Raw genomic sequence first — 71681 nt, 5'->3', positions numbered from 1 at the left:
ATGTTTTCACAAGGCTCCACACACATTCATAGCCCTACCAACTTGTTGCCAACTTGGGAGACGCCGAGTCCCTGGCCTCTGGCCTTCGGCCTTTCACTCTGCAACCAGCATCTCCCAGGATGTTGTATGAGGACCTCCTGCCTCACATCACAGATGGAGCTTGTTAACAGCGAAGAGTCCAAAGCCCCATGTTGGGCCAGTGATTCTCCAGGTGTGGCCCCAGGACAGCTGCTACAAATCACCTGGAAACTTATAAGAAACGCATATCCTCCCCACCCCAGAACCACTGAAGCAGGAACTCCGGGCTGGGGCCAGCAACCTGTGCCTTCACAAGCCCGCCATGTGATCCTGCTACCTCCGGAAGTTTGAGACTCTCTGGCTTCCGCTCTCCCCTCTTCTGTGGCCACAGGATTTCTCTCCACAAATGTCGCCAGATCGTTCTCTCCAGAGCTCTGGTGGGTCTAATTCATCATTTCCAAGGGGCTGAAGTGTTTTGTCAGTGATGTGATTGTTGGCTTGTGTGGTGCACCACTGACACGGTTGTGATAGGTGTCTTCCCGTATGACGGTGCTCAAAGTTATCGTGGTTTTCATTTTCATCTTGATGAAAATGTGCAATGTTTTCGTTACAGTTGCTTAGCAAATAGAACCCTGACTTGTGACAACCGGCTTCACAGATGGTCAGATTTCATGATCTATCTTGTTTCCAACAGCTATAGTATTTTTCTCCTCGGAGGCAGGGGGAAGGTTGCACAGAGACACTGAGGTGGCCCTGTTCTAGTGTGAAGGGGGAGGAGGTACAGGCCCTGCTCCGACCCACCCCCTGTGATGTGGAGAGCCCTTGCCTGGGGAAGGTCCAGGCCTGGGATGGGAGCAGCATGATGCCTGGATGAACAAGAGGTACAGACCCATTCTTTAGGAAGCTCACAATCTCAAATAGACAAATAATCTTTTTGACAGAAAGTGTGAAAATTTCATTCCTTTCCCTCCAACTGACATCCAAGAGAGGAATTTCCTAGAACTCAGCATTGCCATCCAAATCCCCACACACACATGTAGAGAGAGAGAAAAGATAGAATTATTTTCCGTGTAAAAGGGTCCGTTGGCCTATGTAAACAAGGCTCTACTAATGATGCTCGAAGACTCCAGAAAATAAAGATTTTTTTTTCTAATTACAAGTAAACTTGCATATTCCTCCAAAACTCTTAACCCAATTCTCATGATTCTATAAATAGAAGTAGAGTGGATTGAATAGTGCCCCGCCTCAAAATATATGCCCAAGTCCTAACCTCCAATAGTTGTGAACATGATTTTATTTGGAATTCAGGTCTTTGCGGGTATAATTAAGTTAAAGACCTGTGGATGAGGTTATCCTAGATTTAGAGGAGGTCCCTAAATCCAATATCTGGTGTCCGGGAAAGAGAAAGGAGATGAGATCAGGCGCACACAGAGGGAAAGATCTTGTGAAGATGAAGGCAGAGAGTGGAGAGATGAATCTAGAAGTCAAAGAATATGGGGCACCTGGGTGGCTCAGTCAGTTAAGCATCCAACTTCGGCTCAGGACATGATCTCACAGTTCATGGGTTCAAGCCCTGTGTCAGGCTTTCTGCTGTCAGCATGGAGCCTGCTTAGATTCTCTGTCCCCTCTCTCTCTGCCCTTCCCCCACTTTTTCTATCTCTCTCCCTCTCTCTCTCTCTCTCCCCACAAAAATAAACATTAATAAAAAAAATAGAAGTCAAGGAACACCAAGGATTGACAGCCACAAAAACCCAGGAGGAAGAGTATGAAACAGACTCTCCCACAGAGATTCCAGAAGAAACTAGTCTTGTCAACACCTTGATTTCAGACTTCTGGCCTGTAAAAACTGTGAGAGAAGAAATGTCTGTTGTTTTAAACCACCCAGTTGGTGGTCATTTGTTACAGCAACCCGAAGAAACTAACACAAGAACATTATGTGCTACTTTACTGCGATGAATTTGAAAAGTCTAGAAAGAAAATTGATGACTTTCTGACAAAGTTTGTATTGCCAAATATGATCCAGAAAGAGGAAGAAAACTCGAACAGTTCGATAACAATAGAAAAACATGGACAAGTTGTTAGGGATATATCACTTTATAAAGCACCAGGCCAAGATTGTTTTACAGCTAAGTTCTATTTAACTTCCCAAAATAAATAATTCCCTTGTCACTCAAACTACACAAAGCTACAGAGAAAAGTCCCTAAATCATTTCATAAAACTAGAAATACCTTAATATCGAAGTCTGATAAGTGGAAGAAAATGAAAATTTTCCCATATGAAAATAGAAGCAAACATTAAAAATACACTAATAAATCTGCTGCGCATGAAAAGAATGCTATGCTCTTCGCTATCATCTGGAGGATTTATCCCAATGGAAGGGATAGTAAAAGCAGCACTTCCTGAAATCTGAGTTTGGGCAGAAGCCCGCAGGCCCAGAACAAGAGCAAGGTTGTCAAACACCTCCCTTTTCTGGAGGAAGACACCTGACCCCTACCACCCAACTAGAACCCTCCAGACCATGAGGTTTCCTTGAGAGGTTGAGGAGGAGGAGTGAGGAGGTGTTTGGAAAATGTTGTCAATGAGCACACCCCCCACTTGGCCTTCTACTTCAAGTCAAAGGAGGAGCTCCTGACACCTGAGGGGTGTACAAACCAATAAAGACTCAAGATGAGTGACTGTGGTTGGAGTGGCCCTTGTCGGTAGCAGATATGGGTGAGGACTCTTCTTAAGAAAGGCTTGCAGGGGCGCCTGGGTGTCTCAGTCGGTTAAGTGTCTGACTCTTGATCTTGGCTCATGTCATGGTCTCACAGTTTGTGGGATGGAGCCCCATGTCGAGCTCTGTACTGACAGTATGTGGAGCCTGCTTGGGATTCTGTCTCTCCCTCTCTCTCTCTCTCTCTCTCTGTCCCTCCCCCACTCTCGTGCCCTCTCTCTCCCAAAATAAATAGATACATTTAATAAAGAATTATCTATAGATATATAGAGATAGATATGGTTTTGTTTCTCTGAAGAACCCTGACCAGTACTTTGGAAAGAAGTGGTGCCCCACCCCCACCACAGATTTTCCAGTCTGAGGGAGAGCTAAGGGAGTGGGAAATTTAAATTAGATAAGAGGCTAGAGCTTAAATATTGGATTGAATAGCGTCTTTTTATGACTAAAACAAAACTCTTCTTAGACTAAAAAGGGTGGGAAAAGCTACACAAGCTGCCCAAGAGGCCATGAAGAGTGAGGGAGGGCGTACCCGGCCCACGGGCTTGAAGGGCAGTGGGAAGAGGTTGCTTTCTGCTTGCACCTTAATGACTAGACATCCGTGCGATCAGCTGGTTCCATCGGGTGTGCACGTATAGCTCAGGAGTAAGGCAGTTTAAAACCCCACAGTAAAATCTGTAGATTCAGAGAAGCCATTTGATAAAAACCAGTACACATTCCCAATAGAAAACACTTGATAAAATAGGAATAGAAAGAAACTCCCTAAAAATTTAAAGACTATATGCCTGAAGTCCAACAACTAATATCTATTTTTATTTTTCTTTTTTTTTTAATTTTTTTAACATTTATTTATTTTTGAGACAGAGAGAGACAGAGCATGAATGGGGGAGGGTCAGAGAGAGGGAGACACAGAATCTGAAACAGGCTCCAGGCTCTGAGCTGTCAGCACAGAGCCCGACGCGGGGCTCGAACTCACGGACCGCGAGATCATGACCTGAGCCGAAGTCAGCCGCTTAACCAACTGAACCACCCAGGCGCCCCTTTATTTTTATTTTTAAGTAATCTCCTCACCCAGCGTAGGACTTGAACTTATAACCCCAAGACCAAGAGTCATACGCTCTACTGACTGAGCCAGCCAGATGCCCCTATTTTTATTTTAAAAATTCAGAAAAGCACAAAGAAAAGTCATTCATATTGCCATCACCTAGAACTAATAAGCTGGCAAATTTGCATACCGTTTTTTTTTAAGAATGATTATTCTGCTGCATAAAACATGTTTGTTATAAACAATTGAAACAATACAGAAAAGTGCAACAATGAAATTTTTTTAACCACCAACCAGAAACAATTATCATTAATATTAGGTAAACATTATTCCTGGTATCTTTCAGAACGTGTTTGCACATAGAAGGTTACAGATAATTTACAAACACACATGGGGTCTACAGTTTAATTTCACTGCCATTTGTATCTGTGTTCATGGGAATATTGGTCTGTAGTTCTCTTTTCCTACAATGTCTTCATCTGGGTTTTTTTTTGGTAATATTTATTTATTTATTTTGAGAAAGAGAGCAAGAGTGGGGGAGAGGCAGAAAGAGAGGGAGAGAGAGAATCCCAAGCAGGCTCCTCACTGTCAGTGCAGAGTCCAATGCGGGGCTCGAACTCATGAATTGCTATTTAATTTACCAATATTTTGGGGTTTTTTTAATTGTTATTAAGCTCTAATTTAATTCCATTCTTTTCAGAGAATATATTCTGTATAATTTCAGTCCTTTCAATTTTATGTTTACTATATGGTAAAGCACATACAATCAAAGTATGTAGTTGGCCATTTTATGGCACAGTGTCCTTCAAATATCAATTAAATCAAAGTGTGATAGTTTTGTTCTGATTTTATGTCTAGTTTTATCAGTTGCTGAGGGAAGGTTTTTTAATCCTCCAATTATGATAGAAGAACTGTCTATTCTGCCTTTGCTTAATATTTTTTAATGATACAAAAGGAGAAAAAGGGACAAACACCAGACGGAACAAATTGAAAACAAAGAAAAAGACAGCAGACTTAAACCAATTACCTTAAACACAAAAGAACAAATGCTACAATTAAAGACAAAGATTGTGAGGTGCCTGGCTAGCTCAGCTAGTAAAGCATTAGACTCTTCACCTCAGGGTCTTGAATTTAAGCTCCATGTTGGGTGTGGAGCCTACTTAAAATACAATAAAAAGTAAAAATAAAAAGATTTGCTGACTAGCTTTTTAAATGACCCAACTTTACACATATATGGCACACTTTAAATATAAGAACACAGGGGCGCCTGGGTGGCTTGGTTGGTTAAGCCTCCGACTTCGGCTCAGGTCATGATCTCACGGTCCGTGAGTTCGAGCCCCGCGTCGGGCTCTGTGCTGACAGCTCAGAGCCTGGAGCCTGTTTCAGATTCTGTGTCTCCCTCTCTCTCTGCCCCTCCCCTGTTCATGCTCTGACTCTCTCTGTCTCAAAAATAAATAAACGTTAAAAAATTAAATAAATAAATATAAGAACACAGAGGTAAATATAAGAACACAGAGGGGTGCCGGGTGGCTCCTGTCAGTTGAGCCTCTGACTTTGGCTCGGGTCATGATATCACAGTTTCTGGGTTCAGGCCCCCACATTGGGCTCTGTGCTGACAGCTCAGAGTCTGGAGCCTGCTTCAGATTCTGTGTCTCCCTCTCTCTGTGCCCCTCCCCCAACTCTCTCCCTCTGTCGCTCTCTCTCTCTCCCTTTCTTTCTCTCTCAAAAATAAACATTAAAAATATTTAAATATAAGAACACAGATAAGTTGAAAGTAAAAGGATTGAGAGATATATTGTATCAGTAGTAAGTGCAAGAAAGCCAAAGTGATCATATTCATTTGAGGCAAATTAAGATAAGGAGAACCATCAAATATAAACGGAGACATTTTATAACAATAAAACAGTGAGTTCATTAGAAAAACATAATTATAAATGTGTATGTGCCTGATATTAGAGCTTCAAAATACATAAAACAATATTTGACAGAAGTAAAAGAAGAAATAGACTAACCAACAATGATAGCTGGAGATTTTTTTTTTTTAACGTTTTATTTATTTTTGAGACAGAGAGACAGAACATGAACGGGGGAGGGGCAGAGAGAGAGGGAGACACAGAATCGGAAGCAGGCACCAGGCTCTGAGCCATCAGCCTAGAGCCCGACGCGGGGCTCGAACTCACGGACCGCGAGATCGCGAGATCGTGACCTGAGCTGAAGTTGGATGCTCAACCGACTGAGCCACTCAGGCGCCCCTATAGCTGGAGATTTTAACCCTCCTCTCATTAACTTATGGAATAGCTGGACAAGAAATTAGTAAATATATGGAAGTTCTGCACAATACCATCAATCTTCTTGATCTAAATGACACTTCTAAAATATGATACCCAACAATTGCAGGATATACCTTTCAAGCACACATAGAACCAAAATGGACTATATGCAGGGCCATAAAACAAGACGCAAAACATTTATGAGGGTTGAAATCATACAAAGTGTATTTTCTAACCACAATCAGATTGAATAAGAAAATAATAAACTGGAAAAACTCCAGCTATTTAAAAAGTAAACAGAATTTCCAAATAATCAATGGGCCAGAGAAGAAGTTGCAACAGAAAATAGAATAGTTTTTAACTAAACAGATCAGGAAATTATAACCTATTGAACAAAACCCTGACATAAGAATAAGTACATGTCTGAATAGTCACTATTTGTTAGTGAAATTATATCAAGAAATTTCCCACAGAGCAATGATTTCACTGGTAAATTTTGCCAAACATCAAAGGAAGATATAATACCAACCATATACAAACTCTTTCAGAGCACAAAGGAAAAAGAAAACTTCCTAACTTACTTAAGAGGCCCGCATAATCCTGATATCAAATATTGACAAGGAGAGAAAATTATAAGGACAGAACATTTCAGAACCATATTTTTCATGAACATAGTTGCAAAAATTCTAAACAAAATATTAGCAAATCAAATACATAAATGAATTAAAAGGAGGAAACACCTAATGACCAAATGGGTTTTATTCTAGGCATGTGAGGTCAATTATACATCCATAAATCAATCACCATAATTCACTGCATCAACAGAATAAAGGGGGAAAACTATACGATCATCTCCACAGATTCAGAAAAAGCATTTAATCAAATTCAGGAAACTTATATAAAAGGGGGAAGTTCCTTAATCTGATAAAGGATTTATTTTAAAAAATTACAGCTAAATCATATATAATGATAAAAGATTGAACACTCTTCCTCTAAGATCAGGAACAAGGCAAGGATTTTGCTCTCACTCCTGTTCAACATTGTACTGGCAGTCTTGGCCATTCCAAAATGGCAACGACAAGAAACAAAATATATAAAGATTGAAAACAAAGAAGCAAAAAAATGTGCTTCTGGGAAGATAACATGATTATATTTTTGGAACTTTCAGAAGAATCTATAAGCAAACTAATAAGTTAATTTAGTGAATACAAAATCAATATAGAAAAACCAATTGTAGGCTGGTCCGAGTGCAGTGGTGTTCACAATTAATTGATCACAGTGAGTTACAGATTTCTTTGCTCCCTCTCCATTCCCACTGCTTCACTTGGCTAGCCTTAAAAAAAAAGAAAAAGAAAAAGAAAAACCAATTATATTTCTATATGCTAGCTGTAAAATACTAAAAAAATTTTTAATTAACACCATTTACCATAGCATCAAAAATATTGAAAACCAGGGTTCCCAGGTGGCTCAGTTGGTTGAGCATCAGACTCTTGATTTTGGCTCAGGTCATGATCCCAGAGTCTTGGGATCGAGCCCCCCATGGGGTTCTGCACTGGGCATGGAGCCTGGTTAAGATGCTCTCCCTCTCTTTCTCTGCTCCCTCCCCTGCTCACACGCTCTCTCTCTCTCTCTCTCTCTGTCTCAAAATAAAATAATAATAATCAATGGGGGGGGCACCTCGGTGGCTGTCGGTTAGGCACCTGACTTCAGCTCAGGTCATGATCTCACAGTTCATGGGTTCAAGCCCCGCATCGGCCTCTGTGATGACAGCTCAGAGCCTGGAGACTGAGCTTCGGATTCTGTGTGTGTCTCTCTCTGCCCCTCCCCCACTCATGCTCTGTCTTTGTCTTTCAAAAATAAATAAACCTTAAAAATTTTTTTAAATAATAATCAATGGGAAAATTAATGATTGTTCCCTGACCTTTAAAAGTATTTGACAGCTGGGGCACCTGGGTGGCTGAGTCAGGTAGGCATCTGACTTCCGACCATGTCATGATCTCACAGTTCGTGATTTCGAGCCCCACATCAGGCTTTGTGCTGACAGCTTGGAGCCTGGAGCCTGCTTCAGATTCTGTGCCTCCCCCTCTCTCTCTGCCCCTCCCCAGCTCATGCTCATACTCTGTCTCTGTCAAAAATAAATAAACTTAAAAAAATTTTTTTAATAAAAAATAAAAGTATTTGACAGGGGCACCTGGGTGGCTCAGTCAGTTAAGTGTCCAACTTCAGCTTAGGTCGTGATCTCCCAGCTCGTGAGTTCAAGCCCCACATCTCCAGGCTCTGTGCAAACAGCTCAGAGCCTGGAGCTCCCTTTTGGATTCTGTGTCTCCCTCTCTCTCTGCCCCTCCCCCACTCATGCTCTGTCTCTCTCTCTCAAAAATAAACATTAAAACAAATTTTTTAATAATAAAATAAAATAATAAAATAAAAAAGTATTTGACAAACATTAAAAATTCCCTGTCAATTATAGATATATCAGGTAATTAGAAAAATAGTAAAATTCACATTTATACAACGTAATTCTAAATGTGAGAAATACTGGCAATATCTACTAAAACTAAAAATTCACATATCCTATGGCAAAGCAAGTAATTCCACATAAGACCAAGAGAGCGTATGTCCACCTACTAATATGTGCAAGAATTTTCATATCAGTTTTATTCATAATAATCAAAAACTAGAAAACGTTTTAAATTTCCATCTTTAGGAGACTGGATCAACAAATTGTGGCACATCCATGCAATGGAATATTACATAGCAATTAAAACAATCTTATATGTGCAATAATATAGGTAAATACTGAAAACACTAAACTGAGCAACAAACCCAGACACGGAAGTGTACATACTGAATTACTGTTGGATATAATTTATATGAAGTTCAGGAATAGGCACATTAAATCAATGGCAACGGAACTCAGATGAGTGGTTACCTCTGGACATGGATGTTAACTAGGAGGAAGAATGAGAAAAATTTCTGAAGTGATAAACATGTTTCATATCTGGATCTGGGGACTATATAGATGTATATATAATTGGTAGAAATTGGTCAAGTTGTACCTTTAAGATTTGTGTGTTTTAATATTTGTAAATTATATTTACAAAAATAAATATATAAATAGAAAGAAAAAGCTTAAAAAGCTTTTAATACAGTGCTTCACATACAGTATGGCCTGAATAAATATTAGCACTATGCTATTGAAAAAGCTTGTAGGATGCAGCCATTAGCTGTACTTAGAAATTTATAGCACTAGATGCATATGTTATAAAGGAAGTTGAAAAGTAATTATCTTAATTTCTATCTCAAGAAGTTAGCTAGAAGAAAAAAAATTGCAGCAAAGTAAACCCAAAGAAAGTAGAAGAAAGGAAATAAATATGGAAGCACAATTATGGAAATAAGTAGACATACAATAGAGAAAATAACTGAAGCCAAAAGCTCCTTATTTAAAAAGAATAATAAGATCGATAAACCCGTACCAAGACTAAAGGGGACAAAAGGAGAAAACAAAGTATCCATAACAAGAATTTAAGAACATCACTATAGATCCCACAGATCTTTTTTAATTTTTTTTATTTTTTTTTAACATTTATTTATTTTTGAGACAGAGAGAGAGCATGAACAGGGGAGGGTCAGAGAAAGAGGGAGACACAGAATCTGAAACAGGATCCAGGCTCTGAGCTGCCAGCACAGAGCCCGACGCGGGGCTCGAACCCACGGACCGTGAGATCATGACCTGAGCCGAAGTCGGACGCTTAATCGACTGAGCCACACAGGTGCCCCACACAGACCTTTTTTAAAAATAAGAATATTATAAAAACACCTCCAATTTTAGATCAGCTTGAAAAATTCCTTGAAAACAACCTCACAATTAGTTTTAAAAACACAACTGATTAAGAAAAGAAAGAAAATCTTATAGTCCTAGAATTATTAAAACAATGTGATGGGAAATATAGAATGGTTGGAGCCGAGGGGCTGGGGGTGGAACTGCTGTCATCATGGAGATGTGTGTGCAATTGGACAGCCTGCTAGTTGTCCAAAGGGCAGTAAGGACAGAGAGGATTGTCCGTTTCCCACTTGGCCCTTGGCCCCGAAGAGTCAGGTGTGCACCGTAGTCAGCACTGGCATTCATTGCTCAGCGGTGATTGCCTCAGCTGTGACAGATCTCCAGGTGGGCTGAGCTGCAGTGTCAGTGTGGACTGGCTTTTCTGTCACTCCTGCATCTGCCAACCCCAGGAGGACCTGTGGGACACATTCCTGCAAGCCAGGTGTCTTCCAGACAGTATCAATGAGGAGAGATCTGCAGCTGGGTAACATGATTGGCACTGACAAAAGATCTCGGATCAAAGAAAAGCAAATGAATGTGAAACAGTTTCTGACACTACTGTGTGAGAAGACTCTAGATAGAGATGCTCTACTGATAACTAGGACTGATGTTTGAGGTCAAAAGACAGAGTTTGCCTTCTTCTAGTCATGGGAAGAAGAAACTCAAAAGTTATATTATGTCCCTAAAGAGGAGAGTGGAAGATGTTAGGGAAAAAAAAAATATGTATTAGCTAGCCAACTAAGCTAGAAAACCAAAACTAGGACATAAGCTTCCCAAAGCAGTTTTGTCTGTTTAATTCACTGCGACATCTCCAGTGTTCTAAGCAGTGCCTGACATGTAAAAGGCCCTTAATGAATACTTGTTGAATAAATGAATGAAATAGCCAAAGACAAATGTACAAAACCTGGGACAGCAATTAAACACCAGATTGAATGACGTAGACCTCTTTTTGCACACTAGAAGAATCAATTTTTTCAGAGGATACAAGATAAAGGAAAGGATATTATGCACAAGTCAAGATCAAATAACATCAACACTTTCAGATCATGTTTCCACACTAAAAAAATCTAATCATTATAAGTGTATATGGCCAGAACAGGTATAAAGAACGAATATTCCCTTACTCTTCCCAATTAAGGAATGGTAGTTGCAGTTTTCCTTCATACTACTATGGCCTGAAAGAAAATTCTCAACACATTTAAGGCTGATCTAATTATAGATTCTAAAATAAAACACCTCGTCTACTGTCCCTGAAAATATATATGTATACATGCTTTTGGAAAGATAAACTTTTCTTGTAATCAGAGATTTACTTGCTCCATAAGTGATGACATTCATCAGGGATTTCTTTCAGGCGGGTGGTGCTACTGGGCCCTCGAAGGGGAGACACACATGAACGGGTTGGGGGATCTTAGAGACTCTCTTCCCAGAGTCGAGGAGAGGCCTTCCACACAACAGGCTGAAGGCTGGTGAACTCAAGGGTAGGATCAAGAATGTCTCACTGCAGTAGCCACTGTGACTTCCTTCTACTAAAAGAGCTCTCCTTACCTTTCCCGGCATTTTTCTGGACTGTTGTGTTGGGTGAGATTTCATTTCGTAACTTGAATGACAGATTTCATTTTTACTTTTACAGAAAAAACCAGACCTTTATTCTCTGCTGGTCTTGTTTAAAACTAATTTACCATCTGCAGAGTGATGTAGTGAGCTACCTAGAAGACTATTTTGGTTTCTTGTGGAGGGTTTTTTTTCTCTTGTTTTATTTTTTATATTTTTATTTTTGTTATTGAAGTACAGTTGATACATTAGTGTACAAGATAGTGATTTGAAAACTATGAAATACTCACCATAAAAAGTATGGTTACCAGGGGTCATTACACAAAGTTATTACAATATTATTGACTATATTCCCCGTACTGTCCTTTTCACCCCTGTGATTTATTTTATAACTGGAAGTTTGTACCTTTTAATCATCTTCCTCTATTTCACCTGCTCCCCACCCCAGCAAACTGTTTTTGTATTTATAAGTCTGGTTTTTGTTGTTCTTTTATTGTTTTTTATTTTTTTAGTATTTTTTAATGTTTATTTTTGAGACAGAGACAGAGCATGAGTGGGGGAGGGGCAGAGAGAGAGAGAGAGAGAGAGAGAGAGAGAATCCGAAGCAGGCTCCAGGCTCTGAACCATCAGAACAGAGCCTGACACAGGGCTCAAACCCACAAGCTGTGAGATCATGACCTGAGCCAAAGCTGGAAGCTTAACCGACTGAGCCACCCAGGCGCCCCTGTATAGATTCTGCATAAGTGAAATTATATGGTATTTGTCTTTCTATGATTTATTTTACTTAGCATAACACCTTCTAAGCCCATCCGTGTTGTTGCAAATGGCAAGATTTTGTTCTTTTTTTTTGTGGCTGTGAATATTCCATTGTGTATATATATATATATATATATAACATCTTTATCCATTCATCTTCCCATGGACACTTTGGTTGCTTCCATATCTTGACTATTGTAAATAATGCTGCAGTAAACATAGGGGTACATAGATCTTTTCGAATTACTGTTTTCATTTTCTTCTGGCGAGTTCTAACATTTTTTTCTATTTTTCCTGCTTTTTTCCTGTTTGATTCCAACAATTCTAGTGGCTGTTTCTTCCTGCATACATACTTTTACCACTGTAATGAGCACATGACTGTTATTTTTATCTATTTTAATAACCAACTATAAAATAATTTGAATATTTAGTATGTAGCTCATCGGGATTTGGGGAATTATGTTGGAGAAATTTTGAGTTTCTATTATCTCATTTTAGAAAGAAAAGAAAAAGAAGAAAAAGAACCAAAACTTGCTCTGTTTTTTGTCTTTGTATGAACACACAGACAGGTGAGAAAGGACATAAACCAAGTGGATACGTCAATCACACATGGGGTACATGATTTTAAACTTCATTACACATCTTTGTATTATTCGCTAAAGCAAGCATGAATTATTTCTGTAATTTTACACACTTGAATAGAGTAAGTTTAACGAACAAATATAGAAGCATTATGACATTTCCTCAAAACATGAAGTGTAGACTTACCACACGATTCAGCAATTCCTCTTCCGGGTGCATACCCCAAAGAACTGAAAGCAAGGACTCAAACAGGCATTTGCACACCTGTGTTCACAGCCGCATTAGTCACCACCAAAGGGAGAAACGATCCAAATGCCCATCGATGGAAGAACGGAGAAACAAAATGTGATTCATAGGTACAATGGAATATTATCCAACCTTAAAAAGGAAATTCTGACACATGCAACAACATGGATGAAACCTGAGGACACTGGGCTAAGCGAAGTAGTCAGTCATAAAAGGGCAAACATTCCACTTACATGAGGTACCTAGAGTAGTCAAATTCATAGAGGCAGAAGATAAAACAGTGGTCGCCAGCGGCTGGGGCAGGGGAAATGGGGAGTTACTGTTTAGTGGGTACAAGTTGCAGCCTGAGATGATGGAAGAGTTCTGGAGATGGATGGTGTGTGGTGGGTGGGCAACAATGTGAATGCATTTAATGCTGCTGAAATGTACACTTAAAACGGTTGAAAATAGTGCATTTTACCTCAGGGTGTTTTATGACAGGAAAAAAAAAGACACCTCTGGTCTCATTTATTTTTGGGAAGCAAAGTACTAGTTTGTGGGTGTCAGGAACGGCAGGAATGAAAGTTGAGCCAACGAAGTGGAGAAGAAGGGGGAGGGTGGGAAGAGTACTGAAGGAAGGGGTGAGGCAGGCTCCCCAAACCTCTGCCTCCAGGACCTGTGTGAGGAGTTCTAGAACCACATCTCTGGGAAAGGAGGCCACAGACCCTGCCTGTGGTGAGCATCTGAGGGGGACCTGGCTGAGGCCTTTAACAACGCGGTCATCTCCTTGGCCATGTCCCCCACACCAGGTTGGAGGAGGGGGGAGCAATTAGAGCCTGACCCTCTGAGATGACAGCAATGGCCAACACTGCTATGCCCCAATGCGCATGTCTAGGAACTCCATTTTGACCCCGAACAGGAAGACCCACAGGGCCACCTTCTTCCCGCTTAGAGTGTGAGAGCGCAGGGAGAAGTGTGGTGGCTTTGGAAGCACAGGCACAGGATGGATCCATCAGGAGGTGGTCTTGGAGTGGCAGGTGATGGTCAAATCACGAAGGACATTGTGGGGACATCTCCCACCCTCCCGCCCCTGAAATCTTCCTGCTGTCCCACCACCTTCACCACACACATACACACACACACACACACACACACACACACACACCTCTGCCACATTTTCATGATGAGAGTATGAAATAGTTGACTTCTTAGGTACAGCCTCTATACCTTTCCACCCCCCCCCCCAGCACCGCATACAGTGTTCTATAAATATTGTCAAATATCACTTGCTCGTGTGGTTTTGAGTCCTGGCTTGAAAAGATTCCAAGCTAAGCAGCTCCATCTGTTGCTTTTTATCAGAAAATATGATTAAGGGCCATCCTGTTCTTGGCTCCAACACATTCGTGTATTCATTCTTGTGTGTGTTCCTTCACAAACATGAAGCCCCTACTGCTAGGTACTAAGCTTGGTAACCCAGTGAATTATCAAGACATACTGAGGGAACCAGTACCCAAGACCTCCCAGATGCCCTGGTTAAACCCTTCATGGTGGGCACAAGGGATTGCTAAGGTCCAGGGTGCGAAGGACATTTGCATATGGTCACACAGCCTATTACTGTTTTGTGTTTTTAAATTGTTTCCAGCTTTATTAAGATATAATTGACATATAACACTGGGTAAGCTAAAGGTGTGCAATGTAATAACTTGATATATATATATAGTGAAATGATTACCAAAATAAGGTTAACACATTTATATCACCTCACATAGTTACAATTTGTGTCTGGGAGTGGAGAGGACTTTTACAATGTACTCTTTTAGCAGCTTTCAAATATAGAATAAGTTTCTTTTTTTTTTTTTTTTTTAAAGTAGGCTTCATGCCCAGTGCAGAGCCCAACATGGGGTTTGAACTTACAACCCTGAGATCAAGACCTAAATGATCAAGAGTCAGACACTTAACCAACTGAGCCACTCAGGCACCCCTAGAATACAGTATTTTAAACCATGGTCACCATGGTTGTACATTATATCCCCAGAAGTGTTTCTGTGTTTTCTCAATGATGATACACAAAGGAACACAAACATATGAAAAGAAATTCAACATTACTAATCACCAGAGAAATCCAAGTCAAAACAACGAGATATCCCCATGCCCATTAGGATGATTACCATAAAAAAAAAAAAAATAACAAATGTTGGTAGAAAAAGTGGAACCCTCACACATGCTGGTGGGGATTGAAAATGGCAAAATCTGTGGAAAACAGTATGGTGGTTCCTCACAAAATTAAACATATAATTACCATATGATCCAGCAATTCCACTTCTAAATTTTTTTTAATGTTTATTTATTTTTGAGAGAGAGCGTGTGCATGTGCACAAACAGAGGAGGGGGCAGAGAGAGGGAGAGAGATGGTCTGAGGATTCTGCCCAGGTTTTGTGATGATCAAACAGTGTGTAAAATGTCTTTTACTCACTAAAGCAACTAAACTAGAGGGGTGCCAGGGTGGCTCAGTTGGTTGAGTGTCTGATTCTTGATCTCAGCTCAAGTCTTGATCTCAGGTTCCAGGGCACTTCCCTATATTCTTATCACACATTCTCAGTTCTTTAGCTTAAAGAACTTAAAGGGTTGTGAGTTCAAGTCCTGCATTGGGCTCAGCATTTGACTTGACGCCAAATAAATAAATAAATAAATAAATAAATAAATAGTAGGGTATCCAGGTCAAGAGAAATAATAGTTCAAATGTTCTAGGTACAGATTCAGTCTCAGGCGGGATATGAAGTTTTAGGTGCCACATTCTTATATATTTAATTTATGAGAGCAATTTAATGCCATTATAAATAAAGTTTAAAAAAGAAAATTAACCGGGGTGCCTGGGTGGCTCAGTCAGTTAAGCATCCAACCTTGGCTCACGTCATGATTTTGCAGTTCATGAATTCGAGCCCCGGGTTGGGCTCTGTGCTGACAGCTTGGAGCCTGAAGCCTGCTTTGGATTCTGTGTCTCCCTCTTACTCTGCCCCTCCCCCACTTGCATTCTCTCTCTCTCTCTCTCTCTCTCTCTCTCTCTCTCTCTCTCTCTCAAAAATAAATAAACATTAAAAAATGTTTTTAAAAAAAGAAAAAAAAATCAAGCATAATGCCACTACCCTAACATACTGTGGGGAACATTCAGAAGGGGAACTTTGCAGGTAGAAGAAACAGCAAGTACAAAAGCCTTGAGGCATACATGAGCTTGGTGTGTTCAAGGAGCAGAAAAGGCAGTGCAGCTGGGGTAGCGGTGTTCCGCAAGATGATCCAAGTCTCACGCTGGAGATCTTGTGGGTGTCCATCCAGCTCACAAATCAGCAACCTTCCTTTTTCTGGTGATCCTCCTCTGAACACCCTACTCCCACATCCCCTCTGCAAACACACTAACCCAGAAGAGGGACCTGGAAGTAGGACCCGGTGTGTGTCAAGAGGGGAGGGGATGATGGATACAGTTGGGGCCTCTCTCCGAGGCATTTGGACTTGGGACAGGATAAGGGTCAAGCAGTCTCTCTGGAAAGTTCTGTGAGCGTGGAAGCTGTGGAAAAGGTGCTATGTTCTCCACTTCAGCCGGAGGCAGAGGAGGCAAGTCAGTAGGAATAGCAGCAGGGATTCAGAGCTGAGTCAACAGTCAGCTTCTTGGTGCGTCCATCCTGACGGCGGGTTGGATTCCTGACTCAGGTTCACAGAGCACTTCCTATATCCTCATCATATATTCACCATTCTTTAGCTTAAGCTGACTTGGGTCAACCAATAACAGAAGTGTTTTGAGAAAGAGTTCTGTGGTCAAATAATTTTGGAAACTGAGTTAAATAAAATTTAACAGCTTTTTATCTGCAGGAATTCTCAGAGCCTTAATAGGATTATTGTGTACACCCAAAAAAGGAACTCTCCAAAACAAAACAAAACCACAAAAACCGTTAAGTAAACCACATTTCCTATACTGATTTCCCAGGCTATCCTGGGAAATAGCGGAACACTGTTAAGCTGGGAGGCTTTCAGCTTCCATTTTGACTGAGTCCTGGAAGGCCAGGAAGAATGGCCTGGAAGAATGATAGAGGAGAGCCCAACAGGAACCAAAGGAACACTGTTATTGAAAACACTCATTGCAGCAAAGAATTTTATCCAGGAGAGGATAGGGACAGAGGGAAAGAGTATAGTTATCTTCTGGCTGTTGTCCATTGGGTCCAGCCATTCAATGAAACTACTGAAAGCTCGGAATCATTCCAGTGCATTTGTCACCTCCAAAATCACATTCCAGTAATGGATGTGATCACTCATGAGAACCGCCTAAAATGTGTGCCATTCACAAGACAATTTACTGTCTGAAGGTGGAGACTGAGACTCCCCTGCTCACATAATTCAGAAACGATTAGATAGAAACCATGGGCTTCACAACCGACCTCCAGTCACCCCAGGGCTTGCCCTTCATCTCCCTTGTGAACACCCACCACTTGCTGTGCTGGGCAGCCCAGAGCCTAGCAGGACAGCCTGGCCACTGGAAACTCCCAGTCTGATGATGGGGGGGTGGGGGTGGGGGGTGAATTAAGATCCAAACTGACACCCACAGTGGGGAATGCAGGACACAGGGCATTGTGGGGGGCAAGAGGCACCTTGGGCTTGGCTAGCTTGGGTTGGGGGCCAGGTCTAAGCTTTAGGGATGCCAGAGGAGCGGGCATCGATGCCGGGCTCTAGGGGCCAGATGGAGGGCTGAGTCAGACCCACTGTGGGGTGGAGAGGCCCGGCGAGCCGGTCTGTGGAGAGCCTCGAACGCCCAGCTAACAGCCCATATACTAGACTGCATATTATAAACGGGTGTAGGAAACAGGTTTTATGTGATGTTTACCCATGACAAGCCATTTGTCCACATGCCTCGGTGAGTCATAAACCGCCTGGGGCAGCACCTAGACCAACCAGGGCTCTACCCGGGAGTTGCAACTGCGCCCTTAGCTGACGCCTGCGCGGGACCTCGGAGTCGGAGGGTGCCCACGCCCGCCAGTTGCTCTTCAGAACCCCGCAGGAGCCCCGCCCACGGCCTGACCCCGCCCCCTTCCCTGGGCCCGCCTCTGGGGGCGGAGACGTCGCGAGCCAAGGCTCTGGTTGGGAGTTAAGTGCTGCGGCGCCGCGTATCTGCACATCCCGCGCTCCAGGTGGCGGCAGCGAAGCCCTGGAACTGAGCGCCCAGACCTCACCAGCGAGTCCGAGTCCCTCAGGGCAGGTGCGGCGCGGCGGCCGGGTCCTCGCGCTTGGAGGCCCGATGTGCCCTGGTGTCAGGACGCGTGGACCTGAGCTTGGGTGAAGCTCTGGGAAAGGGTAACACGGTGGCGACGAGATGCAAGCGGAGGAGCCCGGCGCCCCCAGCGCCCCCGGTGCCCAGGGAAGCCAGAGCGCACCCAGCCCCGAGCCGCGCCTGTCCAGCCAGCTGCTGCCTGAGCTGTACACCTTTGTGGCGCGAGTGCTGTTCTACCTGGCGCCGGTCTACCTTGCCGGCTACCTGGGGCTCAGCATAACCTGGCTGCTGCTCGGCGCTCTGCTGTGGATGTGGTGGCGCAGGAACCGTCGCGGGAAGCTCGGGCGTCTTGCGGCCGCATTCGAATTCCTAGACAACGAACGCCAGTTCATTAGCCGCGAACTGCGGGGCCAGCACCTGCCGGCCTGGGTGAGCAGGGTCGAGGGGGGCGGAGGTGGGATGGATGCCTTTGGAGGTTCGGAAGGAACCTACTGTCACCGGGGGAGCTGGGGGCGGCGCTCCACGATCCGAATACCTGGTGCCCCACCAAGCAGGGCGCACAGACCCCTCGCCGCGACGTCCCTCAGCCTCATACCCGCCTCTTGGTCTGGCAGCTCGGGGAGCGGGGAACTTAGGTTTCATTTGAGGGCCCAGAGCCTGGGAGAAAAGTTACGGGCGGGCCACACCCAGGAAAAAAAAAAAAAAAAAAAAAAAAAGGGCGTTTGGTACTTTGCAAAGTTTCTCGGGAGGGAAGCAAAAGGCATTTATTTCTTCCACTCACCTGTTGATTCAAAGAAAGAATGCAAGGCGCAAAACGGATCCGCCAATACAGCAATGACAGAAACTTCAGCCTAGTTGCCTCCGCAGAGGTCCGGACAGAGGGAGGGGGCGGGCTAGAGATGGGATTGAAGGGTGGGCTGGGAGGCTGGATCACGAGCTTCTCTCCCTGCCTCCGCCTGGTGGGATGCTCAGACCTGCCCGGACACACACACATACTCACACTCCACAACTACACACCCCCCTCCTGGTGTGGAAGGGCCTGTATTAGGGTTTCTCAAACGCTTCTGGTCCTGAGAATCACCTGGCCCACTTAACAAAAACAAGTTCAGAGCCCCACCTGGCAACTCCCAGGTGGGGTTGAGGCACCTGGGTGAATCTTGGGATCCGGTGAGTCTGGGAAATACTGGAAGAAGGGTGTTTGGTCCAAGGCTTGGTCTGCGGCAAACCTACCCCTCTGGGTGCTTCTCTGATTCTTCCAGACACACTCAGGCCCACAGTGGGAGATGTCCAGAGGCCCCCAGGCCCCTCTTTTCCTCTGGCCTGAGGCCCGTATTCTAAAATTCAGTCAGGCCATGACAGTAGCCTCCAAAGTGCTTGTGAGAAGAACCAATTAGAAAGATCTGTTTTATGTTTATCTTTAAAACGAGAGAAATTAAGCCTGACTATATTCGTTTGCTAGGGTTGCTATAACAAAATACCACAAACACAAAAACACAAACCCAGTCACACAAACAATGGAAACTGGTCAAGACCAAATTGTCAGCAGGGTTTGCCTTTTCTGAGGCTTCTCTTTGGCTTGTAGATAGCTGTCTCCATCATGTCTTCGTATGGTCTTCCCTCTGTATATATTTGTATACAAATTTTCTCTTCGTTTTAAGTTTATTTTGAGAGAGACAGCGTGCATGTGCAAGCTAGCAGGGGAGGGGCAGAGAGAGAGGGAGAGAAAGAATCTTAAGTGCGTTCCAAGCTGTCAACACGAGCCTGATGGGGGCTCTAATTCACAAACCGTGAGATCATGACCTGAGCCGAAATCCAGAGTTTCAAGATTCAGACACTTACCCGAATGAGCCACACAGGTGTCCCCAAATTTCCTCTTCCTTTAAGGTCACCAATCACATTGGGTTAGGGTCCACCCTAATGGGACCTAATTTTAACTTAATCACCTATTTAAGGGCCCTCTTTCCAAAAACAGTCACATTCCGGGGTCCTGGTTAGGACTTCACCATGAGTTTGGGGAATATGGTTCAGTTCATAACACTGATAGTTAATATATGGATTGACCATACAGTTTTGTAAATTGGTTTACATATATTGAGGGTGAGGGGGCCCAAACCTTCCGCTAAGGGTGCACAATAATCACAATGACAACTTTTCTATGGTAGCAGCCGTGGGAACAGTATTTGCAGCCTGTCTCCCAAACTTGATTATCCTGATTGTTCTTTGGGGGCTTGTGATCCTGAAAGATGTGAACCCAGAAAGCAGGCCTGGGCCTATCCGTGCTCCTTGCTTATTGTCGAGGGAGTACTGGATGCCTGCTAGACTTTTGTTGTGACCCCATGGTGGCATCAATCCATGAGGGGGAGCTTGTGAGTCCTCACCAAGAGACGGCCCTTTCTTTCTGCCCCTTCTTGTATTAGGGAGGCCTGTAGACACTTAGTTGTTTGCAAAAGGTAATGTTTCCAAAATTGAGGCAAGAATCAGATCCTGTGGGGGCATTGACATGCCCCAACCACCATCACCTGCCCCCCTGCACACGAACACCAGGAGCAACATGAAACTAGCCAACGGGGAGCTCAGCCTGATGGGTGAGACAACACAGGAAGCTACCTCATCTCATAAACCATACCCCAGGACTGACCCGGCTGGGTCTAGGGACACACAGAGGAAGGTGATGGTGTCTCTCCTTCCAAGAGGACAGTCTGGGGCAGGAAGTGGATGCATGTAGGTAATTGCCATAGAGGTCTCAGGGAAGCCAGAGATAGTCTGAACAGGGTCCAGTCAAGGGTTGAAAGCATGGAGCAAAGGACATCTGGCTTTGTTTCCATATCAAAATGTCCCCAGACCACAGCCTGTTGTTGCCTTGGCAGAGTCCTGGGAGGAGTCTGGCCTCAGCTTGCAGTCTTCAGACTCTCCTGGCTGGCTTGGCTGGCTAGTTTGGTGAGCCAGGATGTGGATTACATTTTGGACTGAGGCAGTGGTGCTGCAAAGGGGATTCCAGGCTGGGGGAGGCTCTCGAGCACAGCATGGAGGCACAGAATGGCCAGTATATGAGGGAGCACCATATGGTTTGGATTGGTTCAGCTGGAGTGTGTGGTAAGGGTTGATGGACAGGGGCCAAACTGAGGCGGGCTTGGTGGAAGTTGGGCCTGATTCTGAAGGCCACAAGGAGCCTCTGGAAGGCTTTGGAAAGATGCTGTAAAAAGCAGCATGGGGGGTGGGGAGTGAAGCTGGAGAAGAGAGACAAGATGAGAAATTGATTTAAGCCAAGATGGTGGTACTGAGGACTGAGGAGGAGTACAATAGATGTGTAAGAGTGGGACTCTGGGTGCTTGGTGGCCTCTAGATTAGTGTGAGGGAGGGATCCAGGAATGTTCCAAGGCGTTTTCTAATCTGGGGAGCTGGGCATCTAGAATGAGAAGCAGGTCTGGGAGGTTGGTCGTCTGCGTGAACACCTGTGTAGAGCACGCAACTAGATTCAGGTGTGGGCTTTTCGCCCTGCCTCCTCGGGAAGGTTGCCAAACGGGGAGATGATGTGGAAAACCTGGAAGCTACTTGGTTGCATACTCTCTCCCTGTTGTGAGGAATGCATACTGTTGATGAAGACAGAGACATGGCTCTGGGTATGGTGGGGGCAGCATGACCCTTGCCCACGATTTCACAGCACCAGTGTCTTTATCCTTATATATGGACCTTTCAGTGTGCCGTCCTCCCTGTTTTGAGAATTGACTTCTTGCACAGAAGTGGGGTCAATGGCTATAACCTCCTTTGGTATCAAGAAATATTTTTACAAATTAACACATGGCAAACCAATAGTTGGGGAGAGTTGAAGAAAAGTTTGAGGGTCTTGAAGGGAGAGTGTGGGGAATCCAGCCCACAGACTGCTTGAGAAAGAGCACCTTGTTCTAATCTGCACCAAGCCCCTGTGAGCGGATAGAGGAGGCCCAGGCCAGGCTGAGCTGGAGCCAGTCTCCCCTGCCGGACCACAGTGGGCATTTTTAGTTCTCAATGGAGCAATGTTCCCTGCCTGTGAGACTCCTCAACACACTGCTCCAAGCTGCTGCCCCCAGGGCATCATAAGAAAGGATCTTAGAGATTCATTTCCCAGCCTGAGCCTCAGCGTCCCCACCTATAAAAGGAGGTTGTTTCTGGTCAAGCTTCATTCACACAGCCCTGCCCTCCCTCTGGGTCCCTTCCAGGGAAGAGAGAGCTGGAATAAAGGATTCTTCTGCTTTGCGAGGGGTCACCAGTGAAGAAGCCGTGGGTCCTCTTGGCTTGTGAACGTGGCCTGGCCACTCGGAAAGAGCAGGCCGAGCTGTCCCCACTTCTCATCCTCTGAACAGAGGAATGGCTGCCCCTCACTGTTCATGTGCGAATGTTTTTTTATATATCTTGCACACAGTTTTTAGATATATTTTTCAAGGAATGAGGAGCATCTTCCATTAGCCCATCTTGCCAGGGCTGGGGACTGTGGACCGGGTAGTGACAAAAGTGGAGTCCTTGCCACTGCAGAGCTGGTGAAACCCCCAGTGGCTGCAGAGGGCAAAGCAAGCAAGGGGAACGGGTAGCACATGGCAGTGAGACTCCATCCCGGGCCCCTGGCTCTTTCTGGGACCTGCTCCTATAGGTCCTTAAGTTCCAGTGACCGCGCTCCAGAAGTCATTTCCCTTCTGATCTTCATGCTCTGGGCTCCTCAAGATCGTTTGCAGGGTCCCTTCGATGCTCTGCTCCTCGAGGCCTGGGCCCCTGGTTGAAGCTTGGCCGGCTGCCCTCCTGACCTTGTGCACCAGATTTCTCCTTCAAGGCCCCGTGCCCTTTCAGGATATTCATCAAGCCCTTGACCTGTGCTCAGTAACCTGATAAACCTGACTGGTTTATCAGAGGTGTGTTTTGCCCTATCACAACTGTTCTCTGTGTGGTGTGCTGAGGGAACCTCAGTGAGAGCCTTGCCTGGCCCCAGGTTTGGGGGATGAAGGCCTGAGACTGAGTAGAGTGGGGGAAGAACTATCAGAAAGCCTGGCATTTTGTCTGTCTGGGTCTCCCGTCTAGCCGGACTTGCTCTCCGGCCAGCTGATAGCAATCAGTTGGCAGCTTTGTTAGAGACAATTAACCCTCAGTATCTGCTGGGATGGGGGTGGGGGTTGAGGTGATGTGGTGGCTGGGAGGGACCTGGAGTCTGATGCTCATTCACCAGGGGAACTCGAGAAGGTCCCCTGTCTTCCCTGGGTCCCTGGTTCCCCTCTGAAAATGATGAGACTCCAGGAGATGCCCTCTGGAGTCTTTTCAGCTATAGGAGTCTGTCATCATGAATCAGTCCCAAGTTGGCTTTTCTGTAGTGCCACCCACCCACAGGACCGGGTTCTGCAGTCTTTCTTGCCTACCCATCATCTAACTGGGTGCGCCCTGGGGACATCAGGTGAGGCAAGCACCAGGGAAAACTGTTCACACAAAGCTGTGAGCATTCCAGGGCTCCCGGCAGTGTCTCCAGGATACTGCCCTCCAGGCCTTCCTGTGCATCATTCAGGTTGAAGACCAGGGTTGAGTGCTTTGCTTTCCTGGGGCTGAGTTTGACATTCCTTCTGTGGGTAGAACAGCAGTCTTCCAGAACCCAGGCGCTCTTGGTCTGTCCCATTCTGATACTTTTGTTAATTAGAGGAAGTAAATGCAATGACAGCTCTGAGCTGGGCTGGCCACTCAATTGAGCTCAATTCTTGGAGCCAGTGCTGTGGGATCTGCTTGGAGTTAGGGGACTTACTTGTGGGGTCCCTGCAGTCCCATGAGGTCATGCATATGGCTTGGAGTCAGGCTTGTCCTCAGGAAGGAAGAGGCACAGCATGATTTAGTCATCCCCCTGAGTCTCTGCCCCACATCTTAGTGATGCTTTATGAACTTAGCATGTCTCGGGCCATGGCTGGGCAATTAAAGAGACAGAACGTGGGCGTCTGCCCTCCAGGCCCAGCACAGGGATCTTAGGCATCCATGTGTTCATTCCTATACTCAGTCAGGAATCATCTATCGAGGGCTTGCAATGTGTCAGGCATGGTGCTGCAGGCTGACTAATGATATGAGTGACACCTGGTCCCCGACCTCAAGGAACCCCTGGTCTAGATGGTGATTCAGACCCGCTAGAACAGGCTTTCCTGATACAGTGTGATCAGTCCTATGAGGTGGCCTCGCAAGGCTCTGAGAAAGCCTGGGGGAGGGGATCTAACCCAGGCTGGAAGTGGCCCACAAAGCAACACTTGGGTGATGCTGGCTGGGGAAAGGGATGGGGACTGTGGGTAGGTATGGTCACTTGAGCTCATAATCTCGTTCTGGGGTGAGAAGATTCTGGGACAGCAACTTGTGATACCCTAACTCACACGAGGCTTCCCGTTGCTTTATGTAGAAGGGGCTGAATTTTTCTGCGACAGAAGTGTCCACAGCAGTCTTGTCTCCCAGCTAAGTACCTGAGGACCTTAGTAATGGGAAGGTCACGTGGTAGACAAGGATCAGGGCCAAGAAGGGGACAGCCATTGCCCTGCTCCTCTGTCGTGGCCCCCTGTCCAGCGGGGGAAGTGTGAAGAGCTGCTCACCAGCTTCCATGGGTCTCCTGGCCCTGGCCTGACAGCAGGCTGAGCTGGCACTTGAGTGGGAATGTTCCCAATGACACTGGGGGGCCGCTGGAGGGTGTGGGCTGCAGCCTGAAGGTCACAACCCAGCCACACAGAGGAGATTCGGCCTTGCCTTCCCTTCCTCCTTCCTGACCCTCCTACCCCTCCCTTCAGTTATTTCCTGGGAGAGTTCCAGGGGTTTTTCATCTCAGGAAACCTAGAGCTTGTAGCCCCAAAGTGTTCACATGTGCCTGAGGAAAGTGATTTCCTTCTTCCTCCTTCTTCACTGCAAATAGTGAAGAGTTAAAAGGTGTTTTCTGTCCCAGTGGGGACTATTAAAGGGGAAGGGGAAAGCCCCATTCTCTTTACCCTGCCTTTCAAGCCAAGGGTATGAGAGGTGACCCCCTCAGGCCACACTGGGAGTCAGGGCCCAGCTCCTGCAAGCCCTCTCTCTCTAGGAGCTCAGGGTGGCCGCTCCTGGCCGTGAAACCCCATCGCAGGGTGCCAGGACCTCCAGACACTCCGAGGAAAGAGCCAGGAAAATACAGGATGTTTCAAGACCCCAGAATCACCCACTCCATTCCTTTGCCCATGTCATGTTTACTTTCTTAAGTAACTGGTTATAAAAAGTGATTAAAAATCTTTTTTTCTGGTTGTCAAGTGGAAGTATTCCCATCGTAGAATATTTGGAAATGGCCTAAAAGAATTAGAACCAACAGTCCCTCCACCCAGAGATAACATTATTCTATTTGTGTGTACTTCTTTTGTATAGAAAGTATACAAACATGGTTTCTTAAAAAACTTGCACCCTTTTTTTTCTTATTTTTTTTTTTTTGTTCTTAACATTCTATAACATTCTTCAAAAACATGCTTAAGGATTATGATACCCTTAATGTGAATATACCCTACACTGCTTAAAAGATTGCTCTAACATTGATTGATTATCTCAGTTATTTCAGGTTTGTCCTACTCATGTGGCTAGCAGAGGTGGGGGTGTTTCCTGTGTCTGTCTGGAATTTCTCCCTCTGACCTGCCAGGGGCTCCCTTGTCCTTTCCTTCAAATCCAAGCTCAGGCTCCCCAATCTCAGACACTGCTCCTCAGGCCCCCGCAGCACCCGAAACCTGTGTCACCCCACTTCCTTCCTGGACTTGCACCTACCTATTTTTGCATCTGACTTTTCTTCCAGACTGAATGCTCTTCTGAGGCAAGGTGTTTCCTGCTCCGATCTGTACCTGCAGTTCCTCAGTTGGTGCCTAGTACATAGTGGGCTCGGTAAAAATCTGTTCCTCACATGCTGCATGAATCTTAGTCTCAAGTTTCACAAGTTCCTTGCTATAGATTCCTACATGTTAAACTGATAGGTCAAGGCTTGGGAACAACTTAAAGATTCTCATTCCCACTTCACTGTGGCCTTAACAGCATCGATACTACATTTTTTACTCTCTCTTTTTTTTTTTTTTGTAAGTTTATGTATTGATGATGAGAAAGTTCATGCGCATGTACAAGTAAGGGAGGGGCAGAGAATCCTAAGCAGGCTCCACACTGTCAGCCCAGAGCCCATTGCAGGGCTAGAACTCACAAACGGTGAGATCATGACCTGAGCTGAAGTCAGGCCTTTGAGCCACCCGGGCACTCCTCCATTTTTTGGTCTTTTAAGGTGTACGTCATTTTATTATGCATTGCAGATAATTGCATTTTTTTTCTTTTTTTTACAAATTGAAGGTTTGTGGCAACCCTGCATCGAGCAAGTCTATCAGTGCATTTACCCAACAGCACTTGCTGACTTTGTGTCTCTGTGTCACAGTTTGGTAATCCTTGCAGTGTTTCACACTTTGGCACCATTGTTATATTTGGTGATCTGTGATTAGTGATTATGACTTCCTGAAAGCTCAGATGATGGTTAGCATTTTTTAGCAATAAAATATTTTTAATTTTTTTTTTAACATTTATTTATTTATTTTTTTTTTTTTTGAGACAGAGACAGAGCATGAACAGGGGAGGGTCAGAGAGAGAGGGAGACACAGAATCTGAAACAGGCTCCAGGCTCTGAGCAGTCAGCACAGAGCCCGACGCGGGGCTCGAACTCACGGACCGCAAGATCATGACCTGAGCCGAAGTCGGACGCTTAACCGACTGAGCCACCCAGGCGCCCCATAAAATATTTTTAAATTAATGTATGTACTTTTTTTAAAACATGCTATTGCACACTTACTAGACTACAGTATAGTGTAAACATAGCTTTCGTATAGGAAACGAAAAAATTCATTTGACTCATTTTATGGTAATATTCACTTCATTGCAATGGCCTAGAACTAAACCTGCAGTATCTCTGAGGCATTGCCTATACTAGTTTGATAAGCAAGAGGATATGTTTGTTAACCTTTGGGCACTACCAAACCTAACTGTGTGACTGAACTGTCTGGAGACTTAGCATTACACTCAGGCCTCCTTGAAACAAAGACTCTCTAGAGCCCAGGTAGTCCCTCTATGCTCCAAGCCCTTACTCCTCAGCAAATGGTGACAGGTTCTTGGCACCAGTATTCTCATGGCCGGTGACTGCCTTTGGAGTTTTATCTGCTCTGTGTCTCCCCGCCCCCCCCCCCCCCCCCCCCCCCCCCCCCGCCCCTTCTACTGGGTCCAGCTGGCTTGGGCCAGTCTGCAGGCTGGGTGTGTTGTTAAATAGCCTATGGATTTTAGAGCAGCACTAAATGGAACTTCAAGTTGGCAAAATGTTTTTTCCTTTAAAGCACTTTTAGCAGGGTAATTTTAAGCAGAAGAGTGGACAGATTTAAAAGCAATTTTTAAGGTTAAATGTTTACCTCCCAAAAACAGAGAAAAAGGGACGAAGGCTGTTCTTCACCAGAAAACAAGTGAATGAAATGAGGGACCAGTTTCTGGTAGAGGAGGAACCACTGAATAGGCACCACAGAGAAGGAATCTATCTCGAAAGACAGGAGCGTGTGTCTCAGGTCTTTGAGATACAAAGAGGCACAGGAACATACTCTATCTCTGTATGTCTGTGTGTCTCTTTCTCTGTGTCTGTGTGTCTGCACACAGCTGCTCCCATGGGAAGAGCTACCATCCCTGTGACAGGGAGTGAGCCGGGTTCACCTGGTGACACGCAGGTCTTTTAAGTGAAGCCCTCCAATCTCCCTGCCTCCTGAGAGGGTCTGGTGGCCCAAAGCTGGTGTCCAGGCCTCCTAGTCCATCTGTGGGGCCTGCCTAGGCTCCACGCTGCTGGACACAGCCATCACTCTGGCTCCGTTTCCTCACTGCTGTGGAATCCTTTTTCCTCAAGGGTTTAAGAAGTAAAGCACGACCACCTAGAGATGAAGCATTGATGTGTGGCGCCTTTGTGGTGGCCTCTGCTAGCCTGGAATTCTGACTTGAGTTTGCTTTACAGTCTATCTCTTCTCTGAGCTCTCATTACTGCCATTGTCTAAAAAGTTGCTGTCATTAAAATATGAGCCCACTGCCTGGGAAGCTTTGGCCCAAGCACACTAACAGCAGCAAGATGTAAGTTAGCACAGGGCGGCTCTCGGTGGGTGCCGAGGCCCCGTCTACTTAAGTTTCTCTGAGGGGCAAAAGCAGGCATCTAAGGTCTTGGTGACTTGACCACGGGCTTGGGCAACTTTAAGAGTTTCCAGGCCTTCTTTGGGTAAGTGCTCACACCTGTAATATAGCAGTCAGGATAGTGTCCATGTTCTAGGGGGATGAACCTTGCTACAGCTCTTTTTTTTTTTTTTTTTTTTTTTAATGTTCATTTATTTTAGAGAGAGAGAGAGAGAGCACGTGAGTGGGGAGGGGACAGAGAGAGAGAGGGAGACACAGAATCCAAGCAGGCTCCAGGTTCCAAGCTGTCAGTACGGAGCCCAATATGGGGCTCAAACCCACTAACTGTGAGATCATGACCTGAGCCGAAGTCCGACGCTTAACCTACTGAGCCACCCAGACGCCCCACCTTGCTAGAGCTCTTAATTTGTCTCCATATAGAGTAGATTTGCGTTTATTGTCTCCTGATTGTAGACCTGGGCAGCATAGGCATCACAGCCTCACTTCCTTCAATGGGGAGAAACCTGAGGCTGCAGAAAGGGGGTCAGGACCAGACCCTGTTCCTCAGGGCCCCTGGTGGCACGTCCTACCTCTGCTGCTTGGCTGTAGAAAGCAGCTACCGGGTGGAAGTGCCTCACCTTTTTAGGGGCCTGAGCAGCCCCAAAGCCAGGCAGACTCATCATACTGTGTTTTCATCTGCTAGCCCTTGCCTTCCCTTGCTCCTCGTGGCACAAAAGATACTCCCTTTGTAAAAGAATTGAGGTCCATAGGCTGCCGGTAAGAATTTGATGACAAAGTGACAGCTGTGACTTTGGAGTGTAAGAATTTGATGACAAAGTGACAGCTGTGACTTTGGAGCCCTCGTCAGGAGCCTCAGGGGGGCGGAGGAGTCACCTTCTCCCAGGGTCTGAGCGGGTCCCCTAGCCTAGGGAGGACTGTCCACTCATTCTTCAACACGCCCCAGCACTGTGATCAGAATGACCTGGGAGCTTGTTAAAGATACAAGCTGTCGGGTTCCTGCCCCAAGTTTTCAGTTCCCAGAATCGAAATCTCTGAGGGACCTCACTAAGAATCCACGTCTTAACGAGGTCTCCGGGTGGTGGTTTTGTAAGGAAAAGTTTAAGACCGCTGCCCACACCCGCCTGAGTGTAGCCCTTTGCATTGCCAGGAGGCGTGGATGTCTCCCTGCTCTCTGGTCTCAGAGACTCCCAGCCTTGTGAGGTATTGGAACCAAAGTTCCGGTGACTTTAGGACTCAGTCTGAGAGTGGGCCACCAGTCGTCTTTTTCAGCTTTCCCTTCCTTTACCTCCTGAGGGAAAGACATGCACAGAGGCTCTGATTGGGTCCCTTTGCCCCGCCTCATTGTGGAGCGCCCTCATTGGACAGCTTCACACAGGCGCCTCACAGGCATTGGGCCCAGCCTATCTAGGGGCGCATCCCTCAGCCAATCAGCAGAGGCCGGGGAAACAACACTCAACTGTGGTCCTCCTTCAGCCTCAGGCGCTTTCACTGTGTTGTCTCTCTTCTCAGTGTTTCCCAAAGTGCAGAGCCGCAGGCACCTGGGGAGCCCGTAGAGAATTTGCTGGGTTTTGGGTCAGACAGAACTGGACGCATAGCCCAGGTGACATTGTTCTTGGCATGTACCTGAGGACAAAGACGTCAGTGTCTGCACCTTCAGGGTCTATACAACTGCCAACAACAGTAACAGCTTCTGGAGCATTTACTCTGAGCCAGGGAAGGTACCGAGCACTTGCATTGTCTCATTTACTCAGGAGCTCTGTGAAATTGGTAGCATGGTACCCATCCTGCGGATGAGAAAACCAAGGCTTACAGAGGTGAAATTTTAAATGCACAAAGACTACTTTGACCCTAAGAAATGCACTTCAAATGCTGACACTTCAGGTGGAGAAGGCAGGGAGAAAAAAGGCTTGAAGGCTGGGCTCAAATTACATGCGGGTGAAATCTGAGTTCTGGTCACCTGGGTGATCTTGGCAGGTACCAACTAGTCTCTGAGCCTCTCCTCATCTGTAAAATGAGGATAATTGTAGCTTTGCTGTACACCTTATGGAGTATTAGGAGGATGAAATGAAAGTGTAGAATGTCCTTTGTAAGCTATAAAGCATGGCCTGCTAATGAAGACTCAGGTCCCATGAGGGCAACCCTCTGCTAAATTAGACTTTCTATAAAAGAGGAAAAGATAATACTATGTAAGGTTTTCTTAAGAGGAGTGAGAGGGGTGGGGTGGACAGGCAGGGACTTTGTGGTGAGACCGACCTGGATCTGTGATTCCGCTCTGGCACTCCGCAGCTAGTGCCTGTAAGTAACCTTTTTGAGCCTTAGTTTCCTTATCTGTAAAATGGAGCTAAAAAGGGACTAAGGTGAGTTTTAAATGACATGAGATCACATGAACTCAAAAAGTTTGAAAATAAGGTGGAAAACTGGGCAACTTTGAAACAAAAGTAAGCTAGAGTAGCAATTTTCATAACAGATAAAGTAGAATGTAACTCAGATATATCCTAAAGACAAGGATGTTCTGTCATTATAAAAGGAATAGTAATTTTAAAAGATAACAGTCATGGACATATATATGCTGCATAATATAAACTTGAAGTAAAAAACCCAACAACTGACAGAACTGCACAGGGAAGAAGATAAAGCAACAGTTGGACTTGGAAACTCTAATACATTCCTCTCTGAAAATGAGAAGTAGGCAAGGAGGAAACAAGGATAAAGAATTTTTGAAGGGCACGATTTTTTTTTTTTTTTTTTACAAAGGACATGATTAATAACTTGATCATACATGGAACAGCCCTAGCAATTAATCATGCACTAGGCCGCAAAGGAATTATCAATATATTCCAGTGGACTGCCATCCTACAGACTGTGCAGGCCATAAAGAAATGGAATCAGAAAGCAATAAGCAGTGTTAGAAACCTCACATGCCTAAATATTTAAAAATAGTACTTATTGTAAAAAATTATTGTTTAAAACGTCATCATGGAAACGACAAAAAAATGAGAGGTAAATAATGAAAACACTATGCCAAAAATCATAGGGAATTTAAACTTTGAATTTATCACAAACCAAAAACTGAAAATAAATTCAACTCCAAGAACATAAAAGAGTAACAGGTTTAGATCAAAGAAATAGGTAAGGAAATAAAAAACAACGATGAAAGTGAACAAAAATGTTAATATAATGGTAAAGGGGAAAGAAAACTATTAACAACTAAAGCTAGTTCTCTGAGAAGATCAATACAATGGGCAAAACCTTTGTCAAGCTAGACCTATTAAAAAATAGAAAAAGATGAAAATAAAATATGGGATAAATGCAGAAATAACTATAGATAAAGCAGATTAAAAGTAATAAAATATTATAAGCCTGGGTGGCTTAGTCCGTTGAGCTTCGGTCTTCAGCTCAGATCATGATTTCACATTTCCTGAGTTCGAGCCCTGCATCAGGCTCCCTTCTGTCAGCGCTGAGCCCATTTAGAATCCTTTGTCCCCCCCCCCCTCTCTGCACTTCCTCCACTCGCACTCCTCTCTTTCAAAAATAAATAAACATTTTAAAAATAATAAAATATTATAAGCAAATATATATCAATACCTTTGAAAGCCTATATAAACTATATTTCTAGAAAAATATAAATGCTGAAATTGCCACAATAAGAGATAAGTAGACCTTGAATACACCATTAACCACTAAAAAGAGGAATGGTAACTTCCTACCCCAAAAAGCCTCAGGCCAAGATGGCTTTATAGCTAAGATGCATTAAACTTCATTGACCAGATAATTCCTTTTTTTGTTTTTAATGTTTATTTTTGAGAGAGAGAGAGACAGAGCATGAGCGGGGGAGGGGAAGACAGAGACACAGAATCTGAAGCAGGCTGAGCTGTCAGCACAGAGCCTGATGCGGGGCTCAAACTCACAGACCAGGAGAACATGACCTGAGCTTAAATTGGACGCTTAACGGACTGAGCCACCCAGGCACCCTTTTTTTTTTCTTTTTTCTTTTAAATGAGATAATTCCTATTATTTACAGGTTGTTTCAGAAAATAGGAAGATATGGAAAAGCTGTCCCACTAGTTTTATAATTTATTGTAAGATCTTTGTACCAAAACTGGGTGTGAATTGCACAAGAACGAAAATTGTAGGTATCACTTTGAATCCTAAGTGTATAAAACCTAAATGAGATATCAGGCTACCTAAATGTATTACTTCAAATGGGGCGTTTCCTGAGTACTAGAGATGGTTTTGTTTTATAAACAAACATCAGTTAAGTTCACCACATTAATGGACAAAGAGGAAAAAATTACATGATTGTCTCATTATCTATCGTGTTGAATATAGTTCGATACCCATTTATAATGAAAGTCCTTGCAAATTAAGTTATTGAGAAGAGCTTCCTCAACCTGATAGGGGCTGTCCTCTAAAACTCTACAGCAAAAATCACGCTTCATGGAAAAACTTCCATTTGAGGCCAGGAACAAGGTAGAGCTGTTCGCGATCACTGCTACTGGGCGTGACCAAAAGACAAACTAAGAGAAGGTAAGAAAAAAATTGTTACTGGAGATTATTCATGTGTATAAATAATCTGTGCGAATTCATGAACAGTTAGAACTAGCAACAAATTTCAACAAAGTTGCCCAGAAAATGAAATACCATTTTTAATAACTGCAAAACCCACGAAGTAATCTAACAAAAATATATGGGATTTTTATAGGAAAAGGTTTATGATCTCAAATGTGAGTGCAACCTAATGTGATTCATAAAGGGAAATATTCTGCTCATGGCTACAAAACTTAATATTGTAAAGCTGTCATTTCTCCTACAAATTTATAAGTTCTGGAATATAACCATCAAAATCCAGGAGGATTTTTTGGAGGGAAGATTGACAAGATTCCAAAATTCATATGGAAGTATAAATAACTCCTATTAGCTAAATCAGTTTGAAAAAGAAAAGCTAACAGAGGGAATCACCCAACCCCGGTCATGTTGCAAAGCTAGAGTGATTAGCACAGTGTGAGACTGACAAGGAACAGGCAATCAGACCACAGAGTTCAATGCCAAGTTCAGAAACACACCAGAGTACACAGCAGAAGCTGACATATGAGGGAAGTCACTTCACAAGTCAGGAGGAAAGATAGACTTTTTTTTTGGTATGTGATACTAGAAAATTGCTGCCTTAGAGTGTGGAGAGAAATGAAAGTAGAGGCCTATCTCATCTGCTATAAAAAATTTCAGACAGATTGAAGACCTAAGTGGAAAAGCTAAAATATAAAGCCAATAGATAAAAGCATGCAATAACTTTGAGAATTTGGAGTAGGGGAAAAAAAAGGCCAACTATAATGGAAATATGACTAATTTGTCTCCATCAAACTGAGGGAACATTGGGTCTGAGTAATTGCTTCCTAAATGTCCATCACTCTGATGTCATCCTCTGGTCCAGGACTTACTCTAGGGCCATCACAGAGAAGGTGGCTTGGCTCTTGAAGCAGCTCACTGGCGAGTCACGATAGGTGCTGAGATTTAGGCCGAGGGAGAGCCAGCAGGGTGCCTAAGGCAGAGTAGAGACTTGATGGCCTCTTCCTTTCCTGGCCTGAATTGCTGCTCTTGTCAGGGCATTCAGACTCACTTTCTAGGGGAATCTCTTAGCAGGGAGCCTCAACACAAGTGCAGCTGGCCAAGAGACCATGAAAACAGTGTAGGCCCTGGACATCCCGCTATTGTCTGCATTGTCAGGGTGAGTGTGGGCCCATCTAAAGGAAGGGGCGGGCTGGTCATTGATGCCAACCCTGATGGAACTCCAGAATCCTGCCAGGAGCTTGTTAAAAATAAATTGCCAGGCCCCACCCTGAAACACTGTGAGTCAGTAGGTGTGAGGCAGCTCAGGAATCTTCGTTCAGCCGGCTCCTAAGTGTGGCCAGGGTTAGACCTGCCAAGCTGGATCACTTTTCCAGGGTGCAGGAGATCAGAACCCAGTTCCCAGGGGTACAGATCCTCCTCTGGGTCCTCCCCTGGAGAGTCAGGGGGTCGGTGGAAGGGGTGTGCACATAAGATGTGCCCCGGGGTAGGTTGGGAGTGCAGGGGGCAGGATGGACGGAGGAGAGGGAAGGGTCCAGCCAGCAGGCTTGAGCAGCAGAGGGACAAAGGTGCCAGTGAAAGCCCAGCTGTAACCCACTTTTCTCCTTTGTGGGGGTCCCACTCCCCACACCTTGGTATTGATCCTGTACTTGGAATGATCTGTTTATTGTCTGCTTCCTTTGCCAGCCTAGGAGCTATTTGAGGGCAAGAGCCTTGCATACATTTATGCATTCATTCATTCCACAAATATTTATTAAGATATTCATGTGTCAGGGACAGGCACTAATAGGGAACACGGCCGAGTCGGCCCACGAGAGCTTCCAGTCTAGTAAGGAGGCAGGCAGACAAGCAGGTCTATTAAGGTGTGTTAAGTGTCTCAAAGGAGAACCAGCAGACACATAATAGGGACACCTGTCTCTGACTTGAGAGATCAGGAAAGGCTGCCTGGAAGAAATAAAGTCAAAGATAGTAATGAGTGGAGCAACCAAAGAGCAGTGGGGATGTCTCTTTCAGCCCCACGTGCAGGAGCTTTTTCTTTAGTGTGCTTTAGTGGGCAGTGTGATAGGGAGCAATGAAAGGGTCTCACCCTCCATTTGCCTGCTACCAGCTTAGGACCTGACCCAGGGCAGCAGCAGGGAATGGGTGGTGAGTAGGCTGCTTCTCCCCAGCTGAAATGGATGGGCTGACCCTAATTCCTGCCTACTTCCCTCAAGATTCCTTTCCCACCATTCCCTTCTGTTCCTGTGGACTGAGTCAGCCTCCCCCTGGGAACCAGGCTGTGATTTTCCTTTAGCACCTCAGACTATTAGATGCTTCTCCAAGTTAATACGGATCACTGCCCAGTGCTGGGGGAACTGGGGCTGGGAGAATGGCTCAATGTTCCAGGAGTCTCAGAAGCGCCGGGCTTCTTTGACTTCTCAAGGTTGTTAAAAACTCCTTAAGAGGACTGAATTGCTTATCACTCCTTTGGGAATGGCTCTCCTCTTGGGCAAGTGGTCTAGGCCGGGGTCTACATTTAGGCCTTCAGGGCATCCCCAGAGCCAGCCCAGGGCCTGGTGTGCACTAGGAGTGTGAACTGCATGGACACATCTCCTTTCCTGACCTTGGGAGTTCCAATGCCCACCATGAATCTGATCCTGAGTTGGCCTTGTGCTCAGAGGACTTTGGTGACAGTGATGGTAGCCACTGCTACCATTTACTGATCCCTATTTTGTGCCAGGTACCACTACAGTCTTACCCCTTTGTCCCTGAAAACCTTGGGGGTTGGGGCGGGGGTCTATGAGAAGCTCAGACACTGGCAGAGACTGAGACTCTTGCAAGGAAGGGCTTAAACACCCTCAGGTGATGCAAAGGTTAGCCAGTAGGATTGTTGCTTCACCTGCCCCCAGCCCCCCCCCCCCCAAGCTCCCTCCCTGACCCAAGGAAGTGGCAGGACTCACCCAGCAGGCACAGTGGCTAGGGGCTGTGAACGGAAGGAAGCTCCCCTATGTGACCACAGATCTGGCCTGCTGGGGAGGGGCTCCTGGGAGCTGAGGGGGACACTTCCATTCTCCAGTTGCCTATGAAAATGGCTTTCAAACGGGCAGTTGTTACCTTAGGAATCAATACAATCCTACATACACTAGGTGGAAAAAAGCAGACTACCAAAACACACGGTGACTTCAATTTCTGTGGGAACTACATAGCCTTGTTTCCGCAATAGGCTGGACCTGTTAACGGTGGTTGTCCCTTGGCATTCTGTGATAAAATATTTTTCCTTTTGCTTAGTTGTATTTTCTAGTTTTTCTCCAGAGTCCATGATTACTTGTGGCATTAAAAGGAATAAGGAGGAGGGAAAGGCAAGGAACGAAGTCGGGTGGTACCCTGGGCCAGCCCGGGTGGGGACTGTGTGTATCCACTGGGAAGGAAGGTCTTATTTGCGTAAGCAAGCAACGGGGTTCCAGCCCTGCCCTTCCAGCCTGTGGGCTGCAGGGCGCAGTTGGGGGGGGGGGGCAGGAGAGAGGAGCAGTCTCTACAGAACCGCACACCTATGTGCAGGGCTTCCAAGCCCAGTAGTGTCAGTGTTGACCGTGCATTGGTACGGTCTGGTTGCCTGCCGCACCAGACGGTGCGCTCCGGGGCAGGGCTGGCTGAGTCTCTGGCCAAGTGGGTGCTGGACGGGGAGGAAGAGCAGAGGTGCGTGTGGGGTGGGAGCGGGGACTTGCCCGGCTGCTGCGCTTCTGGGTTTTCAGGGATGGGCAGGTGTTCAATCTAACTTACCTTTGGGGTTTCTGTTCCCTAGATCCACTTCCCAGATGTGGAGCGGGTCGAGTGGGCCAATAAGGTAAGGCCGGGGTGGGTCCGGCAGGGCTGGCTTCCTTCTAGGCCTCATCCTCCTGGCCCTAGGCTGAGGGACCCCGGGGACGGGGCATCAGCGATACCACGCACAGGGACAGGGGCCTCCTGGCAGTAACTGCCGGCTGCCTTCTGCCGGTTTCTTCCCCTTCCCACCCTCCTGAATCTTCTCATTACCAATGATTCTATTTAAAACAAAACAGAAGAAAACAAAATTTATTTTAGTGTGAAACTAATGCATGGCCACAGCTGAAATGTTAGAAAACACAGAGAAGTATAGAGAAAAATGCAGCACCCCCAGTGGCCCATGAGGCCAAGATCAGTGCTTGCTAGGGAGGAAGGCCATGGCCACACTTTACCTGGTCTCCAGCCCAGATCTGTCAGCACTGACTCTGCAACCCTGGGCAGGCCGCCTCACCTCTCAGAGCTGGTTCCCCCTATCTGTGCAACAGGAATAATTACGGTCCCTGCCTTGTGAGGCTGTGAGGGTTAATGAGGTAATGAGTGCCCCACAGTGCCTGGGACGTCATGAACACTGTCATCACTGGTGTGACGACTATTAGATCATTCAGGGAACTCCCAGCAGGCTCTGCTCCCAGATGCCTCAGGGGGGTCCCCAGGCTCCAACTCTGGGTCTAGCCCTTTCTTACAGATGAGGAAACAGAGTCTGGCCCCTATCTGGACAGCCCACATCTGTCCCCTAAATGTGACAGCTCGTGGATCCTCCCACCCACTCAAGTATTCTGACTCAGGACTTTTTCTAATATGAACCTTGCCTCTGTTCTGGTTAGAACAGCCACAGCAGGAATGACTTAAGTTAGGTCTAAGAAAAGACTTCCTGATGGTTTTTGAGCAAAAGTTGATAGTTCTGTGTTACCAAAGATGTCAATGCCGTGTGGATCAAAAACCGTTTCCAGCAGGGGTGCCTGGGTGGCTCAGTCAGTTAAGTGTCCGACTTTGACTCAGGTCATGATCTCATGGTTTGTGGGTTCGAGCCCTGCGTCGGGTTCTGTACTGACAGCTCAGAGCCTAGAGCCTGCCTCAGAGTCTGTGTCTCCCTCTCTCTCTCTGCCCCTCCCCTGCTCGCTCACGCGCTCTCTCTTTCAAAAATAAATAAACATTTGGGGCGCCTGGGTGGCTCAGTCGGTTAAGCAGCCGACTTCGGCTCAGGTCATGATCTCGCGGTCTGTGGGTTCGAGCCCCGCGTTGGGCTCTGTGCTGACAGCTCAGAGCCTGGAGCCTGTTTCGGATTCTGTGTCTCCCTCTCTCTGACCCTCCCCCGTTCATGCGCTGTCTCTCTCTGTCTCAAAAATAAACGTTAAAAAAATTAAAATAAATAAATAAACAAATAAATAAATAAATAAACATTTAAAAAAAAGAAAAAAAGAACACTGCTCCCAGCCTATGGATAGAAGTTGGACGAAGTAGGTTGCTGCTTTCAGAGGAGTGACCAGATTTCTGTGGATTAATGCTGGGCCCAGGGCCCCTGGGACAGACCTTGTTCTGTGCCCACAAAGGGGAGTCCCTCCTGCCTGTGTCCCCTAGTTCATGGGTGCCCTCGTGTGTTACATCTTGCTTTCTTACACTGACACACAGAGTCCCACACAAGGTGTTGGGGACGTATGACTGTAGGATGAGGCTCCCACCCTCAGTTCAGGGCACGGGTGGGGAGACAACTGTGTAGACAAACCACACACTGGGGCACCCAGTGTGTCCCATGGAGCTTCATGCTCAGGATGCACTCAGTAGACGACAAAGCAGTGAGGCAGGAAGACGGAACCAGCCCTAACGGGGCCCCTGAGAGAGATGGAGGCAATGGTGCCCTGAAACCTCTCAGCCTCGGGCTCCTCCGATGCTGGGTCTGGGGAACAGGAAATGCATCTTTAAACTATGACCACTCTCTGCTGCCCTCCCTCTCCCCTGTCCCATGCTTACTTTCCAGACCCACACCATGAGTCATTCTGCAGAGATCAGCCCAAGGCAGCCTTTTTTTGATTGTTAGAAAAAATTAAATCCACAGGAAGCAATTTAACTTTCTCTTCTGTGATTCTTTTTCCTTAAGCCTCTGGCACCTGCTCCTTCCTGGTTACACCACAATGTTGATTCTGATAGCTTACATTTTAGCAGTGAACCAAAAGTTTCATAATACTAAGTTGAGTGACCATTTCGTGGTGTTCTGCAAAACAGCACCAAGTCTTGGGGTCCCACTGCCTGGGCCAGAGTGAGAACAACTGTTGTAGTTATGCCATGTTTGATGGATAGATGGATAGACAGTTGCATGGATGGGTGGGCAGACAGGCCTGTGGGCGCTGCAGTGTAAGGGCCATGGGACCCCCCGCCCCCGGGGCCAGGTTGTTCTGGGTAGCCCTGGGTCTTGGGTGGGGGAAACAGACCTGACCCCCAAGAACCTCTTCCTGTGGTCACAGATCATCTCTCAGATCTGGCCCTACCTGAGTATGATCATGGAGAACAAGTTCCGGGAGAAACTCGAGCCCAAGATCCGGGAGAAGAGCATCCACCTGAAGACCTTCACCTTCACCAAGCTCTACTTTGGACAAAAGGTGGGTGACAAAAGGTGGGTGATGTCTCAGGAGGGGCAGCCTGTATCTGCTCTGCAGCCTTTTCTCTGTCCCAAACCCTGCCCCAGGTCATTCGCTCCTGACTGAGAACATCCCAGGGGACCTTGCTGGGGGCCTGGCCGCCACCTGCCCTTCTCAGCCTCTCAGCCTCGGTATAGACCCCTCACCCCTGAGTCCCGGCCCCACCGTCTCTGCAGGGTCTAAGGAAGCCTGGCTCTGAGAGAACAAAAAGGAAAGATGGGAAATAAGTCCACCTTTCTTCAGCCAAATTTTGGAAACATGCCAGGCAGTGGCAGTCGGCCAGATACAAAGATGTACAAGTCATGCTTGCTAAGGCATCAGCTTGGGAGAGCACACCTTCACGGAGAGAGGAAGTGCCTCAACACAGTGGATAGTTCTGTACCAAATGATTGGTTCTCGCAAGCAGCGTCACAAGCCCAACCCTAGTTCTGTGAAGATAATAGGTGACCCAGGATAGGTGAGGTTTGCATCTGACATACCCAACATCAGGTCCTTATTCTTGACAGCTTCCTAGTCCACCCTTGTGCCCCGTTCCTGCTGCCCTAAAGTGCCCCACTACTGTGAGTCTTATTTTTGCTGTTTGAAAATTCATCCCAGGAGCCCCTGGCGGGCTGGCTCTGTCGCTGGAGCACATGACTCTTGATCTTGGGGTCATGGGTTTGAGGTCCATGTTGGGTGTAGAGTTGACTTAAAAAAAAAAAAAAAAAGAAAAGCATCCTCCAGGCAGAGAACTGCTGTGATGTCCATCACTGGGGAAATCGGAGGCCCCAGCATGTGGTCTGCTGTGGGGCAGGCAGGTGCCAGAGTGCAGGCCAGCCTGCTGAGAGCCGTCTGCCTGCCCCAGGGCGTGTCCCAACTCTGCCCCGCTAGCCGCCTGAGCCCTGGAGATTCTGGTTTATGCCACTCGGACTCAGCCAGGACTGGCTTGTCCCAGCATCTGTTGGTTCATTTGTCCATTCCCTGGTTCGTTCATGTAGACTTTATGGAACATGGCTGTGAGTGAGACACCATAGACAGAAATGGGCGTGGCTATGCGCCTGCCTTCACAAAGGTCTCTGTCCTGTGTGAGGCGGACGTATAAACTGGTGGACCTCAACAGGGCCGTGTACACACAATGGTAGAGGAATGCGTGAATTCAGGAGTGGAGGGGAATGGGGTAGTCAGGGAAGGCTGCCGGGAGTGGGTGATGTCTGAGTTGGCATTTGAAGGATTCGGCAGGCTAAGAGCTAAGGAGCTGGCAGACTGCTGTGTTTACCGCACAGCCCGATGCCTGTGGGATGTGATGCTGCTGGGAAGTTGTCCCTTGTCACAACAGAAGCAGGCCTAGAGGCTCCAGGCTGTGGGAAGTCCGTTACAGTGCCCCGCCCTGCTCCCCAGTCTTCCACTGGCTTTTCTGGGTCTTTAATACGAAGGCCCTGGAGACCAGGGTGGACGTGGCCTGAAGCTTCGACAGGAAAGAAAAAGAACATGGGGCGCCCAGATGGCTCAGTCGGTTAAGCGTCCGACTTTTGATTTCAGCTCAGGTCACAATCTCAGGGTCATGAGATGGAGCCCTGTGTCCGGCTCCATGATGGGTGTGGAGCCTGCTTAAGATTCACTCTCTCCCTCTGCTGCTCACATGCGTGCTCTCGCTCTCTCTCAAAAAAAAAAATAAAAAAATAAAAAAAATAAAAATATAAAATCAGGGCAAAAATAAATGTTAAATAAATATGAGAAAGAATGGCAAAAATAAACCACAGCAAACTATATATTTAAAAAAGCTGACCTACCACACATATCACAAACTGTGGAAAGACTACATAATAATTTTAATTAAACCACTCGAGATGTCCCTATTAATACTTTTTCCCCTGCATTTTTGGTTCCATACTCTTGGATAGGCTTTTCATGTGACAGTGCATTTGTAAATGGCACTTTCTAAGGGGAGAACAGAAAGATAATGGAATATCCTCTAGTGTGGTTGACCGAATTTTTTTCTCCAACATTTCATTGTGAAAAATCTCCAGCATACAGAAGATGTGAGAGTATTATGCCACGAGACATCTGAATCAAACAACTGCTAACCTGTTGCTGTATTTTGCTTTAGCACATATCCATGCATCTATTTTTCCTCATCATCTTTAAAAAACTTTTTTTTTTAACATTTATTTATTTTTGAGAGTGAGAGAGACAGAGTGTGAGCGGGGGAGGGGCAGAGAGGGAGAGGGAGACACAGAATCCGAAGCAGGCTCTGGGCTCCGAGCTGTCAGCACAGAACCCAACGCGGGGCTCGAACCCACAAAGCACGGGATCATGACCTGAGCCGAAGTCGGACGCTTAACCAACTGAGCCACCCCAGTGCCCCACCTCATCATCTTTTTTTAAAATGCATTTCAAACTAGATTGCAAACATTAGTGAACTTCAACCCTCACTACTTCAGCATGACTATAACTCAAATTCAAATGATACTTGCTTTTTATTCTTCGTAAATAATAATCAGACCCCCATTCCAATGCCCAATAGCCTCCTAACAGAAGGCGAAGAGACCTGGGGTAGGAGGCATTACTTAGCAGCTCAGCCCTCAGCCCCAGAGGCTGGGGGACCATGACCCTGGGTCATGGAGGGCTGGGTCAAGGGCAGGGCACTTTAATTTTTAGGGTCAGATCCCACAGCCAGGGATCCTGCCCTCTTCCCTTGCCCTTGGGTGGCCGACTCCTACTCATAGGCCAGAACTGTTTAAATGCCTCCTCCTCCAGGAAGCCTTCACTAACTTCTGCCCACACCAGGGGAGGTTGCTCCTGAAATCTCCAGATCCCCATGTGACAGCAAGGGGCTGAATCTCATCACACCCTCCCCCACCACTGTCTCCTCTGCTGGGCTTCCAACCCATGAGGGCAGGCTCAGCCCATCTTGCTCCTGGCCTTCTCCCCAGTCCAGTGCCTGGCACAGAGCAGGTACTCCGTAAATACCTGCACTAAGAGAGAGAAGAAAGGGTGTGCGTTCTAGGGAGGGAAGTATCACAGTGCCCAGGACAGATGCAGCAGTGTGAATTTCTGTTTGTGCCTCATCCCGGGAATGCAGAGGCCACCTTGGTTGTTGGGGACAAAGCCCGGTGCTGGGCGAGGGGCCAGCAGCCATCCCTTGCTGCCGGATCCCTGCTGACCTAGCCCTCTGGCCTCTCTTCCAGTGCCCCAGGGTCAACGGCGTCAAGGCACACACTAACAAGCGCAACCGAAGGCAGGTGGTCCTGGACCTGCAGATATGGTGAGCCCTCTTGCCTTTGTGGGCCGGGTGTAGGGCACAGGGGAACCCTGTGTGAGAACAGTCAGTTTGAGGATGGAGTAGCATACTTACACTCGAATTTGGGGTGTGAAAGCGCCTCACAAAAGACATATCCACACCACCTTGGGCTGGAGCAGGGCCGACTATCAGGAGTAATGGATGGTCCCAGGGAAGCCACAGCTGTTTGACCCTCAGCCCAGGCCCAGCTCCTCCCATAAGACTAGGCACCAAGCATGCTCCGGGTGCCAAGGCCCAGACAGCAGAACTTTCTTGGAAGTCAGGGCTAGTCACCTGGAGGGTCAGACCAGCTGCCTTAAAGAGCATGTAGAAAGAGGGAGCAAGTATGGCAAGAAGATATGGGGACTTGTGGTAAAGCCCAGGGAGCTCTGAGCACAGGCTGTGAGAAATCTGTGGGAGAACTGGAGTCATTGCACCTCAGGAAAACAAGGATGCAAAGACACATGAGTGACTAGTTCAGTGGGTTGGGCAAAGGAGCCTCTTTGGAATGATGTTTGTAGCAGGCTTGAGTCTGAGAGAAGGGACATTCAATCCAGGAAGTCTTCCTGGAGGTGGTGAGATCTGAACTATGCTTTAAAGGACCAAGGATCAACTCCTAAAGTTCCAGGTTGTTGCCATTCCTCTCCAGTGCCTCATTTCCTGTCCTTAGTCCAGAGGCTGGCACCGAGAGCATATTGGGAAGACAAGAGTCAACTCTGGGAATACCCATCCCCATTTGAGGGCTGGTCTCAAGTGTGTTGGGATGATATTGGCTGTTGGTCACTCTTGGCTCCAAAACTTTGCCACAGGATCCTTGCATGAATAGTTGAGGCACATCAGGTTATCTGGCACTCAGTTAGCTTCTCAGCTCAGACAGGTCTCCCCCCCCCCCCCCACCAACCCCTGCTCTTCAGAGGGCACTCAGCATTGCTGTGATACCCAGCTTTTCTGCCTGTCCTGCAGATATTTAAAGCCTCCCCGCTTTCTGTCCCCTTAGAGGACCCTTTGACAGAGTCCTATGATCCTTACCCTCCAAGGCGCCCATCTGGGCTCCCTGTGCCCATTACTTGGTAAGTGCTGCCAGCTAGACTCAGGTTCCTGTGTCCTTGGGGAAGAGACCTGAACAGGGACGGGGCAGGCACACAGCAGTAGCGGAGGACTGGGTAATATGTTCATCGAGAGCCCCCACTTCACATCTTCGGGGTGTCACAGGGCAAAGTGGTGACCACAGTCACCGCCCTTGTGGGCGGAGGTAGGGATATTCATGAGGCACCTGGGTGAAAGGACCGGTGCAGCTGCCTCCCAGGGTCTGGGCTCACGTCGGTATTTTTGCAGAGCTGAGAAAGGCTAAGGCTTTTAGGGAGGCCATATCCAGGTGACACAGGGCTCAGGCTTGGTGGCTGGCCGCCTGGACTTGGGCTGTGTGGTGCTGGGCAAGCTTCCTGATCTCTCTGAGTGGTGTACCTGCCCTTCGTCCCTCCCCACTTTCAGCTACATTGGGGACTGTGAGATCAGTGCAGAGCTGCAGAAGATACAGGCTGGCGTGAATGGGATCCAGGTACGTGGAGCCTGGTGGGACTGCCCACCCCCCATTCCTGCCCCTGGGGTGGGAGGCTGGGCAGGGGGAAGTGGGCTCATGCTGGAGCAGGCTGCAGAAAAGGTGCAGACACCAAACACAGGCTGACGATGACCAAGGGACTCCAGGCCTGAGGTCGCCTGGCCGTGAAGAGGTGACTAGGCCTTATTAACCTGCTGCTTGGCCCCATGGCCCCACACCTGCCTCTGTACAGTCCCCCCAGGGCGATATCAGCTGCCCAGGGAAGGGAAAGGTTCTGTTCATGGAGTGATGCAGAACCAGTGCTTAGAAATGAGGCGGTTGGAGGAGGAGGTGGAGATCTCTTGTGGTAGAGGAGTAATACGGGAGCTGGGTCCCCGCTGGCTGGGCTGGCCTGAAACGTGAGCAAGAGGTAAAGTAAATTGCCCTCCGCACCCATGGAAGGCAGTGGTGGCTAGCTCGGGGCCCCTGGTAGCTGGCAGAGGCGTGACAGCTGTGTGCAGATTTCTGTTTCCCAAGTGTGGTCCCTATTGGAACAGCAGGTGGCCCTGATGTTTGGGGGTGGCCTCGGCAGAGCACAGCAGGTGCAGGGGGGAGTGGGGCTGAGGTCCCACACTGGCCCCCTGTGCCCACCCAGTTGCAGGGCACGCTGCGGATCATCCTGGAGCCCCTCCTGGTGGACAAGCCCTTCGTGGGAGCCGTGACGGTGTTCTTCCTTCAGAAGCCAGTAAGTCCCAGGGAAAGACGCAGGCCTGCGGTTCCCTGTGAGAAAGCACTCGCCTGCTAGACCCCAGGAGCCAGTCTGAGTCCCAGAATGGAACTGCCGAAGGCCGGCGAGACTGGCTGCTCCAACTGCTCGTCTCATGTCATCTAAGGCAGCCTGAGGTGCTCGGCTCTGCTCTCCCTGAGACCAGGAAACATTCGGGAGAGTGGCTTGCCGAGGTCACACAGGGGGACCGAGGTGGAGACGGTGTAACCCAGACCTCTCAGTCCAGGCCGGCCTGTGGCCGTGTGCCCTGCTCTCCCGTGTGGTCCTGGCAGGCGAGCAGCGGGCCTCGCGGCCCCAGCCACCCAAGCCGAGGCCTAAGCAAGACTGAGAGGTGCCCTCACCTGCCTGACGCCCCTGCAGAGGTCCCACCACCACCAGCAGGCTGGGTTCCCCGGGCTGGCAGGTGTGAGGCGCTTGGCAGAGGGACCCAGCCCTGGGCTTCTAGCTTCTTCCAGCCTAACAGCCTCCCTCTGCCCCTGCAGCACCTGCAGATCAACTGGACAGGCCTGACCAACCTGCTGGACGCTCCAGGAATCAAGTGAGTGCACTGCAAGAGCTGCCAGGCAGATCCCAAGAGTGAGGTCCTCCAGAGACGGGCATCCGGTGACTGGAGCTGCACCTTGGCTGTGCCCTCCCTCCCGGTTCCTGTGTGAGGAGCGGGGTGGCACCATGCTGTCCCTGCCCTGGGGGGAAATGTGTTGGTGTGTTCGGAGTGGGACCAGGAGGCTAACAGTGTTGCTTGGCCTCTGTGGGCAGGCACTGCACCTAGAAAACGCACACACACACACACACACGCACACACACGCGCACACACGCACGCACACACACGCTCAAACGCACGGGCACACACTGGCCACAGGAGATGTCCTGGGGGAGGCTGTGTGGGCTAATGAGAGAGCACAGGCTCTCTGGCTCTGTTGTTCAGCAACTGTGTGACTTCTCTGGGCTCTTCCTCAGTGAAAGGGGATCCCGATTCTTCTACGTCCCTTCCTGGGACTGGCCGTGGCAGGGCCGCACTCAGAGCCTCAGGCCCCCTGGGAGGAGAAAGGGAGGGCTCCAGGCCCACGTGGACACGTGTCCCCAGGCATCAGGGACATTTGGACTGGCCAGGGCAAGCACCAGCAGGCTCCCCGGGCTCAGGCAGCTCCCTGGCCTGCGGGGAGGACCACTGGCTCGCTCCCTGGGGACGATCCCACTGCTCCCGGCCCCCTGGATGCAGAGAATCCAGTGGCGCATTGTTTCATTCAACAGATATTTCCTGAGCACCCGCTCTGCGTGCCAGGCCTGTTCCAGGCACTGTCCCTGCTCCTCTGCTGGGGAGAGGGAGTCAGGCAGTGAGCAGAGAACTCTGATGGGATGTCAGCCAGTAGAAGAGCTACGGGAGCAAACACTTAGCTAGCACTTACTGTGCGCCAGGTGCTATTCTCTGAGATGAGGAAACAGGTCCAGAGAGGTGATCGACTTACCCAAGGTCACACAGCTCATGGGTAGTGGAGCTGAGATTTGCACACAGGCTCCAGGCCATCCCTTAGCTACCACGCTGGGATGCCTCAGAGAACAGAGCGGGATTGAGAGGGTGGTGGTCAGGGGCTGTCAAAATGTAAACCCCGCATCTTCCCCCACCCCCACCAGCCAGGCAGGCTGGGGACAGGGATGTTCCCTGTTGGGCAGGGCCCACCCCACCATGCTCTGCTCCTGGTTTGAGCTCTGGGGATGACCAGTGGAGGGGTGGGTGGCCTTTACAGCTGGTCGTGTCCACTGTCCCCAGCGAGGTGTCAGATAGCCTGCTGGAGGACCTTATCGCCGCCCACCTGGTACTGCCCAACCGCGTGACTGTGCCTGTGAAGAAGGGGCTGGATGTGACCAACCTGCTCTTTCCTCTGCCCTGCGTGAGTACCTGCACTGGCCACAGATCACTGGGCCCAGAGCTGAGGGACCCTCAGGCTGGAGGAGGGAATGCATTCTCAGTTGGTAAGCCTGGTCTCTGCCCTGTGAGAGCATGGCATCTTTGTTTGATCGGGCGAGGACCGAGCGTTGGAAGACTGACTGACTTGCCCAAAGCCACCCATCTAGGGAGGGGCGGAACCCAGGTGGCATTCCTTCCTGGATGCTGGTCCCCCCTCACCACCCCCCACCTGTGCAGCCTGGGTTGGGGGCTATGGGAAGTCACCCCTGCCCCCAGGAAACTCTAGGAGATTCCCATCCTCCCTTCAGGGACACGAGACTCCCCCGACTCCATTATTTGGTGGTGGAAAGAATCCTTGGGGTACACGGGGAAGAACATTCAGTTGAGCCAGGACGTGGGCCTTCCTGTGTGCTCAGTCCCACTGTCCCTGCCCCCCACATCCTGGGCCTTGCTTGGGAGGCCCCTGAGGACAGCCACATGGCCTCCCTACAGAAGGTGCCCTCAGGGCTGCGAGTTGGGGCTCGGGAGAGGGGTGCGTGCCCATTTCTCCACCAGTACCAGGTAAGAGGCATCGGCTTGCTCTGGCTGCACCGGGGTGAGGCCCGGGGCGAGCAGGCGGCAGCACATACGTCCTCTCAGCCTCCCCAGGCTGAATTTGGCCATCTCAGAATAACAACCAACCCCATCACCTACGCCTCTGTTACTGAAAACAATCTGTGCTCAAGGGATATCCCCCTCAAGAGGTCCTGGAAAGTTGCTACCATTTAAACTCACTTGGAATAGTTCTTTCTGCGTGTTTGCGACAACTGGCCGTGAACATTTACATTGATTTGTTTCATTCCATTTTCTATTTTTAGGGCTGAATTTTTACCGTAACTTCCTTTCACAGTCATGTAAAATATTTGCAAGCTTCCGAAGTCCAACATAAAAAACGGATTCTATCTTAAGGGGTCTGGTTTCGATCCTTTCTTCCCTGCACCTGACCTCCACCATCCCCCTTAAGTAATGGTTTATCCTTCCACTGTTCATTGCTGGTTTTCTAAAATGAGCAGCTGCAGATATATTGCAGATATGGTTGTGTGTGCATATCTGATGATGGTCATATTCCCCTTCTTTGACGGATGGCAGCAACCTAGTTTTCTCCACCTTGCTTTTATCACTCCGTATGTCATGGGCACCGCTCCGTGACAGGGTAGACAGGGCCCTAACTCTTTCCTGCTTACGGCGGCCCAGTACTCCACGGTGTGTGTGTGCAGGGGGTTATTGAATGGGCTGTGTTGATCTCTCGCTATTACAAATAGCGCTGTCACGAATAGCCTTGGACGTGTCTTTTTTGAGTTTTGGCAGTATACTTTTAGGGCTAGACGTGGGATTACTGGGTCAAAGGGTAAATGCCTGTGTATCTGTCACTGTTTTATTTTTTTATTTTAATTCCAATACAGGTAACATACAGTGTTGTGTTAGTTTCAGGTGTACAAGATAGTGACCCAGCAGTTCTATACGGTACTCAGTGCTCATCCTAAGCGTACATGTATCTACTGATACTTAAAAACACAGTTCTAGGCAGGAGGCCTCCTGGCCCCATGAAGTGTACTTCCTAATTCTTGCGTTCCATTCTGTCTGAGGACAAAGCCCAGAGTGCGGGGCCTTTATGAGCACTCTGCCAGCGGCACGCAGTGCCCACAGGGGTGTGTACACCTGGGCCTCAGGAGGAAATGACTAGAACTTTGTTCCCCTCTAGAGAGGGGGAATCCAGGAGGCAGCCTCTTCAGATGGTGGTCGTCAGCACAGGAGGAAATAGCTGCGGCTGAACGAGCCATTCACACGGCAGGTTGAAGGCCAGGAATGGGGGCAGGGCATGGTGATGAGTGGACAGAGCCCTGGACCCTGACATCACTTGCTGCGTGGCTTTGGCAAGGAAACTGCCATATCTGGCTTGTCTCCCATCTAGACCACAGAGACACTGAGACGGGGCTGGGATGATGTCTGATGGCTTTGGCCCTGATGTTGTGGGCCTTGGGGGCGGGCACAGCCCAGAAAGCAGCTGTGAGCCCTGGGCTGGGGCATTTTCCAGGGAGTGATCAGAGTCCACTTGCTGGAAGCAGAGAAGCTGGCTCAGAAGGACAACTTCCTGGGGATCCGAGGCAAGTCAGACCCCTACGCCAAGGTGAGCATTGGCCTACAGCATTTCCGGAGCAGGACCATCTACAAGAATCTGAACCCCACCTGGAATGAGGTATTTGAGGTGAGGGTCTCCTCGGCTACTTTTGATGCCCTCCAGGCTCCACATTGGGTCATGCTGGGTACAAACAAGGGAGGGCCTCACACACCCATGTGGCAACACCAGGCCGGAGGAGTGGCCTTGGGGACATGCAGGGTGGCCTGCATCACTCCTCCTTCCCACATCCATCAGGCTTCAGAGGTGGGCTGCCGTGGCCCTGCTGGAGGAACAGCTCGTAAATGAATTCCCACCTCCCTTCCCCATCACTGTCAGATTTGTTGGAATTTTTCAAATCAAAGTAAAAGAACCTGAGTCAGTTCTGCCCCAATCCTCCCAGCCTCCCCTGCTGCCAGAGCCTCACACCAGGAGCTTAAAGTTCTTAAATCCACCCACAATCCCTACTACCTGAAGGTAGCACCCACAGCCTATGAAGTGCTCCAGAAGCTGCGAGCCCCATGCAAAACACACAGCAGCCGTTGTCCCCTGTGCACCAACCCCCGTCCTCCCCATCCCGCAGGGGAGGACATCACTCCCTTCTTACAGGTGGGGTTCTCCAGAGGCGTTGAAGCCAGGAAACTGCCCAGGGCTCTGAGCTGGCAGGTGGTGGGGCTGGACTTGGGCTCTCCCTGGGTCATGCTTGAGGTCGGCTTCATCAATTGTTGCGGCCTGCAGATCAAGTATCCCGTCTTTTGTTCCAGTTTATAGTGTACGAAGTCCCTGGGCAGGACCTGGAGGTGGACCTGTATGACGAGGATCCCGACAGGGACGACTTCCTGGGCAGGTGAGGAGGAGGGCTGAGCTGGGCGCAGGGGCACTGGGCCAGGCCTCGGGCCACAGCACCCTCGCCTCCAGCACGCAGTCACCTGACACAGTGACTGCATTAGGCATCCTGCTCTGTCATTCCACGTTCCTGCTACTAACCTCCTTCCTAGGTGTCTCCTGAGTGCCCAGCCCTGAGCTGGGCTACGGGGATGCAGAGGGCCCCAAGGTTTGTGTCCCATGGGCTCTGCGTCCTGCAGTCCTGGTGCGGTAGCTAGACTCTCTGTTCAGAGCAGGTGCAGGGGCGGGGCCGGCGTGGATGGTCAGGTTCCCAGTGCCAAGGAGTCCTGGCCTCTTGCTCTGGGGCAGAACCCAAACTCAGGGCTGTGGGGGGACTGAGATGGTGGGGCTGGGGCTGGCCATCAAAACTTCAGACTTATATGTCTTTTGGCCCAGCAGCCCCACTTCCAGGAATCTCCCATAAAGTCAGAGTATTATACGTGGGGTGCTCTGCAATGAGCAGAACTGTGGTGGCTGGAAACACAAATGTCCAGCCTCAGAGGATATTGGTCGAGTGTTTGAATAGATTTGCCATTGCCAAACTACAGAATATTCTGCAGCTTTTAAAAACGATGAGCAGGGTCTGTCTGTGTTGAGCTGGAAGACTTGGTTGGGGGGGTGGGGAGGGGGGAAGGGGCGGGAACCGGGTGTGGCCCATGCGGTTTCATGTCTCCAGGGAGGACCCTGGAGTATGTTTGTGTGAGCACAGAGAAGGGCACAGGAGACACACAGCAGACTGTTCACACCGCTCACCTCAGGGGGCCTGGGATGAGGAGGCAGAAAAGAGAGTTTCACCCAAATCTTTATTGCTCCTGTATTGTTTAGCTGGTTTCCACGAGCATGTAATTTTAAAAGCAACAAAACAAAGTGGGAAGGGTGCCATCTGCCACCCTAAGAAACAGCTCCCCACCAGATGTTCTTTTTCTTCTCTTCTTAATGGAAAAAGCTGCAGTTTTTGTGTTGTTGCAGATGAGAAGTGTGGCTTGTAGTTCATGCTGCATGTTACTGATTTCCAGCGTGTGCTGAGCTCAAGCACATTTCTAACAGTCACCCAGACTTAATCTCCACCCCCCTTCCCCTCTGGCTATCAGGGTCTTGTGTTTGGGCTGCAGTCAGGTTAGGTCTCCGTCACCTCCTGTCAAACACATGCTAACCAGACTTATCCCCTGGAGGGCACCTGGGGCAGTGTTGGAAATGGATGCACCCTGGGGGTCGTTAATGATGACTGTGGGAGGCGGTGCTGCGGGTGTTTAGAGGACACAGGACCGGGAAGCTAAACCCATGCAACGCATGGGCAGTTTTTCACAAAGAAGAATCATCCTGTTCAAAATGCCCATAGTACCATCACTGGGGAATCCAGAGCCAGTGTGCCCAGCAGCCTCTGCTCATGTTCTCCTCTGGGGATTGGAGCCACCTGCTGACTGGCCTTCATTTGCTTGAGCGGCAGGCGCTTTACCACTGGTGCCTTGAGATGAATAAGATCCCGTCTTTTTTTTCCTCAAAGATTATAAACCATTTTTTTACATTATGTATTTTGAGTGAGAGAGAGAGAGCAAGAGAAGGGGGGGTGGTGCAGAGAGAGGGAGAGAGAAAATCCCAAGCAGGCTCCATGCTGTCTGCTGTGTCTGACGTGGGGCTCAAGCGCACAAACCAAACCCTGAGATTATGACCTGAGCCAAAATCAAGAGTTGGACACTCAACCAACTGAGCCACCCAGGCACCCCTAAGGTCCCCTGTCTTGAGGGCCGCCCTCGGATATGCTGCTTCCTGCCTGCTTGGAGCTAAGCCGACTCCCTGTGTGTTCCAGCCTGCAGATCTGCCTTGGGGATGTCATGACGAACAGAGTGGTGGATGAGGTAGAGTCGAGCCTGCAACCCCCCCTCCCCCCATGGACATTCTTGTTTCCATCTCAAAGTGTAGTGCTCTGGCCTTCTATAACCACCTCTCCCATTCCCTCGAGCCCAGAGCCCACACCGCCTGGCTGGGCCATCTTTGCCCTAAAGCCCCTATTAGGGCTCCACCAGGTCCCAGAATTGAACTGCTTGAAGAGGGTCGGTAGCATCTCAGTGGGCCTTTCCTGGAGCCGTCCTCCCTCCTCACCCTCCTCCCTCCTCACCCTCCTCCCTCCTCACCCTCCTCCCTCCTCACCCTCCTCCCTCCTCACCCTCCTCCCTCCTCACCCTCCTCCTGCAGTGGTTTGTCCTGAACGACACAACCAGCGGGCGGCTGCACCTGCGGCTGGAGTGGCTTTCACTGATCGCCAGCCCGGAAGCTCTGACCCAGGTGAGGGTGGGGTGTCAGCGTTCCCTACCAGAAAGGTGTGAGGAGGCTGGCGGCCGGTCCCTGTGTGAGCTTTGTGGAAGGGGGCGAGATGAAGCCCCCAGATCTTGCTCACAGAATCATCCAGCCAGCCCCACCTTCGGCAGAACCTGTCCCTCGGCCTCAGCTCCACACCAGGCAGCTCCTGATCTCTCAGCAGTCTCGGAGCAGCTCAGCCATCTTCGGGAAAGATGGGATCCTTAAAAGCTCTGTCAGTGCTGGTCAGCCCCGTTCCTGAGGAAGTCCACCCCTGTGTCTGACTTGAATCTGACATGCTGCAGTTGTAGATTCAGTCTCAACAAAAAGCTAGGTTGTGGGCAATCGTAGGGCTTGTCTGGAGTTCAAGTTCTGGCTAGCTAGCTTCCTTCTGCTGTGAATAGGCTTCTCCAAAACCAGTCTGTGTCTCCTAATGCTTCAGCACCCAGTGAGTGAGAGTCTGTGTGTGCTTGTAGGACCATAGTGGCTTTTCAACTGCCATCCTCGTGGTTTTCTTGGAGAGTGCCTGCAACCTGCCGGTGAGTGGTGCCATGCCCAGTGTCACATACACCTTTGCCTTGTGCCCGTCTCTTGCACATGTCCATGTGTCATTCATTTATCCTATTCTTGTGCTGCAGAGAAACCCCTTTGACTACCTGAATGGCGAATATCGAGCCAAAAAACTCCCTAGGTTTACCAAGGTAAGTGAAAGCCAGTCACAGCGCCTTTTCCTCAGAGTAACCACAGCCCTGTCTTCTGGGTGACCGTCTGTGCACACACAGCCTATGGATGACAAGAGTGCCATTCACCATGTCTGCCATGTGCCAGGCACTGGGCTTTGCAACCCACCCCCCACTTTCGTTATGCCCGAGTCCCATGATGAGTGTGTCTCGTTTTGTTGCCATTTGACAAGTAGCACCCGAAACGTTAAGTACCTAGGTCACAAGGTAAAGGAAGAGCCAGAACTTGTCTGCCTCCATAGCTCGAGGGAACAAGAGCGTGTGCTCAACCAGGCCCAGCTCTGGGCCTCCTGTCTTTACCTTGGAGCCTCCCCTGGGGTTAGCCCTATCCTAGAGCTCACAGTGATGGCAGCCCAGGGACCTGGGGGCACCAGGGTAGCCTTCTGTCAGAGGGAAGCAATTGGCTGGCCCCAGGTCCCACTGCTGCTCCTGGGGGTTGGGAGGTGAGGCTGGTCAGGGTGGTGTCTCAGACCATTGGTACCACTTTCATTGTTGTCCATCTGTTCCCCACAGAATAAAGTGAGCAGAGACCCCTCTTCCTATGTCAAGCTCTCTGTAGGCAAGAAGACACAAACGAGCAAGGTGAGACAGTTCAGTGTGTAGCCATGGGACAGTGAGGGCCCCACCCCTTACAGGAGAGAAGCAAAAGGGCAGGGGATTAGAGAACAGAACAGTGTTCGTAGGTGTCAGGACACGTTCTAGGCCCGGTGTCTTCAAAACAACCTCACAAAATAGTTGCACAGTTCAAGAACCTGAGGGTCAGAGATGGAGTGACTGACCCAAGGGCCCATGCTAGAAAGCTGTGGAAGTCCTTTTGGCCCCTCCCCTGGAAGTGAGCTCTAGTGCTGCTATGCTTTCAGCCCCACACAACTTCCAGTTTAGGGAAAGAGCCCACATCTCCATTGCCTGATGAATGGATAAAGAAGATCTATCTATGTATATACATGTACGTGTACATATATGCACACACACTGGAATATTTGAGATCAAAAAGAATGAATTCTTGCCATTTGCAACAACATGGATGGAGCTAGAGTGCACTATGCTAAGTGAAAAAGGTCAGAGAAAGATAAATATCATATGATTTCACTTGTATGTGAAATTTAAGAAACAAAACAGATGAACATAGGGGAAGGGAAGGAAAAATAAAATACAGAGAGGGACACAAACCCTAAGACACTCTTAAATACAGAGAACAAACCAAAGGCTGCTGGAGGGGTTGTGGGGGGGGGGAATGGGCTAAATGGGTGATGGGCATTAAGGAGGGCACTTGTTGGCATGAGCACTGGTGTCATACGTGAGTGATGAATCACTACTCCTGAAACCAATACTAGACTGTATGTTAACTAACTTGAATTTAAGTAAGTAAATTAAACCCCCAACCTTCCTGGGAAAGCTCTCCTTGCCTTTGAACCTGGCTGCCCCACCCTAAAGTCTCCCACAAGCCGTGTGGGTGGGTCTGACCCCCAGGCAGTGCTGGTGAGTGGCCAGATGCGAGCAGAGGGTGCCTGCACCCTGCTCTGCCCATCCTGACCCTTCAGTGATCTTTCTCTCTTCCATCCCCAGACTTGTCCCCACACCAAGGACCCCGTGTGGAGCCAGGTGTTCTCCTTCTTTGTGTACGATGTGGCAGCCGAGGAGCTGCATCTGAAGGTTTGTGTCAAGTTCGGGTCTTGGAACAAGGCTAAGAGGTGTCTACGGCAGGAGGGGTGGGGAGCTTGAAGTGCACCTCAGGCAGGTGCTCCCAGTGGTGAAGTCAGCCTGTGTGTGTGGGAGAGGATGTGGAGGCTCCGCATCCTCACGGACTGGTGGGTGGGCGAACCCTCACGTCCCTTGGCTCTCTCCCTGCAAGTCTTTCCGGTTTTACATAGCACCCAGAAGGGCCTGTGTTGGAATCCTCCCTGGACGTCAATGATGATATACTTCTTTAAAAAAATAACTTAATCTTCAAAACGATCTGTGGAAAAGAGATACCTTCTTTATTTTACACATGAGCAAATAGAGGCTCAAACAATGACTCGTCCAAGATTTCATGACCCAGCAAATTTTGGGGGCCCTCAGCCTTGTCCGATGTCTCATCATGGAGCAGCTCAGCTCATCAGCCCTTAAAGCCCCTGTGGCCATGGGCATTTGGCCCCTGCCTCATACAGATCATAACTGCCTCTACCCTGACTGTAAACAGGGACCAGGCCTGGTCCCAGTCCCAGGTTTTCAGAACAGGGCCAGGGGCCAATAGAAGCACAGTACTTACTTAGGCGAACTGAGACTCGGGAAAGGCAGTGGTGGGTCTGAGGCTGGGTTAGCCTGTTTTGTGACTGGCCCACTGCCCAGGTGCTTGATGATGACCAGGAGTGTGCTCTGGGAGTGCTGGAGTTCCCCCTGTGCCAGATTCTACCCTATACAGACCTCACCCTGGAGCAGCGCTTTCAGCTGGACCACTCAGGCCTGGACAGCCTCATCTCCATGAGGCTAGTGCTTCGGGTAAACATCCCTTCTTGTGCCCCAGGGTAGGTGAGGGGTGGAGCTCTGGCCGTGGAACAAGGTGGTCTATCCCAGCACTAAGTACCTGCTCTGTGCCGAGAAGAAGCTAGGAGATAGATTGCTGTTTTTCATCAACTTTGGAATATGGTCAGCCATTATCCCTTCAGATATTGCCTCTCCCATTCTTTCAATCCTTCCTTCTAGAATTCTTACACTGGACCACCACCTCCTCCATGTCCCGACCTGACCTCACTGTCATATTTTCTGTTTCTTTATCTCCTGGTGCTACATTCTAAATTTCCTCAGATCTCTGTCATCTTAGACCACTAATTGGCTGTTTTTTATTTCTGATTTTATCTTTTTTCATAGTATTTTATTATGATGTTTCTATTCCATCTTCAGTCATTTGAAAATACTTACGTTAGAATTCACAGGTACACATTATATCTTAAGATCTTGAGTTAGATTTTGATGGTTGTTGTATCTGTTTTCTATGCTTGGTAACTTGGGTTGCAAACATACGTTCAGTGTTCTGGGACCTGGACTGAAGCTGCTTGCTTCCAGCGAGGTTCCATTTTACTATAACCAAGCACCTCGGGAGCATTACAAACCTAGGGTCCATTCTTAGGTTATTTTTTAAATTTTAGGTTTCAAGATTCCACAGGTAAAAATAAGAACCAAAATTCATATAAGACAGTCCTGTAAGGTGCCATATTCTCAGGAAAGTCTTCAGTTCCCCCCACCAGAGTACAGGCTGAGACAGACATATTTCTTATCAGTCTTTCCTGGGGGGTGGAATGTTTATCCTAGACTACTTTTTTCCCCTAGAGATCACACCTTCATGGTTCCCACTTCAACTCCCAGCCTCACATTGATCCGAGGCCTCTTCTCCTTACCCCTTGAATTTTCAAGGTTGATAAACCACCCTAGGAAAGCTTAGCCTTCGTTTTTCAGTAACCCCAGGGGCTTTCCCTCCTTTCTTGTGAATTTGGCAATGCATTTAAAAGGATGTTTGTTTCATTTTATTAGACATTCCTAATGAGATTTTTCAGAATATTTTGACCACCACAGTGCTAGAAATGGAAGTCCCTAGGAACAGTCTTGATGACTAACGGGGAAGAAACATAGTGGCTGAGGTTTGAAATTTTGGTGGTAGGAACACAGGGGTATATGTGGACAGGAACTGTTTTAGGGAAAGCAGTGGTGAATAGGGTGACAGCTGGAAAGGACCCCATCCAGAAGGCAGGGGAGTCCTCTGTGTAGAGGAACAGTGCATGTTGTAAGAGTGAGCTAGGTCTCCACCAGCCAGTTTGAGTGGGGGCAGGACTGAGTCTTCATGAAGACTCATGACTGAGGCAGGAATAAGGGAGAAAGAGAATATTTGGTTACAGGGACCCAGGGGCAAAGAGAGATTAAGGAAGATATGGTGTGGGGTTGTGGGGGTGGGAGGTAGAATCCAGAGGATTGGGCAGTCAGGAAGGAACCATTTCCCAGAGGTTAAGATGAGAGCAGAGGAGGAGAAGGTGGATAGGGGGGCCCAGCCCATAACCCTGTCATCTGCTTGCAGTTCCTGCGTGTGGAAGAACGAGAGATGGGGAGCCCATACACAGGACCTGAAGCCCTAAAGAAAGGTCCTCTGTTCGTTAAGAAGGTGGACACCAACCAGGACCCCAAAGCCCCATCCCAGGGAGGGGGCCCTGAAAATTTGCCATGCCCCCCAGACCCTGTTTCTGATACCAAGGAAGCCTCCAAGAGCACCATGACAACCACCAGTGCCACTACTGTTGCCACCGAGCCCACACCCCAAGAGACAGGCCCAGAGCCCAAAGGCAAGGACAGTGCCAAAGGGTTCTGTGAGCCCACGGGGAAGAAGAGGAGTGCGGCCACCATCTTCCTGACTGTCCCAGGCCTACACTCTCCAGGGCCCATCAAGTCACCCAGACCCATGAAATGCCCTGTCTCCCCATTTGCGTGGCCGCCCAAGAGGCTGGCTCCCAGCATGTCCTCGCTGAACTCCCTGGCCTCCTCCTGCTTTGACCTGACAGATATCAGCCTCAACACTGAGTATGCACCTCTCTGCTTAATCTATTCTAAAATGACATGCATGAAAAATCCATCCCTGGATAGAATAGTAGACACAAACTTACTTTGCTGTACAAGTTCTGGTCTTTCAGAGTGGCTTCATGAGAGGCAGCATGGTATGCTAGAAACACAGGGGAAAGGGGGGAGAGAGAGAGCAAATGCATACCAACTGTAAAACAGGTGCTGGGCTTTAGTGAAGGTTCCTTACCGCAGAAACATTTCCTGAATTCTCAAGTGTATGAGGATGATATGGAGAGCTTAGAATGTGGGATTTATATAAAGTGTTTACCATGGGCTTAGCATGTTATTTAATTCCATCTTCACGATTAGCCTACGAGATACAATTTACTATCATAAAAGTCGAATAACTTACCCAAGGTTTCACAGGAAATCATGGTATAGAAACAGATCCCACTCCAAGGTTCATATCCTTCCTACTGTAAAGTAGGATAATTAATGTGAATGGATGGAACGGACTTCAGACCAAAAAGAACCTGAGAGCTATTTTATTAACCCACAGGGCCCTATGTTCCTAAAGCAGGACATGCTTCTATCGTTGGGGTTGGGGGAGAGGCCAACACCCGTAATGGCAAGGGACGTGACAAGCCCTTTCTTTACAGAGGCGGGGATCTCCGGCAGCGGAGGCTGGGTGAGATTCGGCTCACGGTGCGCTATGTGTGTCTGCGGCGCTGCCTCAGTGTGCTCATCAGCGGCTGCAGGTAACGAGATGCTGGGGCCAGGAAGAGGCCTCTGGGAGCATCAGGTGAACAAAAGAGTGAAGGCACTTGGAGCAATGGCAGTGGGGGGGGGTGGTGGTGGCATGGCTGAGGTAGACAAGTAATACACAGGGAAGGAGGGAGGGCTGAAGGCTGCCTGCTGTGAATGACAAGTCCTCAATGATGCTGATGGGTTCCAGAGCCAAGGGCTTTGTTCAGACATAACCACTGCAAAACTGTCTGGGGTGACTTGTAGCCAGTACCTTCTCTCAAGTAGGAATCTCCTACTTCCTTTAGATGCAATGTACTTGCTCTCCTCCCTACTTTAAAACACACACACACACACACACACACACACACACGCTTTTGAAATCGTGTGTCTGATGTTTTGTCCTTCAAATCTGCAGACTGTTGCTATTTGGTCATCTAGACGACAGGGCATTTTTGTCCTCAAAGCCATCTAGAGCTCCATGGCTAGTATAGCTTTCTCCAAATGAGTCTTTGCAGTATTTTAAAACTTTCTTTAATGTCTTTGAAACCAAATCAGAAACCTGACACCCTGCACCAGCAGTGGAGCTGATCCCTATGTCCGTGTGTACTTGCTACCAGAAAGGAGGTGGGCAAGTCGTAAGAAAACCTCAGTGAAAAGGAAGACCCTGGAACCTCTGTTCGATGAGACGTAAGTGGACCAAGCTGCCCTGCCTAGAGTGTTGTCTTATGTCTTCAAGTATTTGTTGAGGGCCTGTGGTGGGCCTGGCAAGCCAGCCACATGTGTGCCTTCACGAACTTTCTAGACATGACTGGGAGAAGAGGACTGCCAGGGCACTGAAGCAAAACAGCAACCATCTGTTCTTGCCCACAGGGGCTAAAGTGTTCCTGATTATGAACTGTGCCATATTTTTTTTCTTTAAATGAAGCCTCTTTAGAAGTAAAAGGATATAAATATGGTCAAAGAGGATTTCTTGGAATCTCTCTTAAAGTAGCAGTTAAAAATAAACATACCTTGAACCTAAGGACCTAAAATTTCTTCCAAAGCTCCAAGCTCTTTGGCCTGTCTTCCCTTCTGCAACAAAGCATAGCTGTCAAGTGAAATAGATATGTTACCCTGACTTGTCCACCCATGTCCTTGGATACAAGACTGGTAGACAGATTCTCATCACATTTCTTGCTTTTGATGGTCCTGGTGTGGCAAGTCTTATGTGAAATATTCTTGACTTCAAGTTGATCTCAAGGTACACAAGTCAAAATCTCCTCATTGCTTCCTTCTGCATCAGGATCCTAACAAAAGACATTTCTAACCAGCCTAGGAAGGTAATATACCTGATAATTCTGATTTCCTCTCATTTTGGTTAATAATTACTCATTTTAAAAGAGTTGAACTAAGTGCTCTTTGGGCCATGTCTGAGAACTAGTATGTTCCTTTAAGAGCTTCACTTGGGAGTTCAGTGGTACGAAGAAAGGATGTGGGGGAGAGAGAATCTAGTCATTATTTATTGAACATGTTATGCCAGGCACCATCTATATTCTAGAGCCACACAAGTCAGAGACTTTGTATTCAAAGACAGCTCTGACACAACTGTAAAAGGATTTCAAAATTGCCATGTAGGAACAGAGGACCGAGAGGTTTGACATCTGACTTTTGTGACAAACCTGATCTGTTAGTAATTCTCTCTGAAAATATGATCGAGCAAGATATGGCTGGATTATCTGGAGGGCAGACTTAGCAGCCTCCACCCTAACAATACACCTAGAAGTAAGGAGCCCAGAGGCCTCTTGTGAGTACATGACCTATACTAAGACACGTTATAATTAATATGTCAAAAGTTAAGGGGAGAATCTTGAAAGCAGCAAGACGAAAGTAACTTGTTATATATAAGGGAACCACCTTTAGACAGGGGATTTTTCAGCAGCAACTCTGCAGGCCAGAAGGGACTAACACGATACAAAGTGCTGAAAGAAAAACTAACCAAGAATACTCTACCTGGCAAAGTTGTCATTAAGAATTGGAGAGATGGGGGCACCTGGGTGGCTCAATTGGTCAAGTGTCTGACTTCAGCTCAGGTCATAAGCTCACGGTTCTTAAGTTGGAGCCCCAAGTCAGGCTCTGCACCTGAAGCCTGCTTCAGATTCTGTGTGTTTCTCTATCTCACAAGAGTAAATAAACAAAGAAATAATTGGAAAGATAGAAGTTATTACCACTGAACTGGCCTTAAAAGAAATGTTAAAGGGACCCTGTAAACTGAAAAGAAACGGCACTAATTAGTAACAAGGACACATAGAACAGTACAAATCTCACTGGTAAAGGTAAATATATAGTAAAGGTAGTGGATTAATCACTTATAAAGCTAGTATGAAGGTTAAAAGTACGAAAAACAACTATCACCACAGTAACTAGTTAAGAGATATAAAAAGATGTAAAATGTGGAGTGGGGGGAGTGGTCAAAATGTAGAGTTTTAGAGTGCTTTCAAACTTAAGATATTATCAACTTAAAGTAGACTGTTATATGTAAGCTTCAGGGTAACCACAAATGTTACCTATAGTACATATACACACATATGTACCTATAGTACATATACACAACATAAAAATAACCTAAGTATACCACTAAAGAAAGTCATAGAACAGCCAGAAAAGAATTAACAAAATGACATTAAGTACTATTAATACGAACTATCAATGGTTACTTTATGAGTTGACTAATCTCTCCAATCAAAAGACACAGAGTGGCTGAAAGGATAAAAAACAAGACCCACCTATATGCTGCCTATAAGAGACTCACTTCAGATGCAGGCTAAGTGTAAGACTCCCTTCACACACAAACTGATAGTGAAGGGATGGAAAAAGATATTCTACGCAAATGGAAACCAAAAGAAAACTGGGGTGGCTATACTTTTATCAGACAAAATGGACTTGAAAATAAAGACTGTAATAAGAGACAAAAGTGGGCATTACATAATGATAAAGAGGTCACTTCAACAAAAGGATCTAAAATGTGTAAATACTTACGTACCTAACCTAGGAGTAACAAAATATATAGAGCAAATATTAACAGACCTAAAGGACGAAACAGCAATATCGTAATAGTAGAGGACTTTAATACCCCACTTACCTCAATGGTAGATCATCCAGACAGAAAATCAATAAGGAAATATCAGCCTTAAATGACATGTTAGACCACATGGATTTAACAGACATATACAGAACATTTCATCCAAAAGCAGAATATACATTCTTTTCAAGTGCCCATGTGACTGTCTCCAAAATAGATAATATGTAGGTCACAAAATAAGTCTTAATAAATTTTAGAAAAGTGAAATTATATCAAACATCTTCTTTGACCACAGTAGTACAAGAAATCAAGTACAAGAAGTAAACTGGAAAATTCACAAGTATGTAAAGATTAAATACCATGCTACTGAACAATCAGTAGGTCAAAGAAGAAATCAAAAGAGAAATCAAAAATATCTTCAGACAAATGAAAATACAACTTAGCAAATTTGTGGAATGCAACAAAAGCAATTCTAAGAGGAAAGTTCACAGTGATAAATGCCTATATCAGTAAATAATAATCATCTCCAAAAAACAACCTAAGTTTACACCTCAAGGAACTGTGAAAAGAATGAAGAAAGCCCAAAGTTAGCAGAAGAAAGGAAAGATCAGAGCAGAAATAAGTGAAATGATAGAGACTAAGACAATAGAAAAGATCAATGAAACCAAGAGCTGGTTCTTTGAAAAGATAATTTGACAAACCGTTGGCTAGATTCATCAAAAAAAGGAAATACAAAATCAGAAATTAAAGATGAGACATTATAGCTGATACCACAGAAGTACAATGGATGAGACTAAAATTATATGCTAACAAATTTGACAACCTAAAAGAAAGGGGTAAATTTCTAGCAACATACAACCTAGACTGAATAATGAATGGAAAATCTGAACAGACTGATTATTAATACAGAGACTGAATTAGAAACAAAAAACCTCCCAAGACCAGATGGATTCACTAGTGAATTCTACCAAACACTCAAGAATACAAATCCTTCTCAAAGTCTTCCAAAAAAAAATAGAAGAGGAGGTAACTCTTCCAAACTCATATTATAAGGCCAGTATTTACCCTGACACCAAAGCTGAACAAGGACATCGTAAGAAAAAATTATAGACCAATATCCCTGATGAACACTGATGCAAAAATCTTCAACAAGATATTAGAAAGCTGAATTCAGGGAGCCTGGGTGGCTCAGTCGGTTGAGTGTCTGACTCTCAGGCTTAGGTCATGATCTCATGGTTCATGAGTTTGAGCCCCATGTTGGGCTCTGTGCTGACAGCTCAGAGCCTGGACCCTGCCTTGGATACTGTCACTGTCTGTCTGTCTCTCTCTCTCTCTCTCTCTCTCTCTCTGTCTCAAAAACAAACATAAAAAAACTCTGAATGCCCCTCTCTCTCTCCCCCTCTCCACTCACTCTCTCTCTCTCTCTCTCTCTAACATTAAAAAAAATTTTTTTAATAAAAGTAATATTCTCTTAAATGTTTAATAAGAAAGATAACATTCTCTCTTAAAAAAACAACGCTGAATTCAACAATATATTAAAAAGATGGCACACCATGATCAAGTGGGAATCTCAGAATTCAAGGATGATTCAACATCCATCTGCAAATCAATCAATGTGAATCATCACATTAACAAAAATCATACGTTCATCTCAACAGATGCAGATAAAACATGTGACAAAATTCAGGGTGCCTTGGTTGCTTAGCTGGTTAAGTGTTTAACTCTTGATTTCAGCTTTGGTCATGATCTCATGGTTTGTGAGATCGGGCTCTGCGCTAACAGCATGTAGCCTGCTTGGGATTCTCTCTGCCCCTCCCTCCCTCGCTCGCTCTCAAAATAAAAAACATTAAGGAAAAAAAAGTGACAAAACTCAACATCCACTAAAAATAAAAACTGTCAACAGAGTGGGTATAGAGGGAATGTAGCTCAACATAATAAAGGCCATAGATGAGAAACGCACAACTAACATCATACTCAGCAGTGAGAAGCTGACAGCTTTTTCTCTAAGGTCAGGAACAAGACGAGGATAGCCACTCTTGCCACTTTTTTAGTATTGGAAGTCCTAGTCCTAGTCAGAGCAATTAGGCAAGAAAAACAAAAGGTATCCAAATGGAAAAGGAAGAAGTAAAAGTGTCACTATTTACAGATGACATAACATTATAGAAAACCCTAAAGACTCCACTAAAAAACCATTAGAACCATTCAACAAATTCAGCACATTTCTGTACACTAATAATGAATTATCAGAGAAATTAACAGTCCCATTTACAGCTGCATCAAAAAGAATAAAACACCTAGGAATAAATGTAACCAAAGAGGTAAAAGATCAGTGCACTGAAAAATCTAAGACATTAATGAAAACCACTGAATACGACACAAAGATAGTTCCTGCTCAAGGAATGGAACAATTAATGTTAAAATGTCCATACCACCCAAAGCAATCTATAGATTTAATGCAATCCTTTCAAAATTCCAATGGCTTTTTTCACAGAAATAAAACAGATAATCCTAAAATTGGTATGGAGCCACAAGAAACCAAAGCAAGCTTAAGAAAGAACACAGCTGGAGGCATTATACTACTTTGATTTCAAACTCTATTACAACGCTATGGTAATAAAACAGTATGGTATTGGCGTAAAAAAGACACAAAGATTAATGGAACAAAACAGCTCAGAAACAAATCCACATCTAGATAGTTGACTAACTTATGACAATGTCAATTAAGACAACTTATACGATGAGGAAAGGACTGTTTCTGCAGTAAACGTGTTGGGAAAACTGGACAGCCACATGTAAATGAATGAAACTGGGCCACAATCTCACATCATACACAAAAGTAAACTAAATATGGATTAAAGACTTAATGTAATGTAAGACCTGAAACCATGAAACTCCTAGAAGAAAATATAGGCAATAAACTCCCTGACACTGGTCTTGGTTATCATTTTTTGCATTTGACACCAAAAGCAAAGGCAACAAAAACAAAATTAAGTGCAACTACATCAAACTGAAAAGTTTTTGCACAGCAAAGGAAATGGTCAACAAAACGAAGAGGCAACCTACTGAATGGGAGAAAATATTTACAAACCATTTATCTGATGAGGTGTTAATATTCAAAATATACAAAGAACTCCTACAATAGCAAAAAACCCAAAAAGTCTGATTTAAAAATAGGCAGAGAACCTCAACATTTTTCCAAAGAAGATACACAGATGACCAAAAGATACATAAAAAGGTGCTCCATATCATTAATCCTCAGAGAAATGGGAATCAAAACAATAATGAGATATCACCTTATACCTGTTAGAATGACTATTACCAAGAGTTGGCAAAGATGTGAAGAAAGGGGAACCCTTGTGCACTGTTGGTGGGAATGCAAACTGGTGCAGCCACTGTGGAAAACAATATGGAGGTTCCTCAAAAAATTAAAAATAGAACTACCCTACAACCCAGCAATTCTACTTCTAGGTCTTTAGCCAAAGAAAATGAAAATACTAATTCAAAAATATATATGTACCCTCACGTTCACTACAACACTATTTACAATAGCCAAGACATGGAAGCAACATAAGTGTCCAATGGTGGATGAATGGATAAAGAAGATGTGTATGTGTGTGTGTACATACACATACACACAATGAAATATTCTGCCGTAAAAAAAAAAATGAAATCTTGCCATTTGTGAAAACATGGATGGACCCTGAGGGTGTTATGCTAAGTGAAATAAGTCAGACAAAGATTCTTATTGAATGATCTCACTTACATGTGGAATCTAAAACAAAACAAAAAAACATCCATAAAAGATACCAAAAACCCCAAAACTGCCAAGCTCGTTGATATAGAGATTGGTGGTAGGTGCCAGGGGGTGGTAGGGTAAAGATGGGTGAAGGGGGTCAAAAGGAACAAATTTCCACTTATAAAATTAAGTCATGGGGATATTATGTACAGCATGGTGACCATATTTAATAATACTATATTACATTTTAGAAAGTAGCTAGGAGAATGGATCTTTAAAGTTCTCACCATGAGAAAACAGATTTTGTAACTGTGTAGTGATGGATGTTGACTTGTGATCATTTTGCAATATATACACATATAAAATCATGTTATACACATGAAACTAATGTTACTTTACCTCAAAAAAAATAAAATATCTACAAGTAAGGAGGCCAGTAACCTTTTGTGAGTACATGACAAAGCTTATACAAAAAGATTCCTCTGCCTTGCTCCACCACAGACAGAAGAAAGGCAGGCCACTATTTTTCATGAAACTCCAAGAGACCTAAGTATTTAGCATCCTAGTCCTTAGCTGGTCAGAAAAAACAGAGTTGAGGTGGGCCTATGAACAGGCACTGCTGAGAGAGAAGGGGCAGGTAAAGAGAGACAGGGCAAGCTCAGAGAAAGTCCGAAGCAAATCCCAAAGCACAGTAGTCCGAGGCACTTCCCAGAGAGGCAAACAGCCTCTTGATGCTTCCAGGGCTTTTGATTAGCACACGACAGCGATTATCTGTCATAATGATGCACTGAATATCTGTTACGAACCAACACTGTTCTGGATGCTCCCCTGAATAGTCTTCGGTTTTAAAAGTAGGAAAATAGATCAAACAAAAATGATTAAAATATGTAAATCTCACTTTGACTTTTTGCTTCTTTAAGATTTGAATTTTTTGTTCCCATGGAAGAAGTAAAGAAGAGGTCACTAGATGTCGCAGTGAAAAACAGTAGGCCACTTGGCTCACACAGAAGGAAGGAACTAGGAAAAGTAAGTACAAGAGGGACTCCTGACACTCTGTTCCCACAGCGCCCCCCCCCCCCCCCCGGCACTCTAACTGTTCATTGGTGGCACACCCTTGCAGAAATTCTGATTGGATCATCTGGTTATTATCAGACCTGGGTTCAAGGAGGGGAGAGCCTCATTAGGAGGTTATTTTTATTTTGTGTGTGTTTATGTGTGTGTAATGTTTCTGATAGTATTAGATGTGCCAATTAATATGATCAACACTTTTAACAAGCTGGAGAATCTATCTAAATTCATCATTGCACAAGTATCTGAACATGTATTAAGTATTGTTTTGATAAATACAGCATCCTGTGAAGGCTTGGGTCTCATTACGTCAAGATTTTTGCAGAGATGAGATTTTACTTAAAGTAAAAGTACGGTAAATATAATCTTCAGGAAGATGCCAAGGAGACACAAAAAAGAAGGATGTTTGTTAATACTTTGCAGTTGTATTTCAATAAACATCTTCTTATTATAATCATGTTTTGAAAAGCCCACTTCTATGATGGAGGTAATATCCTCACTTTTACAGTTGAGGCAACTATGGTGTCTTGCTTAAAATTATGATCAGTTCATGAGTAAAGGCAAGTTGTTCTCCCATTCAGTAACATTGATAAATTCTTTTTTCAAAGTTTTATTTATTTACTTAAGAGAGAGAGAATCCCAGGTAGGCTCCACACTGCCAGCATGGAGCCCAATGCAGGGCCTGAACTCACAAACTGCAAGATCATGACCTGACCCCAAATCTAGAGTCGGATGCTTAACTGACTGAGCCACCCAGGTGCCCCATGTAGATTCTGAGGTTTAACTCCAAAGAGCAGTTGACCTCTTCTCAGGACACTGAGGTCATTGTCATAACCTCTCCACAAGGACAGTACAATGTTGAGAGCCAAAGGAAAAAGAGCCCTTGCCCAAGGAAGCCCTTTTTATGATCAATTCCGTTTGTGCCAATAGGTTTCCACTCAATGCAATTTTTGGAAGGAAACTGATTACTTGTGTTTGTTTAGGTACTGATCGACTTATCAAAAGAGGATCTGATTATGGGCTTCTCACATTGGTAAGTGAGCCCTTTCATTTTATCACATTAATCTGGTACTCAAGACACTGTCTCAGTTGTGCATATTCTCTCCAAAGTTCTTCCCTTTTCAGGACATGTCAGCTTCTTTGCTTATCAAGGAGAGAGACAGATTAGACTTATACTTCAGGCTTTCCCCGCTTGCAGATCTCACTTGCCCAACAGACCTCTTTAAGTTCCTGCCTTAACCCTGCCTGGTCTCCTTACAGAGAGATGGGTTCTGCTGTCCCACAGGGGCCAAGGCAGGCTAGACAAGGCTGCCTTTCTGCCACTGCCACCACAGCACGCTCTCATACTAATGCAAGTCCAACCTGACTGTCTTACAGGTATGAGCTGACTCCAGATGGACAGCCCCGAAGTTGATGAGCACCATTACCAGCTTTATATTAAAATGTGTACATATGTATATTTTGTAATTTAAATCAGAACAGCCATTTGAAAATGTATACATACATTTTCGTGTGAAATTTAAGTGCATGACTGGATAATACTAGGAAGAGGTCAACATATGCAAAAGCAAGAACTACTCTCTCAGTTGGATTTAATTGTTCAAATCCAAAAAGAAATGAGGTATTCGTGCCTAATAAATTATTAGGAATCTCAGTGGTGATTTTTTGTGTGTGTGGGTAATTACATACAACTTGGGACTTGTCAAAAGGGTCCTGTCTCAGGCATAGGGGGAAAAGGAGGTCTGTTCCTGGAGCAGCTACCAATATTCCTGGGAAGTGACTGACTGAAGAGGCTTCTTTTATAGGAATAAAAAGGGACCCACACCAAAAGTGCCAAAAGCCAACACTACCTGTGTCCTTCTGACTGCCACCTCTGGTACTGTGCTGCCTGGAAATTTGTCCCTGTATCTACTTTAGAACTGAAATGTACTTTTCCGATGACCACAATGTTATAGTGGTATACCTAAATACCCTCAGTTCAATACTCCAGCGTGGGATGGCCCAGGACCAAACTCCAGCAGGAGGCATCACTTCCATAGGAAAAAGCAAACCAAATCCCAAACTTGCCTCTACATCTGCTCTCCGAGGGCAGAGCACTAGAGACTGCTGCCGAGTGTTGGTGCCAGAGGGGAAAAGGAGCCTCTGTATCTCTCTCACATGGTTTGGCAATTCTGTTCCACCTTTCTAAGACATGGCTGGTTCACTTAAATAACTTTGGAAGCAAAAAGTATGTAAACTGCACATTTAAACAAGTGCCCCTTTTGCATTTCAAACTTAATAAAACCAAATATTCTTGTCCTCTCTGATGTTATCCTCGAGTTCCTGTGGAGCCCACATTATCTTTTCTCTTACTCAGGCAACACCCCTGACATCGGTTTCCTGGTCTCCCTCCCCCACTGCCTGCACTACGCTTTTTCTGAAGAATGGTAACATCCTAAAGTTTTTGTCATGTTACTGTCTTATAAATTATCTGTGATTTCCTGTTTTCTACAAGAGTAAAACCCACTGCTTAATTTGCCCTTTAGACCTAACAATCTGGTCCCCAGTCTTTTGCTACTCTCTATTCATATGCATATGCTCTTTTCCAGAATAGTCTACATATCCTATCCTGCCTACTCAAATCCTATTTTCTTAAAAGCCTGTCTCAGAACCTACCTCCTCTGTTATGCCAGTCCACAGTGAAATGGCCTCTCCCCACCTCCTACATCATTTACTGTCAATACTATTTTTCATTTTAACAATTCCCTGCCTATAACATTTAATTTTAAAAAATGTTTATTAGAGGGGCACCTGGGTAGCTCAGTTAAGCGGATGACTTTGGCTTAGGTCATGATCTCACAGTTAGTGAGTTCAAGCCTTGCGTCAGGCTCTGTGCTGACAGCTCAGAGCCTGGAGCCTGCTTCAGATTCTGTGTCTCCCTCTCTTTCTGCCCCTCCCCCACTCATGCTCTCTTTGTCTCTCAAAAATGAATAAACATTTTAAAAAAAAGTTTATTAGAAACCTATGAAGGTCACATACTAAGCAATTACTTATATTGTGTTTGGTATTTAATGTTTGTTTATTGTCCACCCAATTGAACTAAGTTACTCTGGTTTTTCAACCCCCCTCATCCAAGACTATGCTAAACACATGGCAGATGAATAATAACATTTGTTTCTGCTAAGATTTCTATTTTGAATGACAAATTCTCATAACAAAATGGAGCAAATGATATCTGCCTGTGCTACCTCACAATGGCATTCAAATGTTCATTAAATACACAGGCCTTGAAAATGGTAAAGCACTAGAGAAGTATAAGGGAATGTATCATGTGTCATCCTGCATATTAGCAACCTTAACTTCTGGTCAAGATGGCAGACAAGTGCAGGGTGCCTGGGTAGCTCAGTCGGTTAAGCATCTGACTTCAGCTCCGGTCATGATCTCGTGGTTCATGAGTTGAAGCCCCACGTCTGGCTCTGTGCTGACAGCTCAGAGCCTGGAGCCTGCTTTGGATTCTGTGTCTCCCTTTCTCTCTGCCCTTCCCTGGCTCATGCCCTGTCTCTCTCTCCAAAATAAACATTATTAAAAAAAATCCTCTTAAAGATAGCAGACAAGTGAAAACCTATCCTTCCTCCTCCAAACACACAGAAAGCCCTACTTAAACCAGCAACATTTATTTTACACATGGCTGATTAAGACATAATGCAGGTAAAGTTCCTGATGATGGTCTAAGAGGATATCTAAAGCAGGGTACAGGAGTTGAAGGTGAGTTTAAGTATTGACAGGAACCAGAATTCTAGCATACACACTAGACAGAAGGCAACGTTACTGTGTAAGGGGCAAGAAGCCTGAAAAGTTTTGAAACAGAAAACACCTTGGCTGCTGATGAGGATAAGGAACTGGTTGTCAGCAATGGGTGGAAACAATCACCGAATCAGTCCTACAGGAGTATGGAATCTGTGGTTACACATAATTGACTTGTACAGGAACCCCCAAACCTTGAAAATGTAAAAACTGGTTTCGAACCTGCAATCACATGAAGCCCTGACCCAGGCAACCACAAACTGGCCCTGAGGTTGCCACTCACACCCCTGGGGAAGCTCTGGGATCACTACAGCAGGTAATTCCCACTAAAAGAAGCTTCCAGGCAAAAGTTACAAGATAAAATTGGAATTTTAAAAATATCAAACACAAGGGAACATCAACCTGAAAAATGGCTACTAGATGCACTTCAGGAAGCAAGAAAATGTAACATTCAGAAGTGGCATGTGGGAAACAATGGGGAGCAAAGAAATCCATAAATTGGTGGTTAACTAAGTCTTGACTGTTTAAAAAATATAAGCAAGCAAGCAAAAATTTTTGCAAAAATGGGTTCGGAAACACAGTGGTGCTAAAATGCTGGTATTAACCTTTAAGAGGAATATGATTTGGCTATTGTTGAAAGTGCTGCTATAAACATTGGGGTACAAGTGCCCCTATGCATCAGCACTCCTGTATCCCTTGGGTAAATTCTTGGCAGTGCTACTGCTGGGTCATAGGGTAGGTCTATTTTTAATTTTGGGGGAACCTCCACACACTGTTTTCCAGAGCTGCACCAGTTTGCATTCCCACCAACAGTGCAAGAGGGTTCCTGTTTCCCCACATCCTCTCCAGCATCTATAGTCTCCTGATTTGTTCATTTTGGCCACTCTGACTGGCGTGAGGTGATATCTGAGTGTGGTTTTGATTTGTATTTCCCTGATGAGGAGCGACGTTGAGCATCTTTTCATGTGCCTGTTGGCCATCCGGATGTCTTCTTTAGAGAAGTGTCTATTCGTGTTTTCTGCCCATTTCTTCACTGGATTATTTGTTTTTCGGGTGTGGAGTTTGGTGAGCTCTTTATAGATTTTGGATACTAGCCCTTCGTCCAATATGTCATTTGCAAATATCTTTTCCCATCCCATCGGTTGCCTTTTAGTTTGTTGATTGTTTCCTTTGCAGTGCAGAAGCTTTTTATCTTCATGAGGTCCCAATAGTTCATTTTTGCTTTTAATTCTTTTGGTTTTGGAGATGTGTCAGGTAAGAAATTGCTGTGGCTGAGGTCAGAGAGGTTTTTTTCCTGCTTTCTTGTCTAGGGTTTTGATGGTTTCCTGTCTCACATTCAGGTCCTTTATCCATTTTGAGTTTATTTTTGTAAATGGTGTAAGAAAGTGGTCTAGTTCCATTCTTCAGCATGTTGCCGTCCAGTTCTCCGAGCACTATTTGTTAAAGAGACTGTGTTTTTTCCATTGGATATTCCTTCCTGCTTTGTCAAAGATTGGTTGGCCATACATTTGTGGGTCCAATTCTGGATTCTCTATTCCATCGGTCTATGTGTCTGTTTTTGTGCCAATACCATGCTGTCTTGTTGATTACAGCTTTGTAGTAGAGGCTAAAGTCTAGGATTGTGATGCCTCCTGCTTTGGTCTTCTTCTTCAATATTACTTTGCCTATTCGGGGTCGTTTGTGGTTCCATACAAATTTTAGGATTGCTTGTTCTAACTTCGAGAAGAATGCTGGTGCAATTTTGATTGGGATTGCATTCAGTGTGTAGATTGCTTTGGGTAGTATCGACATTTTAACAATGCTTATTC

At 46.5% G+C, this 71681-nt stretch overlaps 1 protein-coding gene across 1 annotated transcript; it reads left to right on the top strand.

Annotated features, from left to right (window-relative positions):
* The first annotated feature begins 18175 nt into the window (after positions 1-18175).
* On the top strand, positions 18176-67744 carry ESYT3 (extended synaptotagmin 3). Its single transcript, XM_007087455.3, has 23 exons — positions 18176-18661; positions 36741-36782; positions 39220-39354; positions 42561-42637; positions 44144-44210; positions 44845-44934; positions 45459-45514; positions 46745-46865; positions 48957-49127; positions 49802-49884; positions 51730-51778; positions 52116-52205; positions 52694-52756; positions 52856-52918; positions 53471-53539; positions 54524-54610; positions 55289-55438; positions 57006-57502; positions 58141-58239; positions 58784-58915; positions 65943-66048; positions 67074-67123; positions 67468-67744. The coding sequence occupies exons 1-23, from the start codon at positions 18335-18337 to the stop codon at positions 67502-67504; spliced, it is 2661 nt and encodes an 886-aa protein (XP_007087517.2). The 5' UTR covers positions 18176-18334; the 3' UTR covers positions 67505-67744.
* The last annotated feature ends 3937 nt before the right edge of the window (positions 67745-71681 follow it).

This window comes from Panthera tigris, chromosome C2 (genome assembly GCF_018350195.1).
Source record: "Panthera tigris isolate Pti1 chromosome C2, P.tigris_Pti1_mat1.1, whole genome shotgun sequence".
Classification (NCBI taxonomy): domain Eukaryota; kingdom Metazoa; phylum Chordata; class Mammalia; order Carnivora; family Felidae; genus Panthera; species Panthera tigris.
This window is presented reverse-complemented; position numbering and strand designations above follow the sequence as displayed.

What these genes read in the sequence shown, in the direction of transcription:
- ESYT3 (XM_007087455.3), top strand. Translation starts at nt 18,335, where the DNA reads ATGCAAGCGGAGGAGCCCGGCGCCCCCAGCGCCCCCGGTGCCCAGGGA. An exon ending in TGTTCTTCCTTCAGAAGCCA is followed by an intron (nt 44,935 to 45,458) that starts GTAAGTCCCAGG and finishes CTGCCCCTGCAG; the next exon opens with CACCTGCAGATCAACTGGAC. An exon ending in TGCTCTTTCCTCTGCCCTGC is followed by an intron (nt 46,866 to 48,956) that starts GTGAGTACCTGC and finishes GGCATTTTCCAG; the next exon opens with GGAGTGATCAGAGTCCACTT.